This window comes from Bombina bombina, chromosome 7 (assembly GCF_027579735.1).
Source record: "Bombina bombina isolate aBomBom1 chromosome 7, aBomBom1.pri, whole genome shotgun sequence".
In the NCBI taxonomy this organism is placed as follows: domain Eukaryota; kingdom Metazoa; phylum Chordata; class Amphibia; order Anura; family Bombinatoridae; genus Bombina; species Bombina bombina.
The window spans coordinates 274,296,403-274,357,350 of NC_069505.1; the positions used below are offsets into that span (position 1 = coordinate 274,296,403).

Consider the following 60,948-nt stretch of genomic DNA (forward strand, 5'->3'; position numbering starts at 1 on the left):
AGAAGAGCAACTCAAGAAACCAGATGCTACCATCAAGGAGATTCTTGCAAGATTTTTATTGCTAAGCCCTTCTTCACAAGGTAACCCATATAATTTAAATGGACAATAAAGTCAAAATGAAATGGATTGAATAGGTCACAAAATGTTAAACAACTTTCCAATTTACTTCTATAATCTCTTGGTATCGTTTGTTAAATAGTAATCCTAGATAAGCTCAGGAGCGTGCATGTGTCCTTAGCCATCTGATAGCAGTGTTTGCAAGTGTTTATAGAACTGTTATACATAACAAACACTGCTACCATAGTTTGCAACTATGTATAACATTGCTCTAAAACACTGCTACCAGATGGCTAAGGATGCTAAAGGAACTACACAAACTTGATAAAAGTAAATTTGATTTTTTTTTTATTACTTTACTGCCCCTTTAATGTATATATTAGAATTGTTGTAGCACTGTCCATGTACAAAACAGATGGCAGAGGAAAATAAAATACCATATCATCTTAGAACAAAAGATTTGCATCTGATATCCATGACTGATTTTTGTAATTAGGCAGCTATAACTGGTGGTTCATGCGCACTTTAATTGTGAAAATTAAATTTCCAAATCCTTGTGGACGTGCAGACTCCATATATAGTGCACGCTATAGCGCAGTCATTGGTTGCACACTCTACTGAACCATTTATATGGCCCTAAATGGCCTCAGCAGCATGGTGACACACACAACATAAAATGCCCTTGTTGCACAAGAGAAAGAATAGTCTCCAGCTTGAAAAAAGGAACCCTGAGAAACTTGTTTAAAGTTTTCAAATCCAGAACAGGTCTATTAGTTCCTTCTTTTCTTTCTAATGACACGATAAGTCCACGGATCATCATTAATTACTGTTGGGAATATCACTCCTGCCCAGCAGGAGGCGGCAAAGAGCACCACAGCAAAGGTGTTAAATATCTCCTCCCACCCCAGTCATTCTCTTTGCCTACGTTAGCGCAAGGAAGTGGTAATATTAGGTGTTTGAAAAGATTCTTCAATCAAGAGTTGATTTTTTTTTTGTTTGGTTAAATAACACAAGCTTGTGTTGTTTGTTCTGATAGGGTGTAGCCATAGTCCACATCAGTCTCTTCAGTAGAGCAGTGGTGGCTTTAAAGCAATGGGAACGTGTGGGACATAATTCTCACTGCGCCTCCCATATATCTAATGCTGCCCTAATACTGAAAGTCTGAATAAGATTACTCAGACTTTATCGTTTTTTTCCACAGGTCTATGTGAGGGAGAGGACCTCTCAAACCTTGTGAGCAGCCTGCCGGGCAGATTTCTAAGGTAAGTGCTAAGTTTATTTTCTGGGGTATATACACAGGAAAATTGGCACTTTATTATATATAAGGACACAAAGATGACATTATCCTTGAGTGAGGATACGTAATAAGGGCAGTTACAGCAGGCACTGGGGACGTGGCTCATGTTAGATGCAATTTCACAACTCCCGACGGTTTTATTTTTACAGTACATTAGCCGCCTGGAAGGTTTAACTTTGATACGCCCACGATGAGCGGAGCTAAGACGCGACAATATTTGCGCGCCTTTTTTGGTCTGTATATTCCTTTTCCGGTGGTACGGAGAGGCGGCGGCTTGAGTATTCTCTGCTATGTTATGTGATGCAGCAGAAAAGCTTCACATACTGTACTAAAGTGTCTTAAATGAGTTTGGACGCCTACTATTTGTGAATTATTCGATCCGGTGGCAGACAGGCACCTCAGCTGGGGTGTTAAGATTGTCTGCTTTTTATTGTTAAAGTCAAACATTTTTTGTTGTAAAGCAAAATAAAAAACGTTACTTTAACATTTAATGACACAGTAATGTTTTTTTTTGGGAGGCAATTCTAGACAAGATATCCAATTTTTAATTTAGCAAATTGTGAATAAAGATGGACCAAGAGGCCCTGTGAGATTCTAGTTAAGAAATCTAATTTTAATGGCTTAAAATTGTAAAGCAAAATTAAGACGTTACTTTTAACATTTAAAGACACAGTTGTTTTGTTCATGGGGCAATTCCAGTTAAAATATCCAATTTTTAATTGATCAAATTGTGAATTAAGATGGACCAAGAGGCCCTGCCAGATGTTACATATACTTTAAGTTTTGATACTAATGTGGAACCACCAATCCCTTTCTATTCCTCATGTATTGAGAGAACTTTACAGTTCAGGGATAGACTTTTTCTGCGCCAACATTGTCTGGGGCGGATACTGTTCAGGAGCCTTCTGACAATGTTCAATATATGCCACAGATTTCTCCTCAAGTGTCCCAAATCTTAGCGTCCATCCAACCAGCGCTTCCTCCACCTGGAGTTACCTTGCATGACATTGCTTCCCTCTGCGGTTTCGGGTGCGTTGTCTGCTTTTCCCATGCTGCAGGGAAAGCGCAAGAGGAAAAGTAAACATTCAGTGAGCGAGGTTACTGATACAGTTGCTGCTATCTCAAAGGTCCCCTCCCAGTAGCCTGAGGAAGAGGATACTTCGGTAGCATCTAAGGGTGAAATCTCAGATTCTGACAGTATAATTCCTCCTGTTGATACTGAAGTAGTATCTTTCAGGTTTAAGCTAGATCACCTCCATCTTAATTTAGGAGATTTTTAGCTACTCTGGATGACAGCGACACCACGGTCATAGTTAATCCTAATAAATCCAGTAAGCTAAACAAATATTTTGATGTACCTTCCATGGTGGAGGTTTTTCCTGTACCAGATCGAGCTTCTAAGATCATTGATAAGGAATGGGAGAGACCAGGGAACCCTTTTTCTCCATCTCCTATATTTAAAAAGATGTTTACCCATAAAGGCCCTTAAGTGGCTCAACTCCTTTATTACAGTTGCTTCCCTTCAGATTATTAAGCTGGGAGCTAAGATTTCAGGCTTTGCCATATTGGCCTGCAGAGCTTTATGGTTAAAATCTTGGTCTGCGGATGTGTCATCTAATTCTAAAACCTTTGGCGATTCCATACAAGGGATAAGACCTTGTTTGGGCCTGGTTTGACGGAGATCATTTCTGATATTACCGGAGGTAAGGGTCATTCCTCCCTCAGGATAAGAGAAATAAACAAGAGACGTCAGTCATTTTCGTTCCTTTCGACATGTCAAGGGCAATCCTTCCACTCCCTCCTCCGTGCAGGAGCAGTCCAAGCCTTCCTAGAGGCCCAATCAGTCTTGGAACAAGGGAAAGCAATCCAAGAAGCCTGCTGTTGAGTCAAAGACAGGACCGGATCTTGTGGGGGGCAGGCTTTTCTTCTTCCCTCAGGCTTGGGTTTGAGATGTTCAAGATCCCTGGGCGGTGGACATAGTTTCCCAGGGATACAAACTAGAGTTCAAGACCTTTCCTCCCAGGGGCAGGTTTCTGCTTTCAAGATTATCTGTAGACCAGTCAAGAAGAGAGGCGTTCTTACACTGTGTACGGAACCTCTCCGACCTGGGAGTGATACTTCCTATTCCAAATACAGGAACGGGGTCTGGGGTTCTATTCCAATCTGTTCATGGTTCCCAAAGAGGGAACCTTCAGATCAATTTTAGATCTCAAGAGTCTAAACAAGTTTCTCAGAGTGCCGTTCTTCAAGGTGGAAGCTTTTCGCTCCATTCTTCCTTTGGTCCAAGAAGGTAAATTTATGGTGGATTTAAGGGACGCATACCTGCATGTTCCCCATCCATCAACAAGCAAGATCACACATGGAAATGTTATCTTTCCTACGGTCTCACGGATGGAAGGTGAATTTGGAAAAAATTTATTCCAACTACAAGGGTAGTTTTCTGGGGAACCATAATAGATTCATTATCAATGAAAAAGAAATCAAGTATTTTTGATTCTTACCTAGCATTTCAGTCCTCTCCTCACCCATCAGTGGCACAGTACATGGAGGTAATTGGGCTGATGGTAGCGACAATGGACATCATCCTGTTTACCGTTTCCATCTCAGACCTCTGCACTCAAGTATGCTCAGGCAGTGGAAGGGAGATTATACGGATCTGTCTCCGTGATTACAGCTGGAGCAGGAGACAAGGAATTTTCTACTTTGGTGGTTGTCTCGTGATTATCTCTCCCAGGGAACCTGCTTCCGCAGACCTTCCTGGGTGATTGTGACAACAGATGCCAGCCTTCTGAGACTAGGGAACATGGACTCGGAGTCTGTTCTGCCCATAAACATTCTGGAATTGAGAGCAATCTTCAATGCTCTCATGGCCTGGCCTCAGTTGGCTTCGGCCCAGTTCATTTCGGTCGAACAATATAACCAGTCAGGGAGGAAGTTGGAGTTCGTTGGCCATGACAGAGGTAGCCAGATTATTCAGTGGGCGGAAACCCACAATGGCCGTCTATCGGCAATCCACATTCCAAGAGTGGACATCTGGGAGGCGGATTTCTTAAGCAGGCAGACCTTTCACCCGGAGGAGTAGGAACTTCATCTGGAAGTGTTTTTCCAGCCTGATTCTCAAATGGGGTCAGAATTGGATTTGGAACTCATGGCTTTGACAGAATGCCAATCTTCCGAGGTAAGGGTCAACGTCAAGGAACCATCAGGCTGTACTGATAGACGCTCTGGCGATACCTTGGAATTTCAGTCTAGCATACCTATTTCCTCCGTTTGCTTTTCTTCCTCGAGCCATGGCTCGAATCAAGCAGGAGAGGGCATCAGTGATCCTCATTACACCGGCATGGCCTCGCAGGATTTGGTATGCAGTCCTGGTGGAAATGTCATCTCTTCCCCCTTGGAGACTTCCTTTGAGGAAGGACCTTCTACTTCAACGACCCTTCTTTCATCCAAATCTATTTTCTCTGAAGCTGACTACTTCAAGATGAACGATTTATTGTATTCAAGCATAGATTTTAGGAATCGGTTATTGAGACCATGATTCAGGCTCGTACACCTGTGACTAGGAACATTTACCATAAGATATTTATACTGGTCTGAATCCAAGGGCTACTCTTCGAGTAGAGTTTGGTTTCCTAGAATTATGTCCTTTCTCCAAGGTTTAGAGAAGGGATTACCAGCAAAGGGTCAAATAGCTGCCTTGTCTATTTTGTTACATTAACGTCTGGTGGACCTACCAGACGTACGATTGTTTTGTCAGGATCAGGCCTGTATTCAAACCAGTTACTCCTTCTTGGAATCTTATTTGGTTTTTAAAGTTCTTCAAGGGGCTCCGTTTGAGCCTCTGTTTTCCTTAAGTTATTATCTTGGAAAGTTTTCAGAGCTCTTGGCATTACAGTATGAGTCTCCTTACCTTATTTTTGATCAGATAAGGTGGGTTTACGCACTAAATTAGGGTTTCTCCCTAAAGTAGTTTCCGACCGGAACATTAATCAGGAGATTGTTGTTCTTTCTTTGTGTCTTAATCCTCCTTTTCAGAAGGAACGGCTTCTACACAATCTGGACGTGGTACGTGCACTAAGATTCCTGTTACAGGCGACTAACGATTTTCGTCAGTCTTCTGTTTAACATAATGGACAGAAAGCTACGGCTACTTTTTCTTTGTGGCTGAAGAGCATCATTTCCTTTGCCTATGAAACTGCTGGACAGCAGCCTCCCGAGGGAGTAACGGCTCTTTCTGCGAGGGTTGTTCCCTCTTCCTGGGCATTCTAAATGCAGCCTTTATGGAAAAGATTTGCAAGCCTGCAACTTGGTGCTCTCTTCACACTTTTTAAGATTTCTATAAATTTGACTTTTTTGCCTCGACTGAGGCCACTTTTGGGAGGTTTTTCAAGCAGTGGTGCCTTCCATTTAGGTTTCCTGTCTTATCCCTACCTTATCATCTGCGTACTCTAGCTCGGGTATTGATTCCCAACAGTAATTAATGATGATCCGTGGACTCATTGTGTCATTAGAAAGAAAATGAAATTTATGCTTACCTGCTAAATGTATTTATTTCTTGACACGATGAGTCCACGGCCCGCCCTGTTATTTAGACAGGTTGTTTGTACGTTAGAAACTTCAGACACCTCTGCACCTTGTTTCTTCCTTTCTCTCCTTTACTTCGGTCGAATGACTGGGGTGGGAGGGAAGGGAGGAGATATTTAACAGCTTTGCTGTGGTGCTCTTTACCACCTCCTGCTGGGCAGGAGTGATAGTCCCAACAGTAATTAATGATGATCCGTGGACTCATTGTGTCAAAAAATAAATTTATCAGGTAAGCATAAATTTAGGTTTTTTTGGGGAACAATGAAGAAGTTGGAATAAAACTCCTGACCCTGTTCTGATTTTAGAACTGGGACTATCACACCTATAGTGACTTATACAAACACGGAAACAAATAAATCTGATGAATAAACTGATACTCGCATAGGGTATAAGTTACCTGCATATCCATACCACATAAAAAAAATAATCCTGACATAATGGTCCCCAGGTTATGATATACTTCCTAAAGAGGACCTACTAATAGCCTACAGGTCTAGGCAGGTGCCAAATAACCACCCCCACACTACTGAACTTAACCTAAGCAGAATGGTTTCCAGTAGATAGCCAATCCAGTATTGTACACACGACAGCAGAGGGTCTCAATATAAGGAGTATAACATAGAACCCACAGGAGGCTAAGGACCAGTGACACTTGGGACTAACTCCCATAGGGTGTAATAGTGCCACTGCCCATACTCCAAAAGCTTTGCTCTGTCCAACGGCAACTCTGAGGGGAATCTGGGCTTAAAATTGGTCTGAGGACAACAGGAGCACCTCCATGCTTCACCTTCCTCCTGCCAAGGCATAGACAAGACTAGTTTCTAGCAAGGTGGGATGGACTCTCCTAGTGATTAGGAGTAATAGATCATGGACTCTTACTACCTGTATGAAACATTTGGGTTTCATATCCCTTTAATTAAACATTTCGGGAGAGATTAAATAAGTTTAATGTCCCTTCAAGTAACAAATGTCTATGGGTGCCAAAATATGGGCTCTCATAAAATGCATAATCCTGTGGTTGACTTACTGTTACATGGTTAATATGACTTACTTTAATTTTTCCCCCCAGAAAAAGAAGAAGGAAATAAATAAGCAGATCATTCTACATGAACCTTCAGTGCTTTAATTGGCCAACAGATAATTATTTATGATCTCTTCTAGCTGTGACTATCTTTTATCAATAAAATGTTTATTAACAGCAACTACTTGAGTGACTGGTGTATAACTCCCGATACATTTCTAGCATAAAAGTTCCTTCTGTACTCGCCATTGCTGGTTAGACATTTATGTAAAAAACAAAACAAAAAACATTTGTTTGTGGCCCCCAGAAAAAAAGAATGTGTGCCATAGCTTTTGAGGTTAAAAAGTAAATAAGAACAAACAAATAAATAGCATACACGTATATTATATATATTTCATAATTAAATTTGATCTCCCATACACCTGCTTTCTAATACCTCATCTATTTGGAGAGCATATATATTGGCGTTGGTATGACTTAGTTTAAATTATCCCTGACGAATGCATGCAAACGCTGCCTCTCAGAGCTTAGACAGTGTTTGAATAATAAAATAAATAATATAAAATAATTGTTGCTAATACATAAATAATAAAAACAGAATTTATGTTTACCTGATAAATTACTTTCTCCAACGGTGTGTCCGGTCCACGGCGTCATCCTTACTTGTGGGATATTCTCCTCCCCAACAGGAAATGGCAAAGAGCCCAGCAAAGCTGGTCACATGATCCCTCCTAGGCTCCGCCTTTCCCCAGTCATTCGACCGACGTAAAGGAGGAATATTTGCATAGGAGAAATCATATGATACCGTGGTGACTGTAGTTAGAGAAAATAAATCATCAGACCTGATTAAAAACCAGGGCGGGCCGTGGACCGGACACACCGTTGGAGAAAGTAATTTATCAGGTAAACATAAATTCTGTTTTCTCCAACATAGGTGTGTCCGGTCCACGGCGTCATCCTTACTTGTGGGAACCAATACCAAAGCTTTAGGACACGGATGATGGAGGGAGCAAATCAGGTCACCTAGATGGAAGGCACCACGGCTTGCAAAACCTTTCTCCCAAAAATAGCCTCAGAAGAAGCAAAAGTATCAAATTTGTAAAATTTGGTAAAAGTGTGCAGTGAAGACCAAGTCGCTGCCTTACATATCTGATCAACAGAAGCCTCGTTCTTGAAGGCCCATGCGGAAGCCACAGCCCTAGTGGAATGAGCTGTGATTCTTTCAGGAGGCTGCCGTCCGGCAGTCTCATAAGCCAATCTGATGATGCTTTTAAGCCAAAAAGAGAGAGAGGTAGAAGTTGCTTTTTGACCTCTCCTTTTACCAGAATAAACAACAAACAAAGAAGATGTTTGTCTGAAATCCTTTGTAGCCTCTAAATAGAACTTTAGAGCACAAACTACATCCAAATTGTGCAACAAACGTTCCTTCTTTGAAACTGGATTCGGACACAAAGAAGGCACAACTATCTCCTGGTTAATATTTTTGTTAGAAACAACTTTCGGAAGAAAACCAGGTTTAGTACGCAAAACCACCTTATCTGCATGGAACACCAGATAAGGAGGAGAACACTGCAGAGCAGATAACTCTGAAACTCTTCTAGCAGAAGAAATTGCAACCAAAAACAAAACTTTCCAAGATAATACCTTGATATCTACGGAATGTAAGGGTTCAAACGGAACCCCTTGAAGAACTGAAAGAACTAAATTGAGACTCCAAGGAGGAGTCAAAGGTTTGTAGACAGGCTTGATTCTAACCAGAGCCTGAACAAAAGCCTGAACATCTGGCACAGCCGCCAGCTTCTTGTGAACTAAAACAGATAAAGCAGAAATCTGTCCCTTCAAAGAACTTGCAGATAATCCTTTCTCCAAACCCTCTTGTAGAAAGGATAGAATCTTAGGAATTTTTACCCTGTTCCATGGGAATCCTTTTGATTCGCACCAACAGATATATTTTTTCCATATTTTATGGTAAATTTTTCTAGTTACAGGCTTTCTAGCCTGAATAAGAGTATCAATGACAGAATCTGAGAACCCACGCTTTGATAAAATCAAGCGTTCAATCTCCAAGCAGTCAGTTGGAGTGATGCCAGATTCGGATGTCCGAACGGACCTTGAACAAGAAGGTCCCGTCTCAACGGTAGCTTCCATTCTGGAGCCGATGACATATTCACCAGGTCTGCATACCAAGTTCTGCGTGGCCACGCAGGAGCTATCAAGATCACCGAAGCCCTCTCCTGATTGATCCTGGCTACCAGCCTGGGAATGAGAGGAAACGGTGGGAACACATAAGCTAGGTTGAAGGTCCAGGGCGCTACTAGTGCATCTACTAGAGTCGCCTTGGGATCCCTGGATCTGGACCCGTAGCAAGGAACCTTGAAGTTCTGACGAGACGCCATCAGATCCATGTCTGGAAAGCCCCATAATTGAGTTATTTGGGCAAAGATTTCCGGATGGAGTTCCCACTCCCCCCGGATGAAATGTCTGACGACTCAGAAAATCCGCTTCCCAATTTTCCACTCCTGGGATGTGGATTGCAGACAAGTGGCAGGAGTGAAGCTCCGACCATTGAATTACTTTGGTCACTTCTTCCATCGCCAGGGAACTCCTTGTTCCCCCCTGATGGTTGATATATGCAACAGTCGTCACGTTGTCTGATTGAAACCTTATGAATTTGGCCTTTGCTAGTTGAGGCCATGCCTTGAGAGCATTGAATATCGCTCTCAGTTCCAGAATGTTTATCGGGAGAAGAGATTCTTCCCGAGACCATAGACCCTGAGCTTTCAGGTGTTTCCAGACCGCGCCCCAGCCCACCAGGCTGGCGTCGGTCGTTACAATGACCCACTCTGGTCTTCTGAAGCTCATCCCTTGGGACAGGTTGTCCAGGGTCAGCCACCAACGGAGTGAATCTCTGGTCCTCTGATCTACTTGGATCGTCGGGGACAAATCTGTATAATCCCCATTCCACTGTCTGAGCATGCACAGTTGTAATGGTCTTAGATTAATTCGCGCAAAAGGAACTATGTCCATTGCCGCAACCATCAAACCTATTACTTCCATGCACTGCGCTATGGAAGGAAGAAGAACAGAATGAAGTACTTGACAAGAGCTTAGAAGTTTTGATTTTTCTGGCTTCTGTCAGAAAAATCTTCATTTCCAAGGAGTCTATTATTGTTCCCAAGAAGGGAACTCTTGTTGACGGGAATAGAGAACTTTTTTCTACGTTCACTTTCCACCCGTGAGATCTGAGAAAGGCTAGGACAATGTCCGTATGAGCCTTTGCTTGAGGTAGAGACGACGCTTGAATCAGTATGTCGTCCAAGTAGGGTACTACTGCAATGCCCCTTGGCCTTAGCACCGCTAGAAGGGACCCTAGTACCTTTGTGAAAATTCTTGGAGCAGTGGCTAGTCCGAATGGAAGTGCCACAAACTGGTAATGCTTGTCCAGAAAGGCGAATCTTAGGAACCGATGATGTTCCTTGTGGATAGGAATATGTAGATACGCATCCTTTAAATCCACCGTGGTCATGAATTGACCTTCCTGGATGGTAGGAAGAATTGTCCGAATGGTTTCCATCTCTAACGATGGGACCTTGAGAAATTGGTTTAGGATCTTGAGATCCAAAATTGGCCTGAATGTTGCCTCTTTTTTGGGAACTATGAACAGATTGGAGTAAAACCCCATCCCTTGTTCTCCTAATGGAACAGGATGAATCACTCCCATCTTTAACAGGTCTTCTACACAATGTAAGAATGCCTGTCTTTTTATTTGGTCTGAAGACAATTGAGACCTGTGGAACCTTCCCCTTGGGGGTAGTTCCTTGAATTCCAGGAGATAACCTTGAGAAACTATTTCTAGCGCCCAAGGATCCTGAACATCTCTTGCCCAAGCCTGAGCGAAGAGAGAGAGTCCTGCCCCCCACCAGATCCGGTCCCGGATCGGGGGCCAGCATCTCATGCTGTCTTGGTAGCGGTAGCGGGCTTCTTGGCCTGCTTACCTTTGTTCCAGCCTTGCATCGGTCTCCAGGCTGGCTTGGTTTGAGAAGAATTACCCTCTTGCTTAGAGGATGTAGAATTTGAGGCTGGTCCGTTTCTGCGAAAGGGACGAAAATTTGTTTTATTTTTAGCCTTAAAAGACCTATCCTGAGGAAGGGCGTGGCCCTTTCCCCCAGTGATGTCTGAAATAATCTCTTTCAAGTCAGGGCCAAACAGCGTTTTCCCCTTGAAAGGGATGTTAAGCAATCTGTTCTTGGAGGACACATCCGCTGACCAAGACTTCAGCCAAAGCGCTCTGCGCGCCACAATAGCAAAACCTGAATTTTTCGCCGCTAATCTAGCTAATTGCAAAGTGGCGTCTAAGGTAAAAGAGTTAGCCAACTTAAGTGCTTGAACTCTGTCCATAACCTCCTCATAAGAGGATGCTTGATTGAGCGACTTTTCTAGTTCCTCGAACCAGAAACACGCTGCTGTAGTGACAGGAACAATGCATGAAATTGGTTGTAGAAGGTAACCTTGCTGAACAAACATCTTTTTAAGCAAACCCTCTAATTTTTTATCCATAGGATCTTTAAAAGCACAACTATCTTCTATAGGGATAGTGGTGCGTTAGTTTAGAGTAGAAACCGCCCCCTCGACCTTGGGGACTGTCTGCCATAAGTCCTTCCTGGGGTCGACCATAGGAAATAATTTCTTAAATATAGGGGGAGGGACAAAAGGTATGCCGGGCCTTTCCCATTCTTTCTTTCCCCCAGTGAAAAAAGTGTCCAATACAGTGCCTGTCCGTTTTTTTAACAAAATTGCCAAGATTAAAATAACTCTCCAAAGTTATAAACCATTAAAAATGCTTATATAGTAATCGTTTTGGCCCAGAAAAATGTCTACCAGTCTTTAAAGCCCTTGTGAAGCCCTTTTATTCTTATATTGAAAATTAAGAAAATGGCTTACCGGATCCCATAGGGAAAATGACAGCTTCCAGCATTACCAAGTCTTGTTAGAAATGTGTCATACCTCAAGCAGCCAAAGTCTGCTCACTGTTTCCCCCAACTGAAGTTAATTCCTCTCAACAGTCCTGTGTGGAAACAGCCATCGATTTTAGTAACGGTTGCTAAAATCATTTTCCTCTTACAAACAGAAATCTTCATCTCTTTTCTGTTTCAGAGTAAATAGTACATACCAGCACTATTTTAAAATAACAAACTCTTGATTGAAGAATAAAAACTACATTTAAACACCAAAAAACTCTGAGCCATCTCCGTGGAGATGTTGCCTGTGCAACGGCAAAGAGAATGACTGGGGAAGGCGGAGCCTAGGAGGGATCATGTGACCAGCTTTGCTGGGCTCTTTGCCATTTCCTGTTGGGGAGGAGAATATCCCACAAGTAAGGATGACGCCGTGGACCGGACACACCTATGTTGGAGAAAGTATTGTTGCCAATACATGTGAATTGGTAAAATGCATCTCTTCAAAATTCTAATACACTCATGGGCATCTCAGTTATGTCCTTTTAAATACTTACTTTTTTTTTTTTTTTTATGAAGATGAAATCTTTTTTCCTCCCACAAGATGTGAATACTTAAATCTAAATTTCATGAGTAGAAACACTCCATCAATGACAGTTTGTACCTACCCTGTAATATTTATTCCCAGAGCGCAGCTCAGTGTTTACCAGTGAATCTCCACGCTAACAGATCACTTCTGTGTTTTCGTGATTTCTTATTTTACCAATGTGCCATTTTCTGCTGGAAGCATAGGTGCTCAGGATTATAGAAATCTGCTGTGTTTTGCATAGGTGTATTCTGCACCACAATAGTGGTGTCAAGATATGTATTTATATAGATAGGTTAAGCTACAGGGGCTAAGCTGAGAGCAACTGAATGGAGGTGGGTCAGAGTTCCGATGTTTGTCGAGAGGCAGGGGAAACCAGAAACACTGGGGAAACCATTCTCGGCATAACACCGGATAAGCCTGACAGCAGCATTTAGTACAGGGCAAAGTACTAAATGCTGCTGTCAGGCTTATCCGCCTCACCTGTATCTCCGCTGCTGCTTATAAAAACATGGCAGCCTCCACAGCAACATGTGTGTGGAGGCTGCCATGTTGCCAAGCGTCTGAGCTTGCTCTGAAAAGTCCCAGCTTTTCCAGCACACTGGAAGCGTTGGGACTTATGTCAGCAGAGCGCTCAAAAAACGCCCAGCCTCTCACTTGCAAGTGTGAAGAAAACGCTCCAAGCGAGTCCCAGTTCGCTTGGAGTGCTGCCCGAACGCAGCTAAAAGAAACAAGGTGCAGAGGTGTCTGAGGTTTATATAAAAAAACCTGTCTGAAAAACAGGGAGGGCCGTGGACTCACCATGTCAAGAAATAAATTGATCACGTAAGCATAAATTTTGTTTTCTTTCTAATGATACGGTGAGTCCACAGATCATCATCAATTACTGTTGGGAATCAATACCCAAGCTAGAGGACACAGATGATAAAGGGAGGGACAAGACAGGTAACCTAAACAGGAGGCACCACTGCTTGAAGAACCTTTCTTCCAAAGAACGCCTCGGCCGAGGCAAAAATGTCAGATCTGTTCAACAGTCAGTCTCATCTTGAAGGCCCACGAGGAAGACACCGCCCTGGTGGAATGAGCTATAATTCTCTCAGGAGGCTGCTGTTCAGCCTTCTCATATGCCAAAAAATAATACTTCTCAACCAAAGAGAAAGAAGTGGCAGTAGCTTTCTGACCTTTACAAGTCCCAGAAAAGCAAACAAACAAAGCAAAAGCCTGACAAAGTCCTTTGTAGTCAGCAAGTAGATTTTAAAAGCATGCACGTCTAAGTTGTGTAATAGACAATCCTCACGAGAGGATTAGGACAGAGAAAAAGGAACAACAATTTCCTGATTAATATTTCTGTCCGAAACCATCTTAGGAAGAAAAAACAAACTTGGTATGAAGAACTGCCTTATCTGAATGAAATATGAGATAAGGGGAATCACACTGCAAGCCAAGAATTCAAAACCCTCAGAACAGAATAGAACGTGGAAATAAAGAAAACCTTTCAAGGTAATAATTAAATATCTGCAGAAGAACTGCCTTATCTGAATGAAATATGAGATAAGGGGAATCACACTGCAAGCCAAGAATTCAAAACCCTCAGAACAGAATAGAACGTGGAAATAAAGAAAACCTTTCAAGGTAATAATTAAATATCTGCAGAATGCAATGGCTCAACTTGAGCCCGTTTCAAAAACTAAAAAGCAAGGAAAGGTTCCAATAGGAAAATACAGGCCTGAAGTAACAAGGGCCTGACAAGAATACACATCTGGAACATCTGCCAGACACGTGTAACGAGAGAAATGCAGAAATTTGACTCCGCCAGACCCTGACAACCCTTCTCCAGACCTTCCTGGAGAAAAGAGAACATCCTAGGATCCTGACTCTACTTCCAAGAGTAACCCTTAGAATCTCCCCCCTAAGGTACTCACGTCATACCTTTATGGAAAAATACCAGTAACAGGTTTGTGATCCTGATTAAGGTCACAAAGACCACTGCAGAAAAACCCTGCATAGACAAAACTAAGTGTTCAAAATATCAAACAGAAAGCCTTAGCGCATACAAGTTTGGATGAAGGAAGGACCCAAATCGGAATGTCCTTCCTCAGGTACAACCTTCAGGGAGAAAGAGATTACAAGGCTGCATATTAGGACAGCTTGCTGACCTCCAGACCTCTAAACATATCTAGGAAGCTAGTCGTACTTAGACAAGGATCAATCTGGAGAGATCAGAAACAGCGCCTGGATAAAAGGACTGACTTCTCAAAAAGTCCGCTCCCAGCATTCCTCCCAGGAATAAAAAGGAAAACAGCAATATTGAGCATCCGCCCACTCTAGGTTACTCCCAGGTGATTTATGCAAACCACTCAGAAAAAATTGTCCAACTAAAACCTGATAAACCGGGTTAAGGACAACATATCAACAGCACATTGCATATCGTTCTAAACTCCAAGAGGAATGGAAAAAAACAGACTCCTCCCGAGTCCCTAGCCCAAACGGCTGGCGACCTTGACACTATCATCCAGGCAGGTCTCCAGGTTAAGAACCCAGACTCTCCTGAGAAATCTTGTCTTCTAAGACAGATTCACCTGGACCCCATATAACTATCAAAAGCATGCGTAACAGTAGAACTCTCTAATAGAACGAGCAAAAGAACGATGTCCAACAAAAAAGACCATACCGTAAGCCACTGAAGGCCTAATTGAAATGTATAAAGAGGCCAAATGGAAAATCCTTGATTTTCTGACCTTCTGTCAGAAAAAGGTTCAGGGATAGGGACATACGATAGAAAAGAGCAGCACGTCTCTATAGAAGTGCGCAGATGATGTCAGAATCCAGAAGTAAACGAGATCACAGCGGATCGGGCAGCACTCTTGGAAGCGGTAAATGTGAGAGGAAGGACCTGTAAAGACAGAGAAGAGAGGCGCCTCATGGGACAAGTATCGTCTATACACCAGGAGGATGTGCAGGACAGAGCGGCCCGTAGCCGAGGGTACTCACAAGAGCGGCGGTACAAACGTGTACCAGAATAGGCAGGACGGAACCTATAGTCGCCCGTCAGACAAGCATGGAAAGGTTCCGTCCTGCCTGTTCTGGTACACGTTTGTACCGCCGCTCTTGTGAGTACCCTCGGCTACGGGCCGCTCTGTCCTGCACATCCTCCTGGTGTATAGACGATACTTGTCCCATGAGGCGCCTCTCTTTTCTGTCTTTACAGGTCCTTCCTCTCAGGGATAGGGAAACTATTTTCATATTCACTTCCCATCCATGGGAACCAAGAAAAGACAACAAGATCCTTGAATGAGAGTCTGCTTGAAGGAAGGACTGCGTCTGAACCAACACGTTGTCCAGGAAGGGTGCCAAACTGTAAGTGTTTGACAGAATGACAAAACTCAGGAGCTTGCAGATACGCGTCCTCCAGATCTATGATCATCATAAACTGACCCTCTTACACAAAGCAAGAATCGAACCAAAGGATTACATTTTGAAGGATGGAACACTGAGAAAAACTGGTTGAGACACTTAAGGTCTAAGCTAGGAAGAAAAGTTCCCACCCAATAAAAATGCCTCTCTGCTATCTGGTCCGCAGATAAAAACGGAGATATAATCTCTGTGCCTGGGAGTAAGGGTTTGATTCTATTTAGTAACCCTGAGGCACTAAGTCCACCGTCTATCCGGGACATGTCATACCCAGGTTTGAAAAAAACCAGAGAGCAGCAGCCTCCCAATAGTTCTGCATTGGAGGCAAACCTTTCATCTCTTAGATCAGGATCAAATAAGGTCTTACCCTTGTAAGGAAACACTAGAAATCTGGGCTCAGAAGAAAAATCTAAAAAGGAGAGTTGAAAGTGTGAGGACTCGCTACACAACACTCCACGGGCTAGCACAACGAAGCCAAATAACTTAGCCCCTGGCTAAATGACTAGCTTGGAAACATCAGACATAAAGGAATTGGCTGAGGAGCCTTAATTCTGTTCTGGTTCTCTTCAAAGGGAACTCCACCCAAATAAGATCAGACAAAGTGACGTATCAATAAGATGCTGCACTTGACACAGAGGCAATACAAACCTCCATAAAAGTCTTTAGCCAAGTCCATTGATCCTAGAAAGAGCAGCTATCCTCTATAAGGATCGAAAATTCTCTAGCCAGAGTAGAAAAGGCCTCTTCCACTTAAGGCACCATGTCCTGGCTAAGTCTTCTGTAAGGAGACAGGGAAAAATAAAACCCTAACTTCTCCCATTTCTGGATAAAAACTCCAAGCACAGACTGGAACAGGAAACATATCCACAGAGAAGAAACATCAAGTAACTATGAAGTTGACAAAATTCCGCCCATAGAAACCAAAACCTCCTTTAACCATACACGAAGGTGATAAAGCTTAAATCTGAAGAATACCACTTCAGCATAAGATAAAGGAATTGTACTGTCTGAATCTGAGATTTCACCCTCAGAGGCTACCGAAGTATCCTCATCAAACCTATGAGGAAAGACAACATGAATAGCAGCAAGCGGACAGAAACCCTACTATCTGAAATTCTAATTTTCCTCTTGCAATATCCCTTATGATAGGAAAAAAGATAATTCCACAGGAAGCTCAGAAGATACCTGGGTGGAAATTTCTGTAGGCAATAACTCCTCTAGGAGACAGAGGAACCACAGGCACTGCATGTGACGCCATAGGAGCTAGGGACATTACAGGAGAAAGCTGTGGCACTGCCTAAACAGCATCCTCCTAGGAGACAATGGGCTCAGAGGCAATGCTCTCTCTCTCTCTCTCTCTCTCAAGAGATCAGTGAAAACATAGAATTTTTTTTTTTTTTTAAATTGTATATTGTTTGTCCCAAAAAAACAAACAAAAAAAAAACCAATTCACATACACTGCTTGCTCCTTCTGAAGGTAAGCCAGCGTGTAATAAGCAATAGAGCTCTTTTCCACAAGAGCACAGGGCAAGGATAGAAATATTTTAAAATTGAAAAGTTAAATATTGTCACTTAGGTAGTTAGCTGACACTTTAATAAAAAAACTGTCATAAAACATAAAAATATATTCTTTAATTATGTATTGAGAACTGTCACTTTAAAAAAGGAAAGTTAGTGAGTACAAACACAACGAACCAGTCATCCTACACCCCAGACTGACTGAGGTGTCTAAACTATATCTCCAAAATCTTCCCTGGGAAAAAACATGCCATTCAACATACTGAATAAATGTCCATGAGGAGGAAGCCGTTCCACCTGATCAAAGCAGAAAACTGGACACTTGGCTCACCAACTAGATCCTAACATAATGCAAGCGTGCGATCCACTTAGTCTGCATACTGCAGAGACCTACCCGCCACAGAAATGAGTAATGACGGAGGACCATAGCTCTCCATAGAATTCTCACAATACATATGTGCTGCCGATCCTATCCAGGCATAAGTGACAAATAGAATACATAGACTCAACTGATTCTGCATACTGCAGAGTCCTTCCCGACACAGAAAAGTGTAATGGCGAAGGACCGTAGCGCTCCATAGGATTTTGTCCCGCCACAGAAATGTGTAATGGCGGAAGATTGTGCCGACAATTAAAAATGCATTTTATAAGTAAAACGTTAGCAAAACTAACAGCGCATCCACCGTAAGGAGACTGATGCTGCTAAACTCATACTGTGCATAACGGCTATAATATTTCGTAGCATATAATAAAACATTAACCCGTGACTCAAAAAAAAGCTTGCACGGCGCGCTTAAACACACAAAGAAAATTTCTCATGCGAGATAAAGCGTTACTCGCTATTTACTGAGAAATAAGGCACAGAGGCTGCCTGTTATCAAAACCTATAGGTCTATTCTGAGTTAAGCAAAGACCTAGAGCAGAGCTTTCCAAACTTTTCATGTTGGCGACACACTTTTTAGACCTACATCATTTCTCGACACAGTAATTCAGTTGTACTAGCAAACAGGAGGTTAAACTAACTTGTTTTTAAGATACGGACACATACATAAATTATATATTAACTAAATGTATTTACAAGTAACAGTATGTATGTGCAAGAATTAAAGAAGTTTAATAACACCAATAGCTACTTACTATTTTAATGGGATGTATGAGTTTGATGGGATGAACACAGTTTCTGAATATTTGGTGGAATATTAAAGACACTCACATTTCATCATCAAGCATTTTAAAGCTTCCACTTCCTACACCATATATCAAGAGCAGGAGCAGCAATGCACTACTGGGAGCTAGCTGTAAAAAACAAACAAAAACTTTGACTTCTGACTTCAGCTCAGCATTTACGCTGCCACCCTCAGAGCTCCGTGACGTGAGTCTGACTGATTACTGCCCGTGCTGCAAACACACTGCTGTCCGACTCACTCACTACACATGCAGTCAGGAGTCAATGTGCTGCCAAAGCCGCCAATGGGAATAGTTTCAGTTCCCACTGAGCTGCATCAATAGGTTAAGATGATCTGTAACCCACTAGGTATCAATCACGTATCAACCATGTGATATGCGTAACAGGCAGGTGGAAATTTGGAAACCCCCCAAAAAAAAAATTTAAAAAAGATTTAAATAAAAAAAAAAAATTGTGCTGAAGCAGGGACACACCTACACACAGCTGCCGACACACTAATGTGTCACGACACACAGTTTGGAAAGCACTAACCTAGAGGTTCAAAGAGCCGGCCCTGCCGTCTTCACAATAAAAAACATAATTTATGCTTACCTGATAAATTTATTTCTCTTGTAGTGTATCCAGTCCACGGATCATCCATTACTTGTGGGATATTCTCCTTCCCAACAGGAAGTTGCAAGAGGATCACCCACAGCAGAGCTGCTATATAGCTCCTCCCCTCACTGCCATATCCAGTCATTCGACCGAAACAAGCCGAGAAAGGAGAAACCATAGGGTGCAGTGGTGACTGTAGTTTAATTAAAATTTAGACCTGCCTGAAAAGGACAGGGCGGGCCGTGGACTGGATACACTACAAGAGAAATAAATTTATCAGGTAAGCATAAATTATGTTTTCTCTTGTTAAGTGTATCCAGTCCACGGATCATCCATTACTTGTGGGATACCAATACCAAAGCTAAAGTACACGGATGATGGGAGGGACAAGGCAAGAACTTAAAACGGAAGGAACCACTGCCTGTAGAACCTTTCTCCCAAAAACAGCCTCCGAAGAAGCAAAAGGATCAAATATGTAAAATTTGTAAAAAGTATGAAGGGAAGACCAAGTTGCAGCCTTGCAAATCTGTTCAACAGAGGCCTCATTTTAAAAGGCCCAGGTGGAAGCCACAGCTCTAGTAGAATGAGCTGTAATCCTTTCAGGAGGCTGCTGTCCAGCAGTCTCATAGGCTACACGGATTATACTCCGAAGCCAAAAAGAAAGAGGTTGCCGAGGCCTTCTGACCTCTCCTCTGTCCAGAGTAAACAACAAACAGGTTAGATGTTTGGCGAAAATCTTTAGTAGCCTGTAAGTAAAACTTCAAGGCACGGACTACGTCTAGATTATGCAAAAGACGTTCCTTCTTTGAAGAAGGATTAGGACATAATGATGGAACAACAATCTCTTGATTGATATTCTTGTTAGAAACCACCTTCGGTAAAAACCCAGGTTTTGTACGCAGAACAACTTTATCTGAATGAAAGATCAGATAAGGAGAATCACAATGTAAGGCAGAGAACTCCGAGACTCTTCGAGCCGAGGAAATAGCCATCAGAAAAAGAACTTTCCATGAAAGAAGTTTGATATCAATAGAATTGAAGGGGTTCAAACTGAACCCCTTTAAGAACCAAGTTTAAGCTCCATGGAGGAGCAACAGGTTTAAACACAGGCTTAATTCTAACTAAAGCCTGACAAAATGCCTGAACGTCTGGAACTTCTGCCAGACGCTTGTGTAAAAGAATAGACAGAGCAGAAATCTGTCCCTTTAAAGAATTAGCTGATAATCCTTTGTCCAAACCCTCTTGGAGAAAGGACAATATCCTAGGAATCCTAACCCTACTCCATGAGTAATTCTTGGATTCATACCAATGAAGATATTTACGCCATATCTTGTGGTAAATTTTCCTGGTGACATGCTTTCGTGCCTGTATTAAGTTATCAATTACTGACTCGGAGAAGCCACGCTTTGATAGGATCAAGCGTTCAATCTCCATGCAGTCAGTCTCAGAGAAAGTAGATTAGGATGATTGAAAGGACCTTGTATTAGAAGGTCTTGTCTCAGAGGCAGAGTCCATGGTGGAAAGGATGACATGTCCACTAGGTCTGCATACCAGGTCCTGCGTGGCCACGTAGGCGCTATCAATATCACCGATGCTCTTTCCTGTTTGATTTTGGCAATCAGACGAGGGAGCAGAGGAAACGGTGGAAACACATAAGCCAGGTTGAAGAACCAAGGCGCTGCTAGAGCATCTATCAGTGCCGCTTCTGGGTCCCTGGACCTGGATCCGTAACAAGGAAGCTTGGCGTTCTGGCGAGACGCCATGAGATCCAATTCTGGTTTGCCCCAACGGAGAACCAATTGAGCAAACACCTCCGGATGGAGTTCCCATTCCCCCGGATGAAAAGTCTGACGACTTAGAAAATCCGCCTCCCAGTTCTCTACACCTGGGATATGGATCGCTGACAGGTGGCAAGAGTGAGTCTCTGCCCAGCGAATTATCTTGGAGACTTCTGACATCGCTAGGGAACTCCTGGTTCCCCCTTGATGGTTGATGTAAGCCACAGTCGTGATGTTGTCCGACTGAAATCTGATGAACCTCAGTGTTGCTAGCTGAGGCCAAGCCAGAAGAGCATTGAATATTGCTCTTAACTCCAGAATATTTATTGGGAGGAGTTTCTCCTCCTGAGTCCATGAACCCTGAGCCTTCAGGGAGTTCCAGACTGCACCCCAACCTAGAAGGCTGGCATCTGTTGTTACAATTGTCCAATCTGGTCTGCGAAAGGTCATACCCTTGGACAGGTGGACCCGAGATAACCACCAGAGAAGAGAATCTCTGGTTTCCTGATCCAGATTTAGTAGAGGGGACAAATCTGTGTAATCCCCATTCCACTGACTCAGCATGCATAATTGCAGCGGTCTGAGATGCAGGCGCGCAAATGGCACTATGTCCATCGCCGCTACCATTAAGCCGATTACTTCCATGCACTGAGCCACCGTGGGGCGCGGAATGGAGTGAAGAACACGGCAAGCATTTAGAAGTTTTGATAACCTGGACTCCGTCAGGTAAATTTTCATTTCTACAGAATCTATTAGAGTCCCTAGGAAGGAAACCCTCGTGAGAGGAGATAGAGAACTCTTTTCTTCGTTCACTTTCCACCCATGCGACCTCAGGAATGCCAGAACTATCTCTGTATGAGATTTGGCAATTTGAAAGTTTGACGCCTGTATCAGGATATCGTCCAGGTAAGGAGCCACCGCTATGCCTCGCGGTCTTAGGACCACCAGAAGTGAGCCCAGAACCTTTGTAAAAATTCTTGGGGCTGTAGCCAACCCGAATGGAAGAGCTACAAATTGGTAATGCCTGTCTAGAAAGGCAAACCTCAGGAACTGATGATGATTCTTGTGAATCGGAATGTGAAGGTAGGCATCCTTTAAGTCCACTGTGGTCACGTACTGACCCTCTTGGATCATGGGTAAAATGGTTCGAATAGTTTCCATCTTGAATGACGGAAGTCTGAGGAATTTGTTTAGGATCTTTAAATCCAAAATTGGTCTGAAGGTTCCCTCTTTTTTGGGAACCACAAACAGATTTGAATAAAACCCCTGTCCTTGTTCCGTCCGCGGAACTGGATGGATCACTCCCATTACAAGGAGATCTTGTACGCAGCTTAGGAATGCCTCTTTCTTTATCTGGTTTGCAGATAATCTTGAAAGGTGAAATCTCCCTTGTGGAGGAGAAGCTTTGAAGTCCAGAAGATATCCCTGAGATATGATCTCCAACGCCCAGGGATCCTGAACATCTCTTGCCCACGCCTGGGCGAAGAGAGTTTGCCCCCTACTAGATCCGTTGTCGGATAGGGGGCCGCTCCTTCATGCTGTCTTAGAGGCAGCAGCAGGCTTTCTGGCCTGCTTGCCCTTGTTCCAGGACTGGTTAGGTTTCCAGGCCTGCTTGGATTGAGCAAAAGTTCCCTCTTGTTTTGAAGCAGAGGAAGTTGATGCTGCAACTGCCTTGAAATTTCGAAAGGCACAAAAATTAGACTGTTTGGCCTTTGATTTGGCCCTGTCCTGAGGAAGGGTATGACCCTTACCTCCAGTAATGTCAGCAATAATTTCTTTCAAACCAGGCCCGAATAAGGTCTGCCCCTTGAAAGGAATGTTGAGTAATTTAGACTTTGAAGTCACATCAGCTGACCAGGATTTGAGCCATAGCGCCCTACGCGCCTGGATGGCGAATCCGGAATTCTTAGCCGTTAGTTCAGTCAAATGAACAATGGCATCAGAAACAAATGAGTTAGCTAGCTTAAGAGTTCTAAGCTTGTCAACAATTTCAGTCAATGGAGCTGTATGGATGGCCTCTTCCAGGGCCTCAAACCAGAATGCCGCCGCAGCAGTGACAGGCGCAATGCATGCAAGGGGCTGTAAAATAAAACCTTGTTGAATAAACATTTTCTTAAGGTAACCCTCTAATTTTTTATCCATTGGATCTGAAAAAGCACAACTGTCCTCAACCGGGATAGTGGTACGCTTTGCTAAAATAGAAACTGCTCCCTCCACCTTAGGGACAGTCTGCCATAAGTCCTGTGTAGTGGCATCTATTGGAAACATTTTTCTAAATATAGGAGGTGGGGAAAAGGACACACGGGGCCTATCCCACTCCTTACTAATAATTACTGTAAGCCTTTTAGGTATTGGAAAAACATCAGTACTCACCGGCACTGCATAGTATTTATCCAGCCTACACAATTTCTCTGGCACTGCAATTGTGTCACAGTCATTCAGAGCAGCTAATACCTCCCCAAGCAATACACGGAGGTTCTCAAGCTTAAATTTAAAATTAGAAATCTCTGAATCAGGTCTCCCCGATTCAGAGACGTCACCCACAGACTGAAGCTCTCCGTCCTCAGGTTCTGCATATTGTGACGCAGTATCAGACATGGCTCTTACAGCATCTACGTGCTCTGTATCTCGTCTAACCCCAGAACTATCGCGCTTGCCTCTCAATTCAGGCAATCTGGATAATACCTCTGACAGGGTATTATTCATGATTGCAGCCATGTCCTGCAAAGTAATCGCTATGGGCGTCCCTGATGTACTTGGCGCCATATTAGTGTGCGTCCCTTGAGCGGGAGGCGAAGGGTCCGACACGTGGGGAGAGTTAGTCGGCATAACTTCCCCCTCGACAGACCCCTCTGGTGACAATTCTTTTATAGATAAAGACTGATCTTTACTGTTTAAGGTGAAATCAATACATTTAGTACACATTCTCCCCTATGGGGCACCACCATGGCTTTTAAACATAATGAACAAGTATCCTCTGTTTCAGACATGTTTGTACAGACTAGCAATGAGACTAGCAAGCTTGGAAAACACTTTAAAGCAAGTTAACAAGCAATATAAAAAACGTTACTGTGCCTTTAAGAGAAACAAATTGACAAAATTTGAAATAACAGTGAAAAAAGGCAGTTACACTAACAAATTTTTTACAGTGTATGTAACAAGTCAGCAGAGCATTGCACCCACTTGCAAATGGATGATTAACCCCTTAATAACAAAAACAGAATAATAAATGACAAAAACGTTTTTTAAACACAGTCACAACAACTGCCACAGTCTACTGTGATTGTTACCCTCCTCAAACATGACTTTGAAGCCTTTTGAGCCCTTCAGAGATGTCCTGGATCATGCAGGAAGAAGCTGAATGTCTGTCAGTATTTTTAGCTGCACAGAAAAGCACTAAAATAGGCCCTTCCCGCTCATATTGCAACAGTGGAAAGCCTCAGGAACTGTTTCTAGGCAAAAATCAAACCAGCTATGTGGAAAAAAAACTAGGCCCCAATAAGTTTTGTCACCAAACATATATAAAAACGATTAAACATGCCAGCAAACGTTTTATATTACACTTTTATAAGAGTATGTATCTCTATTAATAAGCCTGATACCAGTCGCTATCACTGAATTTAAGACTTTACTTACATTAATCCGGTATCAGCAGCATTTTCTAGCAAATTCCATCCCTAGAAAAATATTAACTGCACATACCTTATTGCAGGAAAACCTGCACGCCATTCCCTCTCTGAAGTTACCTCACTCCTCAGAATATGTGAGAACAGCAATGGATCTTAGTTACTTCTGCTAAGATCATAGAAATCACAGGCAGATTCTTCTTCTAATGCTGCCTGAGATGAAACAGTACACTTCGGTACCATTTAAAAATAACAAACTTTTGATTGAAGTTAAAAAACTAACTATAATACACCACTCTCCTCTTACTACGTCCATCTTTGTTGAGAGTTTCAAGAGAATGACTGGATATGGCAGTGAGGGGAGGAGCTATATAGCAGCTCTGCTGTGGGTGATCCTCTTGCAACTTCCTGTTGGGAAGGAGAATATCCCACAAGTAATGGATGATCCGTGGACTGGATACACTTAACAAGAGAAATAATAAATTGGACCCCTCGCTGCAACATAAGAGGATCACACATAAGCTCATAAAATTTATATTTGCTTATACCAAAACAAGCCTCATGCAACTGTCAACCCCTTCATCACCATTAAAGAGGGAACAGCGTCTCTCACATTAAGTGCCTGCACACTGCCATAAGTAATATCCTAGCCGGATATATTTTGTCCTCATAAAATCTGCAGGAGTCTATAAAGTGAACCATCTCCCTTCATTAGAAGACAAAAGGGCACTTACCTGCATCTGGCCGTCCGGCAGCAGGACAGCTCACTAGGTTTGAGAGGCATTTTCCCTCACATGGACCTGTGGAAAAAAAGAAAGACTGAATAATCTTACTCAGTCTTTCAAGTTAGGGCAGCAACAACTATTTGGGAGGCGCAGTGAGGATTATACCCCACAAGTTCCCAATTACTTAAAAGCCACCACTGCTCTACTGAAGAGACTGACATGGGCTACGGCTAAACCCCAGGAAGGAACAGAACAAACTTGCTCTGCTCTAAAATAATAAAATCTTGATTGAAGAATCTTCTTTCAGACACCTAAACTTTACCACCTCCTTGCTTTTAACGTAAGCAAAGAGAATGACTGGGGGTTGTGGGAAGGGAAGCGATACTTAGCAGCTTTGCTGTGGTGCTCTTTGCCTCCTCCTGCTGGCCAGGAGTGATATTCCCAACAGTAACTGATGATGATCCATGGACTCACGGTGTCATTAGAATGAAATATAAAACTTCTCTATATCTCTAGATTACATTATTTTTAACATGTCATACTGCTTTCTTTTTCTTTCTTCGGCTTATTTTTTTTTAAATTATTTTACTAAATCATCAGAAAAAAACCAAGGTGGTGTCAAAAATAAATTGGCAAAATTTCTCCAACTGTTGTCCATATTTTAAATGTGGAAGTAAAAACACATAAACACATTAAAAATAAAATATTTTTTTATAGAGATTGCTCTTTAAAACAAAACTTATTTAAAGGAACAGAAAATAGCACAGCTAGTTCTGTGAAAACTTCAGTCTAATTTTTAGTGCAACGGTAAACCAGGAACAAGGCAAAAATGTAGTAGAATAAAAAAAAATTCTAGCTTAAATCTTCCACGAAAAACAATCGCTCTGTGTGCACAGCATCGGAAGTGGCATGTTACACATTATACAGCTGCTTGGTGTTTTGGCGTAAAGCGCTCAGTACAGACGCCAGCGTCAAATTCTTCTGTTTAGCCATTTCCTGAATCGTGTGAATGGCGACACCCGGGTGAGCAAATTTACAAAAACTTTTTGGCACCTGTAAAATAAATCCATTGGAACATAAACAATATAAAATAAATACTTCAAGCACCAAAACATACATTTATAAAGTAGTACTAAAAGTATTAAAAGAATAACAAAAAAAATATCATCTAACATTTTTGAGTTTTCTGCATTTTTTTTTTACATTTTTTCAGTTTAAAGGGACAGTCAAGTCAAAATAAAAAAAACTTTCATGATTCAGATAGAGCATGTGATTTTAAACAACTTCCTAATTTACTTTTATCATCAAATTTGCTTTGCTTTTTGTTGAAAGCTAAACCTAGGTAGGCTCATAAACTAATTTCTAAGCCGTTGAACCGCCTCTTATCTCAGTGCATTTTGACAGTTAAGACACTGATAGTTTATGTGTGTCATATAGATAACATTGTGCTCACTCGCGTTGAGTTATTTAAGAGTAATCACTGATTGGCTAAAATGCAAGTCTGTCAAAAGTACTGAGATAAGGGGGCTGCTAGAAGAGGCTTAGATACAAGGTAATTACAGAGGTAAAAAGTGTATTAATATAACCGTGTTGGTTATGCAAAACTGGGGAATGGGGAATTAAGGGATTAGCTATCTTTTTAAACAATAACAATTTTGAAGTAGACTGTCCCTCTAACTTTTTTTTTTTTTTTTATGATACATTTTCTTTATTGAAGAATATATTATACGATACAGGGGAAAAAATGCAACCAAAATATCTTTATATTTTATCAATACTAATACAGCTATGCTTCTATATAAACCTGTTTTTAGTTTTGGTATTAAGGTTTGAACATGCAATACAGATTTTACTGTTGTGGTATATAACTTCTATCTTAAAATGAAATAAAACCAAGTTTCGTAAATAAACAAGAAGATAGTCTTGCTTTTTTTATTTTTTTTACAAAAGAGCAGTAATTAGATATTGATTGATTATAACAAATTGCACAAAGTGTTAATTTTGACAGCAAATTTTGATTTAGTTTTAGTCATAGTCTTGACTAAAATGCCATTTTGATTTAGTTTTAGTCATAGTATTTTGACTAAAATGCCATTTTAGTTTTAGTCATCAGAATTTCTTTAGTTTTATGCTCATTTTAGTCTAGTTTTAGTCGATGAAATTAACACTGGTAGGGACGAGGTGGAACAATACGTTGTAATATTAAAATAACTTGTCCAGCTATACTATAAATCCAAGCATTGTCAACTTTCTAAGAAATGTACTTACATTATATCACCTTGGGTTATCTCTTCCTTGTAAACACATTACAGCTAACAACCAAATATTGGAGGTTGTATAGTACAACCATATTAAATACAAATAAATTTACTTAGAAATGTGAATCTAGGGGGGGTGCAAAACCAGCTATTTCAAATACAAAAATAAACATGAAAGGTACCCATTTGGCTTCTTTACCCAGCGAGGAAGCAGTCTACATTTAGTTCAATGGCACAATCTAATCACAGCGTACCTGTGATGTGCTTTTGAAAAAAAAAAAAACAGGAGCAAAAGAAGAGGCGAGGAAGGTAAGGTAAAGTTTTGGGGGTTAAATCTTAAAAAAAAAAAATTTTTTTTTTTTTTAAACAGATGTCACTAGATTACTTTTACTTAGCTCTGACTGTGCAGAATTATGTAACATTTGAAGGGATATGAATCCCAAAAAAATTATTTTGTGATTCAGACAGCATACCATTATTAAAAAAAAGTTTCCTATTTATCTTTATTATCAAATTTGCTTTCTTCCCATGATAGTCTGTATTGAAGAGATACCTAGGTAGCATCGGAAGCACTACATGACAGGAAATAGTGCTGCAATAGCATACGTCTCTGCTTTTCAACAAAAGATACCACAAGAATGAATATAAATGTGATAATAGAAGTCATTTAGAGCATTTTAAACAACCTGCTATCTGAATCATGAAGAACAAATTCAGGGTTTCATAGCCCTTTAATTTCTATGGTTTACGGTCCCGTTAACATTCTTACATAATATAGTGTTTTAATGTATAATACATATGACACACTACATACATATGTTCAATATACCCACAACTCCCTTCAGCTCCTATAGGATTATTCATAAACTAGTTTCACTATTGTATTGTAACAGAAGAGGTTGCGTTTCGGTTGGCGAGACTGCAGTCAATACTGATTTCATGCCTTTAGAACAATTTAACGGCAATCTCACTTGTGATACTGATACCTTTCTAACACAGCACTATCGTGGCAGTTCATACAACATTGAGCCGTAAGAATTATTTAAATGTTTATAACGGACTATATGTTGTAATATAGACAGATTTTATGCATATTACTTGTCTAAGTTTGGCATAGCACTTACCAATATTGCAGATGCCAAGATATTTTGATTTATTAGTTTTAGAATGATACACATTAACCAGTCATACAAGCAAAAGTAGTAATCAAAACGACAACTTAAAAAAGGTACATGAAACCCACAATTTTTCTTTCATGATTCAGAGAGCATGCAATTTTAAAAACTTTTGCTTTATTGTCTTGGTATTTCTTTATTGAAGGAGCACTACTGGGAGCTAGCTGAACACATTGGTAAACCAATGATAATCTGAACAATGAAAAAAAAATTGGGGTTTCATGTCCCTTTAAACAATTATATTACCTGCTTTGGCAAGAAGAAGGGGGCATCTGTTTCCACAATAAGCCTCTCTAGAGGGATCTGTCTCATGGCCTCACGGGCATCCTCGGCAGAGGGGTATGTCAAGAGGGCAGTAAATCCCACTGACATGTTTGGGAACTCCTTCAGAAATGGCTCGATTTGGTTGTAATTTCCAGTAAAGCAGTGACTAAGAAAACAAAACAAAGACAAAAAAATATTACTTAGAAACTCCTTACAGATAGAGACAACAAATAAAGATGGTGCACAAATGAGATATCTTAGACGCATAGTACAGGTAGAAAACCCTTTATCCAAACCTAATGTGACCAGGAATAGTTTAGATTTTGGAATATTTGCATCTGTAAAAAAAAGTTTGGAGAGGGTGTGGAACCAAGTGTAGACAATAATATCTTGTCAGTTAGGCAATATTTACAGCTTATACATGTAAGCTAAAGGTAGTTTTATATCATTTTTAATACTTCTGTATACATAGTACAGTACTGTAAATAAATATAGAATATTATTTGCATTTTAGATCACAAAAAACAAGACATAGGATTGTGACTTACAAAAAAAGTTTGGATTTCAGAATAAGTTTGGATTTGGGGATTTGTACCTGTATAACATTCCAGATAGGGAAGTAAAACCAGGCTAATGGCGAAAGGTATGCAAATAACACACACAAAGATGAGCACGTATAGGTTAAACCCAGCATATGCAGAAAAAAAAAAAGTATAGGTATGCACTCAAGAACAGGAAGATGCGCTGAATAAGCTTGGTGAGCTTCATTAGTAAATACAGACAGGCACACATGCCAGATCATACAAAGACGCACACAGCCAGCTGAGCATGCATGCAGAGACTTATAGCGGTAAGCACAAACATGCTAAGATGCACACAACTGCAGACATTCCATTAAACGCACACACAAAGGTAGAGGCGCCACACACTGCACAAGCCCACACAAAAGGTAGAGGCGCCACACACTGCACAAGCCCACACAAAAGGTAGAGGCGCCACACACTGCACAAGCCCACACAAAAGGTAGAGGCGCCACACACTGCACAAGCCCACACAAAAGGTAGAGGCGCCACACACTATACAAGCACACACAAAAGGTAGAGGCGCCACACACTATACAAGCACACACAAAAGGTAGAGGCGCCACACACTATACAAGCACACACAAAAGGTAAAGGCGCCACACACTATACAAGCACACACAAAGGTAGAGGCGCCACACACTATACAAGCACACACAAAAGGTAGAGGCGCCACACACTATACAAGCACACACAAAAGGTAGAGGCGCCACACACTATACAAGCACACACAAAAGGTAGAGGCGCCACACACTATACAAGCACACACAAAAGGTAGAGGCGCCACACACTATACAAGCACACACAAAGGTAGAGGCGCCACACACTATACAAGCACACACAAAGGTAGAGGCGCCACACATTATACAAGCACACACAAAAGGTAGAGGCGCCACACACTATACAAGCACACACATTCTGATGAATTAAGCAATAAAACAGAGCCACAAATCACCGATGCATCTTGTAGTCATATGGAACCAACTTTTTCAAGATCTGGAACAAGTCCTCATCTGCATTCCGACAGTGAATCACTAAAGGCTTCCCAAGGGCCACTGCTAGCTTCAGCTGCTTCTCAAACACCTTTCACATGCAAATCAGACAGAGCAGGAACACAAACTTTAATGCTAGGAAATAGTTCTTTATAGCAAACGACCTTTACAATCAATTTATTCACAATAATCTGTTCTAGGGGTTAGTAAAACCGGTTAAAGGGAAGCATGCTTAAAATACTGCTGAATTTAAAGACAGTAAAGTCAAAATTAAACATTTAAAATGCTTCAGATAGAGATTACAAATTGAAACATTCCAATTTACTTCTGATTTCCTTCAGTCTCTTGGTATCCTTTGCTCAAAAGCATATGCAAGTAGGTTCAGGAGTAGCAATGCACTTACTGGGAGCTAGCTGCCGACTGCACATATATGCCTCTTGCCATTGACTAACCCATGTGTTTAGCTAGCTTCCAGTAGTGCTGCTTCTTCAACAAAGGACACAGAGAATTAAGCACATTTAATAGCAGAAGTAAATTAAAGGGATATGAAACCCAAACTTTTTCTTTTATGATTCAAAGTATTAGTTAAACCTGCACCACATACTGCCAATGCCTGCACTGCTTTTTTTCAAAGTGCTAACAGCACTGCTTTTGGCGATTTCCTCTGAAAGCAACACCCCTTTATGTATACTTCTTTGTCCCTTTAAATTAAATATTTTGTTTTGTAGATTAACATGGAAACTATATAATTAAAATTCATAGTAGCTATTTAGTAGCTTACAATCCTTTTACACTTGCTTGAAAGTGTCATATTTGTTATTACATTTGTATTTAGAAAGCAGACCTAAGTCTACACCTGTCCTTACACTGGGTTACATCCGACAAATGATGTACCCTTTTCCCCTCTGTGTTCTTGCCACCAAATTGTGGCTGAGTAGCGCATTTAGGTTTTATGCTAATCTGGCTTACACACACACTATATACTTAATGTAGACTCTGGCTTTCTCACACACTACCAAAACTTTCTATAATCTCATTTTATTGTCCTATATTGGTTTCTTTTTCCTTTGTTTTTCCTCTCATTTTGCCTATTTACTCTCCTCTGTTTATTTACTCTTTCTGGCTATTCTCAGCCATTTTCTCCTTCAGACACATCCTCTGCTTTTTATGACACCCCTCTCAAAAACTCTCAAAAGCTTGTCTTTGAAATATTATGCATACTGCAATACTTTGTTATTTGAGCATTATATATATCTATCTCAAAGGAGAGCACTCTCACTTAGTATAGCAGCTGCCAGGGTGCCAGTATAGAATAAGTATAGCAGAACAACTTGCACTCTCTGGTCTTTTTCAAATTTAATCTTTTACTGTGAAAAGTAGTGACGTTTCGGGGACAAAGTATCCCCTTCCTCAGAGGAAGGGGATACTTTGTCCCCGAAACGTCACTACCAGAGAGTGCAGGTTTTTGTTCTGATTATATACATCTCCAGTGTTCTCCCAAGAACCTTTTTAAAGGGCACACAAACTGGCTGATTTTACTGACCACCCGGGTAAAATCTTAGCCAAAATAAGGTAAAAATTAGCGGATATATTTATGTTAAATTATGCAATTAAGTTGTGCTTTGAATAGCAGAAAAAAAAATATATAGACAGGTACAGGGCCAAGAAAGGATCCAGCAACACCAAGCCAGTGGGCCAGCAGATGATTCTAAACCAGGCAGTATATAGGTAGTATATAGAGAGATCATGCATCCCTCTGCTTTCAGATACGTACCATTACCTTCAACTGCTTAGTAAATGTTTCTTTGGGTAATGTGCAACAATAACATAATTCACACATCATTTACCCTTTCTAAAACAAAACCTTCAGGTTCCTAACACTTTTAGATTGCAAACTTACTAAAACTACAACTAAACTTAGAAACAAGACTTTTTCTCTCACCGTGTGTTGCATTGGTATTGTAGTAGAGCATTTATGAGAATAATCCAGACCCATTTCCCCATAAGCTATAGCCTTTGGGTGTCTCATTGCATTCATGATCGCATCTTGCTTCCGACTGTCATAATACTGTGCAAAGTGAGGGTGACAACCAAATGCCCCCCACACCATGTCTTCCCCCAGTAAATGCTCCCACTGATTGTTATCTAAAGTGCCTGGGTCACAGAAATCTGCTATGCAACCTTGGAATTCTCTGGGAAATGTGGAAGAATAGTTATCTCTTAGCTCAGCAAAAGAGCTCCTGAAAGACAGTTTTGAGAACAACATGTCTAAGTGGCAATGTGTATCTATGAATCCTTCCTGCAGGAATTTCGGAGTCTTGGAATGGTCCACAGGAATGTGCACATCCGAATGCCTCCTCATCAGTTTATTTGCGCTCTCACAGATCCATGCGGTATCAAATGAACCTGATCTATTGCGGTGTAGGTTTCCTGACATATCGCCATCACTGGAGGCACTTAGGAATGAATTCTCAATCAAATCTGTAGAAGGCTCAGAAAGGCGACTGATGTTGGACTCATTCTGGCGCCATGTGCTCCCTTGTGTGCAGGCTTTGGGCAAGGGACTGCTGGTCCAGGGCTGTGCATAGTTGTATGAATAGTTCCTGTACAAGTGCAGCGGGTATGTGACATAATTAGAAGATGTAGAGGCTTCTGATAGTTGATAGGAAGCTTCTGACAGTTGATAGGAGGAGTCAGCCTGCTCCTCCTGGGAAAATCTTGCAAGTGACTCAATATCTTCTATGTCAGAAAAGTCGCTTCCAATAGACGGATCTTTCTCAGAGTTATTATCCTGCATAAATAGAACAAAGATACAATTGATAGATGTGCTGAGGAACAGATGAAGCCTTGTAAAATAGCTCTCACTAGCCTTTAAAACAGAATAAAACATACAATCTAAATCTTTGAAACCATATGTTTCAGGGATATTGTAGTCAACTTTTTTCATCTAATAGAGGATATTTCAAAATATATTTCAGTGTTTGCTATATTGAAAAACTCATGTTCCTTTCCTGAATAATGAACAATATCTGGTCATAAGTGCAGAGGTATGTTCCTCTCTAACAATAAAGCAGAGACTGTGGCGCTTCTCAGCCAATAAGTAGGAAGCATAAAAACTTAAATCCAAAGAGCTTTCGCATTTCATTTTTTCAGGAAAAGAATAAAAATTTGAAGTGAAAATGCTGCTTTTATATGCATGATATTGGAGTACAACATCTATTTAGAGAAACAGGAAAAAATAAGGTGCCAATGGAAGTGAATTCAGTAAATTATTCAAATGTAACATGCATACAATAGTAACAAAGCTAAGTAATGGTAAACTGTCTTTATAAAAACAGATCAGGAATGTTAGCGATATTTAAGATGGAGTTTAATTTATCAGTTGTAATGAAGATGCGCTATAACTTACTTTTGGCGGCGGCGAATTTGAATTTCATATCAACATTAAAAAAAACTTAAATTATGCTTACCTGATAATTTCCTTTCCTTCTCCACGGGAAGAGTCCACAGCTGCATTCCTTACTTTTGGGAATTACTGAACCTGGCCACCGGGAGAAGGCAAAGACAACCCAGCCAAAGGCTTAAAGGGACACGCAATCAAAATTAAACTTTCATTATTCAGATAGAGCATGCCATTTTAAACAACTTTCCAATTTACTTCCATTAACAAAAGTCTTTTTATATTTAAACTTTTTTAAGTCACTAGCTCCTACTGAGCATGTGCAAGATTAAGTGTGTATGCATTTGTGAATGGCTGATGGCTTGTCACATGGTACGTGTATGCATTTGTGATTGGCTGATGGCTGTCACATGGTACAGGTGGAGTGGAAAAAGACATAACTTTTAAAATAAAAAAAATCTACTACTCATTTGAAGTTCAGACTAAGTGCTATTGCATTGTCTTGTTATCTTGCATTTGTTGATTATGCAAATCTACTGTGTTGACTGGTCCTTTAAATACCTCTCCCACTTCCTCATAACCCCATTCATTCTGCCGAGGGAACAAGGAACAATAGGAGAAATATCAGGGTGAAAAAAGGTGCCAGAAGAATAAATTTAGGGCCGCCCATCGGAGAACACGGGCGGGAGCGGTGTTCTTAATATGGGAAGACTCTACAGCTGCATTCCTTACTTTTGGGAAACGTATACCCAAGCTCTAGAGTACACGGAATGCTAATGAGAGGGGAAAAAGAGAGGCGAACCCTAAGCTGAGGGCACCACAGCGTGCAAAAACCTTTCTCCCGAAGGCTGCTTCAGTAGAAGCAAAAACATCAAACTTTTAAAGTCTGGAAAAAGTATATAAGGAGGACCAGGTAGCCGCCTTACAAATATGATCCACAGAGGCCTTATCTTTGAAGGCCCAAGAGGAAACCACTGCTCTCATAGATGAGCCGTAATCCTCAGAGGAGGCTTATGTACCACTGTCACTATGCTAAACGAATGACACTCCTCATCCAAAAAGATAAGGAAGTCGAAGAGGCCCTCTGACCCCTACACTTCCCGGAAAAGAGAACAAACAGAAAAAGAAGTTTGTCTAAATTCCTTTGTGGCCTGAAGATAGGACTTCAAGGCACAAACCACATCCAGAATTACATTGAAAACGTTCCTTCGCCTGTGACGAAAGGCAAAGAATGACTGGGGTTATGAGGAAGTAGGGGAGGTATTTAAGACTTTGGCTGGGTTGTCTGTGCATCCTCTTGGTAGCCAGGTTCAGTATTTCCCAAAAGTAAGGAATGCAGCTGTGGACTCTTCCCATATTAAGAAGGAAAGTAAGTTACAGCACATCATTACAGCTGATAAATTAAACCATCTAAAATATCACTAACATTCATGATATGTTTTTATAAAGGGGAGAGTTTACCATCACTTTAACAACATTTTCCCCGGTTCTGCTTATACAACATATCATTAGGCTTTGATAACCTTAAAGGGACACTGTACCCAATTTTTTTCTTTCGTGATTCAGATAGAGCATGACATTTTAAGCAACTTTCTAATTTACTCCTATTATCAAATGTTCTTCATTCTCTTGGAATCTTTATTTGAAATGCAAGAATGTAAGTTTAGATGCCGGACCATTTTTGGTGAACAACCTAGGTTGTCCTTGCTGATTGGTGGATAAATTCATCCACCAATCAAAAACTGCTGTCCAGAGTTCTGAACCAAGAAAAAAGCTTAGATGCCTTCTTTTTTATATAAAGATAGCAAGAGAATGAGGAAAAATTGATAATATGAGTAAAATAGAAAGTTGCTTAAAATTGCATGCTCTATCTGAATCACAAAAGAAACATTTTGGTTCAGTGTCCCTTTAAGAGCTAAAGTTTTCTATTTTTATTACGTAACAATTACCATATTTTAAAGCTACAATATGCTTCTGGGCAGTCTCAGGAATCAAATTTTTAGGAAACATGAGACCATAAGTAATGTAAGAGACTGCATTATATGGTTGTCTCACAAACAGAACACTTTTAAGCTTTCTATATTCTAAGGCAGGAATGCCCACAAGTTTTGTACAGAAAACTGCCCACTAATTGTAGAGTTGGCCAGTCTATAATTTATACCAGAAGAGTAAATACATATGTAATATTTGTCAGCACACTGGCTATTTAAAATATCTACAACCAGTTAGCTCTCCCTGGCCACGTTCCCATTGCAGGGGGTGTTGTATGAAGTGAGAAGTCACAAGGTAACTAGGTCTGCTCCTATATATAATTTTTCATAACCCAAACACTCACCACACCAAGATCTTTATCATTATCATCTTCATATAAAAACACAAGCCTGGAGGTTTCCTCTTTGATATCTGCAGCAGGTTCAGGCAGCTGGTATGTGTAAATGGAGTCAGGCACAGCCATCACCATGGTCTCATTTTCCTTGGCAAGCAGGTGGTTGTGCTCTGATTTTTCTATGGGCTTTTTTTCCTTTTGTAGCAGGTGATTGAGATCTCTTTCTGGGCTACAATGTAGAATATCTGCATCTCTCAGGATGGGCTGGTTTGACTCTGTGCTGTAGTTAACTTCAGGTTTATTGTCCACATTAGTGGCACTAGAAACTTTATGGAGAAGACTGTTTGATTTTTTGCTGCATTCATTCTCTGGAGAACTGCATGTTGAAGCTTGTTTTTTGATGGGCGTTCCAATGATGTCACGGAAAGCTTTCTTAAACAACATTGTGGAAGGCTGCGTACTGCGCCTTCTGCGCCTTGGGTCATCCTTCTGTATGTTGTCAGGATCTACGGGAGATTTTTTCGTCTCTGTTTCAAGCTATGCAAAACACAAAATAATATAATCATTTCTAATCTTGGATGTGCGTAAACATAGTTTAACCTATAAAGAAGCTCTACAACACATGCTGAGCAACAAAACCACTAAGAAAAATAATAACGTTTCTTTATTATTGTGTGCTGTGCACGTACTGCTGAATGAAGAGCATGCAAAGAACATATACATGGTGGATTTGCAGTGTAGGATATTTAGAGTTTATGTATACAATAATTCAACATTGTGAGCAATGTTCCCTCTAATTTTTTTTCATTGCGTGCAAAAAAAAAATTCTGTGTGCGGGCTTTATACCGCCTGTGTGCGGCATTGAGCATAGACACACATACATATATATATATATATATATATATATATATATATATATATATATATATATATATATACACATACATACATACATACACACACACGTATATATATATGTGTATGTATGTGTGTGTATATATGCATGTGTGTGTGTGTGTGTATATGTGTATGTGCATATGTGTGTGTGTATGTGCATATGTGTGTGTTTATGTGTGTGAGAGACCCAGGGAGGGAGAGACCTTGACATGGTCCTATGTGTGTATTAATTTACACTAACACACAAATGTTATTCAGATGCTATATTATATTTTATGATGGGTTCAGTCCCCAGCTGTTTTGGAAACCCCCAAATAATGACCTTAACTATTTTATCTTTATTAAGCAAAGCGAAGTATTTAATTATCATCATTTGAGGGGGGGGGGGAGAGTCTTATAAGGCATTGCTTAAATTGCCTGCTTACATTTTGTGATTTGGGTGCTTCATCGGTAAGCAGTGAAGCTGTTTTTGGTCATGCAGAGCTCACTGCTGCAGTTTCATGAGGCTCATTGTATAGGCAATACAAATTTCAGTATATGTTGTAAGTAGACAAATTTATATACACCTAGCCTCAGATTGAAAAGAGCAAAGCCAGGTAGATATATTTCTATATTTACAACTAGAGGGTTTTAGGCAAATGTGTTTTAAAATGAACACCTGAGTAGATTGCTATATGGTTTTGTGATGCACATAACTGATTAATCCAGTGAGTAAATGCTTCAGGGCAAGCCTGGTTAAGGTTGACTTAATCTCTTAGCCTCTTACCATATGACTGGTTAGTATGACTCAGTCAGGTAAAACATTTGAATGAAAGTTCAAATTAATAGAAGATTAATCAGTGTAAGTAATAAGTAAAGTACTGCAGTCTGCTTAAGTTGCTTGCTTGATTTGCTAATAGCAAATCAAGCAAGCAACTTAACAGACTGCAGTACTTTACTTATTACTGTCTTACATTATACTAACAACTCAAAGTTCACTAGTTCAATCAAACAATTATGCCTGGGTTTTTTGCAAATCGCTGCTTGCCTCTGGCAGCCGGCTCCTTCACTTACTTGAGTCGTCGTCACCTTGCCTGACTCATTCCTTCTCTCCTCCTTCACCTCACCACACTGTCTGATATGCTATTGCAGTGCCGCGGCTGCCGCCTCTCTAAATATGCTGTTAAAATTATGTGCGCACGGCGTGTGGAGGTGGAGCTAAGCAGCCAGACAGAACCAGGGCAGGCCAGGAGGTGATCATTAATATGTGGACCGGATTCTGGATTTATACACACCAGCCGGTCCACATATTGCAGGGCAGGCTGCTGGTTACTTGTTACACTATCTCGGATCTCCAGTCCAGCCTTTCTTTCCTTCACAGTGCCAGCTGTCACTTTCTTACCTAACCGGCTCCTGCTGCGCCTGCTTGAGCTTCCTTCCTTCACTTCACACGAGTAGTCATCAATCACGAGTGGTAACAAAACGCTGCTGCTTCACTCACAGTCTCATACTCTTCTCGTCTCCTCCACCACCGCACCCCCACCCACAAAAAAAAAAATTCAAGGCAAAAATAAATAATTCTTTAAAAAAAAAATTAATGGAAGCTTTAGATGATGCATGGGGCCCCTTTAAGAAGCCGGGCCCTCGGGCCAGGGCCGACTTGTCAGTACGCCCCTGACTGTAGCACTGATGATCACATCACATAGAGATCTATTACAATCAGTTCTGATGTTTAGCAGTGCGTGCTATAAAGTACTAATACTTATATTATAAGTATTAGTACTTTATAGCACGCACTGCTGAGCATCAGAACTGACAGTGTAATAGATCTCTATGTGATGTGATCATCAGTGCTACAGTTATATAAGTATTAGTACTTTAGCTGACAGGACAGGAGGGCCGGGGAGGGGATGCCAGCAGCCGGTCAGGTGTGTCGTGTGTGCCTCAGGTAACTACCGACTAACTTACCGTGCTGCTACTATATAGGAGGCTTAGGACTGAGAGGCTGAGCTAATATGCAAGTAGTGCTGTGCCGCGCAGAAGTGCAACTGTCTGAAGCAACTCTGACTCTGAAGTGGACTGTCTGCAACTCTGCAAGCCAACTACTGACAGTGACACTGTGCCTGTGCGTGAGTGATTACTTTAAAAACTGTCTCCGACCCAGATACAAGCAAGTCAGAGACTCTGACAGTGACAGCGCGCCGCCAGCAAACCAATCATCGCAGCCTCCACAGCTGCTGCTTCCCTGTAACAGCGCCAGCAAACCAATAATCGCAGCCTCCCCACAGCTCAGCTGCTTCCCTGGTAACATCACAGCGCCAGCAAACCATTCGCAGCCTCAACAGGCTGGTAGTGGTAACAACAGCTTCCCTGGTAAGTCAGGATGGACTCTTAGTGGTGAGTTTACACTAAGCGCCAATAGCCAGAGACCCTTTGCTCTAATCAGTTGACCCCTAGCGGTCAACACGATATGGATAATCAGATGAGAGGTAATCAAAGCGCCAAAAACCAAATGGCCGGGTCTGGGATAGATAAAATTATGTATGTTTATTTGCACATATAAAAGTTAACATTACGTTAAACCTTAATACAAAATAAATGAATAATCAAGGATCCAAGATTTTACAATGAGTTAAAATCACAAATTAAAACTTATAATAATAAAAACAATTTATTCCTTTAGCAATTTGTAATTGCTAGCGGTGTAATGTAGCCTGTGTATAAGTGGACGATTTAATTAGAGAGACACTCTTGCTATTGTGGTCTGTCTAATGTTGACTAAATGTCTAGCATCATGTGATAGTTTTTAACGTGTATTTTCTAATTCCTTAATATGAGTGAAGAGTGCCCAATGGGGCTGATGATATATAAGATGTGTCTAAAAAAGTTATGTGTTCAAATAATTCCTTTAAAAAATCCCTTTAAAAATGTGTTGATATACAAATGTGAAAAAACAAAGGATATTCAGAGAACAATGTGAACAAACAATATTCAATGCTGTGTGCACAAACTTATACTCAATAATCGGTGAAAAACAAAGAATCACAGTCCGGTGATCGAAATCAGTGTTGATGTGAACACAATGAATAAAAAATACAAAAATGAAAAATAAAAATATATGCAAAAAATAATCCTGATACAATGTAAACAATTACGTATCCATAAAAATGTCAGTTTAGGATGAAAGTGTGTACTTGTTTTTTTCCCAGATGGAGTGTAGAAAGTTATCTCCCAGTGTTCTCCTTGCCAGTGTGGGGTGCAATCTGTCTTCTAGGTGCTGACCCAAGCGGTCAGTGTGATTTTCAGCAATATTCTATTCTTTTCTGCCAACAACAAAAAACAATAATAGTGCAGATGGTTTTAAACAAAATAATCCTACCAGAGTGTCACTTACCAGTCGACGCGTTTCGGTCATACACTGACCTTTCTCAAGACCCTATGACCGAAACGCGTCGACTGGTAAGTGACACTCTGGTAGGATTATTTTGTTTAAAACCATCTGCACTATTATTGTTTTTTGTTGTTGGCAGAAAAGAATAGAATATTGCTGAAAATCACACTGACCGCTTGGGTCAGCACCTAGAAGACAGATTGCACCCCACACTGGCAAGGAGAACACTGGGAGATAACTTTCTACACTCCATCTGGGAAAAAAACAAGTACACACTTTCATCCTAAACTGACATTTTTATGGATACGTAATTGTTTACATTATATCAGGATTATTTTTTGCATATATTTTTATTTTTATTTTTCATTTTTGTATTTTTTATTCATTGTGTTCACATCAACACTGATTTCGATCACCGGACTGTGATTCTTTGTTTTTCACCGATTATTGAGTATAAGTTTGTGCACACAGCATTGAATATTGTTTGTTCACATTGTACTCTGAATATCCTTTGTTTTTTCACATTTGTATATCAACACATTTTTAAAGGGATTTTTTAAAGGAATTATTTGAACACATAACTTTTTTAGACACATCTTATATATCATCAGCCCCATTGGGCACTCTTCACTCATATTAAGGAATTAGAAAATACACGTTAAAAACTATCACATGATGCTAGACATTTAGTCAACATTAGACAGACCACAATAGCAAGAGTGTCTCTCTAATTAAATCGTCCACTTATACACAGGCTACATTACACCGCTAGCAATTACAAATTGCTAAAGGAATAAATTGTTTTTATTATTATAAGTTTTAATTTGTGATTTTAACTCATTGTAAAATCTTGGATCCTTGATTATTCATTTATTTTGTATTAAGGTTTAACGTAATGTTAACTTTTATATGTGCAAATAAACATACATAATTTTATCTATCCCAGACCCGGCCATTTGGTTTTTGGCGCTTTGATTACCTCTCATCAGGATGGACTCTTCTCAGCAGTCACGGTCGCAGGCAGCGCAGGGAAGAAAATTAGTAACTTTAAAAAATCACATTCCACATTCCTCCTGTTTAGCGCGGCCTGATGTACTGCCTGAGCTACACAGAGAGGGAAGGTGCGCTGCCGCGCACCTTAGAGGGAACAGTGATTGTGAGTTAAAGAGACATGCTTAGGCAAAAACTACATACTCTAATTTTGTTAGAGCATTACTGACCCTAGCTAACTATGTGTTTAACCAGTGCATAATTAAAAATTCTGGCATTGCTGTTCCTAAATAAGAAGATATGGGGCAGCAGTTGTGAAACCTTTCACTGTCCATGCTGAGATTGTGAGCTGGACTTTGTGCTTAACTCCTTAATTTAGTTAGAGAATACAATTTTGCATTAGTGAGCCTAGCTAACAGATTAAAGCTTTAGAATGTTACCTACTATCAGTACTATAAAATAGACAATTATTCTGCTAGAATTTAAATTATACTCATAAAATAAACAGTCAAGAACAGGTTTGCAGAGTGCTATTAATGCAATAACGACTGTAATTGCTTTACGTTTTAGTGTTCATACCTCAGATAAAATGACTTAATTCAAGTGCAGTAATACATTTTGCAACGGAGTACAAATAGAAACATGTAGAAATATTTTGTGTACAGCGATGTGTTTTGAAGTTTGTGTTTATGGTGTTATGGTTAAATGTTTCTGCAATTACTCAGCCTAAATGTGATCATGTAGTAAGAAGCTATTTGTCCTTCCCCAACACTACTCCTATTTAACACTATATATACACTTTATTTGACAAAGTGGGAAAAAGTACCAAACATTTAAAGGAAAAGAAAATATATTTACTTTGCATTGTAAAGCAGGTGAATGCCTAGACTCCCTGATCTCGACAGGTTCCTGCACGTCAGTCTGCTGATATAGAGGCCAACTTCTCCGTAAACGGCCTCTAAAAGAAACCCTACGAGAGCTTGAGGAAGTATCTTCAGTATTCATGGTATGAAAGCCCTTTTTCACATTAGACATAGCCTCACAGGTATACAGGTTCACATGTCTTTCCTCTGCCACACTGGGACTCTCAGTGCCATGGTCTGTGGTTTCACTGACCGTTCTGGGTAATTTGGAGGACTGCCCACTCTTCAAGTATTTACGAGGGGACAACTCAGTATGATCTGACAACTTATGCTTAAGAGTGACACGGCGACCAGAAGCCATGGTGACCTGAGGGAAATTAATGGTAGGACATTAAAAAAAACAAATTAAATCGCTTGCGAGTAAGAAAGCTCAGGAGACACACAACTTCTGACAGACACTTTCTTCCCTTAAAATGTTTGCACCTGTGAACTACTACTTAAAAAGCAAATAAAAGGTGTACAGTCTTTCAGATCTTATTAAACACATATCTACTGAATAGAAATCCCCCAGAAGGGTCAAGAAGGTAACAGTAAACTTTAGAAGCCTTAAGGGCCACATATAAATGTATTATTATTATTATTATTATTAAACACAGAGTTATATACTTCCAACACGTGCAGTGGCACAGGGGATTTATGTAAGGTTTTCCAGTGTAGATGGCTCTTGAGTTTTGGCCACCCAAAGCACATTTCTGCCTTTTTTCTGGGGCCACAAAAACAATGGCATACATTATTAGCTATGCTTTTTTTCCTGGGGACTTCAGTGCATATCAAATCAAGACTTAACTATACAAAACAGATTCCTAGGTCAGGCCATAATGAATGCGGAATATTCTTACAAAATATACTTGTGAAAGTACAACACACTAAAGTCTGGATTTGCAGTGTGTAGCACTTTCAAAAGTATAAATGCGGCTCTATAAATAGGTGAATGGCACAAGCTGCCGCCTTCTGATGCTACTGAATCATTCAAATGCACATCCATACTTTTCACTGTATGTAGAATTAAAAGGTACAGTAAGGTCATCTATAAGAGGGTATTATAAAATAGATTCAAGGGGAAACAAAACTTTTTAATGCGGATGGAGTATGCCCCTGGTCAGTTGTCCTTATCAGAAAGCAAGCAGTCTATCTGTGGGATTACTTAGACACAAACATGCACTTCCTCGTGGTATTATTATACACTAAATGGCTTTAGTTAAACATGTTAAAAATATATTTTTTGCATAAAAATGTTAATTTGCTGCTATGTCATTTATGATACCATTTTGCTTGAGATGATGGCCTGTAAACTGACACTGTACATTTTTCCATCCCTTAATGTGCCCCCATTATTTTATTTTAGCTGCAGTGTACTAAATATATTGGGAATTGTGCCAAATAGGCTCATTATTGAAAATTTAAAACATCACCCATAATTAAATCTTTAGTACCAAAGTATTGGCCTATCTAAAAAGATAAAGCTTTCTGCATACTCAGCCTATTTAAACGGGTGCATTTTTACATGCAATGGGTGGTGGTTTTAATGAGCAAATTCATCTATGTTAAACACAAAAATAAGCCTAAAGAAGCAATTTCCCAATACATAAAATACGCTATACCAGCTGCAAACACATTAAGTTGAAATACATTTTACAGTGTTGTGTCCCTTTAGAACAAAATAATTACTCTTCGTTCAATGGCTACAGAAAAACCATATACTTCTGTTTGATACACTTTTCTTCCTTACCAACACCTCTTACTTACAAGAATTGTTAATTCACTCTTCTTCCTTAGATATGAATATTTTCTTCAGAAAACATCTTCTTAACCTAATTATAGGAGATATATATATATATAGTTTTAATTTTAATGCTGCTGATTTGCCAGTCTAAAAAAAACAACATATCTAATTATAAACTGGAAACTGGCAGACAGCTGCTAGTGCCTAAGATGGCAGATCCCATTAGGAGGGGGGAGGGAGCAGGGAGGTAGGGGGGGAATCCTACACTGCATAAAATAAAAAAAATCCCTAAAACTTCATACTGGCAGACCACAAGGCTCTATTTCTGTTTAAATGGAATGATAGCAAAATGCTAAGTTTCCCAGTATTTTTGGCAAGTTTTTCTCTGAAATTCCCGGTCCATAAGGGGTTAAAAAGGTACAAGAAAGACTAAAGAAAGACTAAATTAAAAAGTTTAAAGATTCAGAAAGAGGACGTAATTTTACAACACTTTTGAACTCACTTCTATTATCAAATGTACTTAATTATCTTGGTATCCTTTGTTGAAAAACATATGTACATATCCTTAGCAGCAGCAATGTACTACTGGGAGCTAGCTAGTGATTGGTGGCCATACACACTTGTCTCTGTTCATTGGCTCACAATGTTTTCAATTATCTTCTAGTAGTGCATTGCTGCACTGGAGCGGACTGTAAATATGTGTAACAAGGGATTATAGGCATAGTTAAATACAAGCAAAAGTACAATAATAAAATGCTCTAACAGAGAATTATTTTCTTTTTTTTAACTATTTTGGGCCTTAAATCTTTCATGGTTCGGACATAGAAATGTACAATTTACTTCTATCATCACATTTACTTTGATCTCAATATCATTTGCCAAAAACCATACCTAGGTAGGATCAGGAGTAGATATACTACTAGGAGCTAACCGGTGGCTACACAAATATGCCTCTTGGTCATCGGCTTATCACATTTGTTCAACTAGGTCCCAGGGTTTCTCTGGAGCCTTTGCAGTGGTTAAAGGAATAGTACAGTCAAAATTAAACTTTCATGATTCAGATCTTTCAAATTTATTCCAATTATCAATTTTTCTTCATTCTCTTGCTATCTTTATTTGAAAGAGGAATGTAAGCATGGGAGCCCATTTTTGGTTCAGCACCTGGGTAGAACTTTCTGATTGGTGTCTAAATGTAGCCACCAATCATAAAGTGCCACTTAGGTGCTAAACCAAAAATCGGCCAGTTTATAAGCTTACATTCAAATAAAGATACCAAGAGAACGAATCAAATTTGATAATAGGAGTAAATTAGAAAGTTGCCTAAAATTGCTGCTCTATCTGAATCATAAAAGTTTAATTTTGACTACACTATCCCTTTAAGCAACAGTGCAATAGACGCTCTAACACGCTACAGTATTTTATTCTTGCACTTTTTTTGTCCTTTTACAATAAAAAGTAAATTTATGCTTAACTGATAAATTAATTTCTTCTATGGTAAGACGAGTCCACGGATTCATCCTTTACTTGTGGGATATTATCCTTCCTAACAGGAAGTGGCAGAGCACCACAGCAGAGCTGTCTATATAGCTCCTCCCATATCTCCACCCCCCAGTCATTCGATCGAATGTACAGGAAGAAAAAGGAGAAACTAGAAGGTGCAGAGGTGACCGAGTTTAAAGCAAAAAAAAATATACTCTGTCTTAAAATGACAGGGCAGGGCCGTGGACTCGTCTTATCATAGAAGAAATTAATTTAGCAGGTAAGCATAAATTTACTTTTCTTCTATAAGGTAAGACGAGTCCACGGATTCATCCTTTACTTGTGGGATACAATACCAAAGCTACAGGACACGGATGAACAGGAGGGACAAGACAGATGGTTAAACAGAAGGAACCACTGCTTGAAGAATTTTTCTCCCGAAAATAGCCTCCGAAGAAGCAAAGGTATCAAATTTGTAAAATTTGGAAAAGGTATGAAATGAAGACCAAGTCGCAGCCTTACAAATCTGTTCAACAGCAGCATCATTTTTAAAAGCCCATGTGGAAGCCACCGCTCTAGTAGAGTGAGCTGTAATTCTTTCAGGAGTCTGCTGTCCAGCAGTCTCGTATGCCAAACGGATGATGCTTTTCAGCCAAAAGGCAAGAGAGGTAGCCGTAGCTTTTTGACCTCTACGTTTTCCAGAATAAACAAACAAAGAAGATGTTTGACAGAAATCTTTGGGTCGCTTGCAAGTAAAACTTCAAAGCACGAACCACGTTGTGCAACAGACGCTCCTTCTGAGAAGAAGGATTAGGACACAGAGAAGGAACAACAATTTCCTGATTGATATTCCTATTAGTAACAACCTTAGGAAGGAATCCAGGTTTGGTACGCAAAACCACCTTATCAGCATGGAAAACAAGATAAGGCGAGTCGCATTGCAATGCAGATAGTTTAGAAACTCTTCGACCCGAAGAGATAGCAACTAAAAACAGAACTTTCCAAGATAGAAGCTTAATATCTATGGAATGCATAGGTTCAAACGGAACCCCTTGAAGAACTTTAAGAACTAAATTCAAACTCCATGGCGGAGCAACAGGTTTAAACACAGGCTTGATTCTAACTAAAGCCTGACAGAACGACTGAACGTCTGGAACATCTGCCAGATACTTGTGCAGTAGAATTGATAAAGCAGATATCTGTCCCTTTAAGGAACTTAGCTGAAAGCCCCTTCTCCAATCCTTCTTGGAGAAAGGACAAAATCCTAGGAATCCTGATCTTACTCCATGAGTAGCCTTTGGATTCGCACCAATAAAGATATTTACGCCATATCTTATGATAAATTTTCCTGGTGACAGGCTTTCGAGCCTGAATCAAGGTATCTATGACTGACTCCGAGAAACCCCAATTGGATAAGATCAAGCGTTTAATCTCCAAGCAGGCAGCCGCAGAGAAACTAGATTTGGATGCTGGAACAGACCTTGAATCAGAAGGTCCTGTCTCAGTCGCAGAGTCCATGGTGGAAGAGATGACATGTCTACCAGGTCTGCATACCAAGTCCTGCGTGGCCACGCAGGTGCTATCAAAATCACCAAAGCTCTCTCCTGTTTGATTCTGGCAATCAAACGAGGAAGGAGAGGAAATGGTGGAAACACATAAGCCAGGTTGAACAACCAGGGTACTGCTAGAGCATCAGTACTGCCTGAGGATCCCTTGACCTGGACCCGTAACGAGGAAGTTTGGCGTTCTGACGAGACGCCATCAGATCCAATTCTGGTGTGCCCCATTGCCGAATCAATTGTGCAAACACCTCCGGATGGAGTTCCCACTCCCCCGGATGAAAAGTCTGACGACTTAGAAAATCCGCTTCCCAGTTCTCCACACATGGGATATAGATTGCTGATAGATGGCAAGAATGAGTCTCTGCCCATCAAATTATTTTGGTAACCTCTATCATCGCTAGAGAACTCTTTGTTCCCCCCTGATTGATATATGCTACAGTCGTGATATTGTCCGACTGGAATCTTATGAATCTGGCCGACGCCAGCTGAGGCCACGCCTGAAGTGCATTGAATATCGCTCTCAGTTCTAGAATATTTATCGAGAGGAGATCCTCCTCCTGAGTCCACAGACCATGTGCTTTCAGGGAATTCCAGACTGCACCCCAGTTCAATAGGGTGGCATCCGTCGTCACTATGACCCACGCTGGCCTGCGGAAACACATTGCCTTGGACAGATGATCCTGTGACAACCACCAAAGAAGAGAGTCTCTAGTCTCTTGGTCCAGATTTATCTGAGGAGATAAATCTGCATAATCCCCATTCCACTGATTGAGCATGCATAGTTGAAGTGGTCTGAGATGCAAGCGAGCAAATGGAACTATGTCCATTGCCGCTACCATTAAGCCGATTACCTCCATACACTGAGCCACTGACGGCTGAGGAATGGAATGAAGAGCTCAGCAGATGGATAAAATTTTTGATTCCCTGACCTCCGTCAGAAAAATTTTCGTGTCCACCGAATCTATCAGAGTTCCCAGGAATGGAACTCTTGTGAGAGGGAGAAGTGAACTCTTTTTTACGTTCACCTTCCACCCGTGAGATCTTAGAAAAGCCAACACGATGTACGTGTGAAACTTGGCTAGTTGGTAAGTTGACGCCTGGATTAAGATATCGTCCAGATAAGGCGCCACCGCTATGCCCCACGGCCTTAGAACCGCCAGAAGGGACCCTAGCACCTTTGCGAAAATTCTGGGAGCCGTGGCCAACCCGAAGGGAAGAGCCACAAACTGGTAATGCTTGTCCAGAAAGGCGAACCTGAGGAACTGGTGATGATCTTTCTGGATAGGAATATGTAGATACGCATCCTTTAAGCCCACGGTGGTCATATATTGACCCTCCTGGATCATCGGCAAAATAGTCCGAATGGTCTCCATCTTGAAGGATGGGACTCTGAAGAATTTGTTTAGGATCTTGAGATCCAAGATTGGTCTGAAGGTTCCCTCTTTTTTGGGAACCACAAGCAGATTGGAGTAGAACCCTTGCCCCTGTTCTGTTTCCGGAACTGGGCAGATCACTACCATGGTATATAGGTCTTCTACACAGTGTAAGAACGCCTCTCTTTTTGTCTGGTTTACAGACAATTGAGAAAAATGGAATCTCTTTGAAATCTAAAAGATACCCCTGGGTTACTATTTCTAAAGCCCAGGAGTCCTGAACGTCTCTTTCCCAAGCCTGAGCAAAGAGAGAAAGTCTGCCCTCTACTAGATCTGGTCCCGGATCGGGGGCTACCCCTTCATGCTGTCTTGGTGGGAGCAGCAGGCTTCTTGGCCTGTTTACCCTTGTTCCAAGTCTGATTAGGTCTCCAGACTGACTTGGATTGAGCAAAATTCCCCTCTTGCTTTGGGGCAGGGGAAGAGGTAGAGGGACCACCTTTGAAGTTTCGAAAGGAACGAAAATTATTTTGTTTGGTCCTCATCTTATCCTGAGGAAGGGCATGGCCTTTCCCTCTAGTGATGTCTTTAATGATCTCTTTCAGTTCAGGCCCGAATAGGGTCTTACCCTTGAAAGGGATGGCTAAAAGCTTAGCTTTTGATGACACGTCAGCAGACCAGGACTTAAGTCATAACGCTCTACGCGCTAAAATGGCAAAACCTGAATTTTTCGCCACTAATTTAGTCAATTGAAAAGCGGCATCTGTAATGAAAGAATTAGCTAGCTTGAGAGCCCTAATTCTATCCAGAATATCATCTAATGGGGTCTCAACCTGAAGAGCCTCTTCCAGAGCCTCGAACCAAAAGGACGCTGCAGTAGTTACAGGAACAATGCACGCTATAGGTTGGAGAAGAAAACCTTGATGAACAAATATTTTCTTCAGGAGACCCTCTAATTTTTTATCCATAGGATCTTTGAAAGCACAACTGTCCTCAATAGGTATAGTTGTATGCTTAGCCAGGGTAGAAATAGCTCCCTCCACCTTAGGGACCGTCTGCCACGAGTCCCGCACGGCGTCTGCTATGGGAAACATTTTCTTAAAAGTAGGAGGGGGAGCAAACGGAATACCCGGTCTATCCCACTCATTAGTAACAATTTCTGAAATCCTCTTAGGGACCGGAAAAACATCAGTGTAGGCAGGAACCTCTAGGAATCTGTCCATTTTACACAATTTCTCTGGAACTACAATAGGATCACAATCATCCAGAGTCGCTAAAACCTCCCTGAGCAATAAGCGGAGGTGTTCTAGTTTAAATTTAAAAGCCGTCATATCTGAATCTGTCGGAGGGAACATATTTCCTGAATCAGAAATCTCTCCCTCAGCCAGCAAATCCCTCACCCCTAACTCAGAACATTGTGAGGGTACATCGGATATGGCTAATAAAGCGTCAGAGGGCTCAGCATTTGTTCTCACACCAGACCTACTGCGCTTCCCCTGCAACCCAGGCAGCTTAGATAAAACCTTTTTGAGGGTAGTATTCATAACTGCGGCCATATCTTGCAAGGTGAAAGAATTAGATGCACTAGAAGTACTTGGCGTCGCTTGTGCGGGCGTTAATGGTTGTGACACTTGGGGAGAATTAGATGGTATAACCTGATTCCCTTCTGACTGAGAATCATCTTGCGACATACTTTTAGTAGCTAAAATATGTTCTTTGCAATTTATTGACCTTTCAGTGCATGAGGGACACATTCTAAGTGGAGGTTCCACAATGGCTTCTAAACATATTGAACATTGACTTTCCTCAATGTCAGACATGTTGCACAGGCTAGTAATGACTACAAACAAGCATGAAAACACTTTATTTAGTGAAAAAAATAATCTTAAAAAAAAGGTACTGCGCCTTTAAGAGAAAAAAAAGCATACACGTTCTGCAAAACAGCCTAAACATGCACCAAATTTTTCAAAATTTTGTATGCAGACCCCATATACAGGGAGTGCAGAATTATTAGGCAAATGAGTATTTTGACCACATCATCCTCTTTATGCATGTTGTCTTACTCCAAGCTGTATAGGCTCAAAAGCCTACTACCAATTAAGCATATTAGGTGATGTGCATCTCTGTAATGAGAAGGGGTGTGGTCTAATGACATCAACACCCTATATCAAGTGTGCATAATTATTAGGCAACTTCCTTTCCTTTGGCAAAATGGGTCAAAAGAAGGACTTGACAGGCTCAGAAAAGTCAAAAATAGTGAGATATCTTGCAGAGGGATGCAGCACTCTTAAAATTGCAAAGCTTCTGAAGCGTGATCATCAAACAATCAAGCGTTTCATTCAAAATAGTCAACAGGGTCGCAAGAAGCGTGTGGAAAAACCAAGGCGCAAAATAACTGCCCATGAACTGAGAAAAGTCAAGCGTGCAGCTGCCAAGATGCCACTTGCCACCAGTTTGGCCATATTTCAGAGCTGCAACATCACTGGAGTGCCCAAAAGCACAAGGTGTGCAATACTCAGAGACATGGCCAAGGTAAGAAAGGCTGAAAGACGACCACCACTGAACAAGACACACAAGCTGAAACGTCAAGACTGGGCCAAGAAATATCTCAAGACTGATTTTTCTAAGGTTTTATGGACTGATGAAATGAGAGTGAGTCTTGATGGGCCAGATGGATGGGCCCGTGGCTGGATTGGTAAAGGGCAGAGAGCTCCAGTCCGACTCAGACGCCAGCAAGGTGGAGGTGGAGTACTGGTTTGGGCTGGTATCATCAAAGATGAGCTTGTGGGGCCTTTTCGGGTTGAGGATGGAGTCAAGCTCAACTTCCAGTCCTACTGCCAGTTTCTGGAAGACACCTTCTTCAAGCAGTGGTACAGGAAGAAGTCTGCATCCTTCAAGAAAAACATGATTTTCATGCAGGACAATGTTCCATCACACGCGTCCAAGTACTCCACAGCGTGGCTGGCAAGAAAGGGTATAAAAGAAGAAAATCTAATGACATGGCCTCCTTGTTCACCTGATCTGAACCCTATTGAGAACCTGTGGTCCATCATCAAATGTGAGATTTACAAGGAGGGAAAACAGTACACCTCTCTGAACAGTGTCTGGGAGGCTGTGGTTGCTGCTGCACGCAATGTTGATGGTGAACAGATCAAAACACTGACAGAATCCATGGATGGCAGGCTTTTGAGTGTCCTTGCAAAGAAAGGTGGCTATATTGGTCACTGATTTGTTTTTGTTTTGGAATGTCAGAAATGTATATTTGTGAATGTTGAGATGTTATATTGGTTTCACTGGTAAAAATAAATAATTGAAATGGGTATATATTTGTTTTTTGTTAAGTTGCCTAATAATTATGCACAGTAATAGTCACCTGCACACACAGATATCCCCCTAAAATAGCTATAACTAAAAACAAACTAAAAACTACTTCCAAAACTATTCAGCTTTGATATTAATGAGTTTTTTGGGTTCATTGAGAACATGGTTGTTGTTCAATAATAAAATTAATCATCAAAAATACAACTTGCCTAATAATTCTGCACTCCCTGTAGGTAGTTAAGATTGCCCCACAAGGAATTTTAACATTTAACCCCTTAATTTGCAAACCGGATTGAAAATAGGCCCAGATCCGGAAAAAAAACACCCTCAGCACCTTGCAGCAGCCCTGCTGTGGCCCTACCTGCCCTCAGGGATCGATAATGTGGGGTAACAGATTGGATTTGGCCTAAAACATACACCAGGGCCCTCAGGAGTTAGAGCTTGCTGTTAACAACTAACTGCGCATCTGAGGCGCGAAAATAGGCCCCGCCCATCTCACTCGATGTCTCCACAGCCTCAAAGAACTGCACCAGAGCGGTTATAACTAGCCATGTGGGTTCTGAGACCCAAAAGTTAAGCCATGTGTGCCCTCAATAAAGCTTCCCAAAATGTTATTGCACTCCCAATCATAAAAAAAGTTTGCCCCCAAACATTTACAATTCAGTGTCAACCATATTTGTAATTGGCCCCATATGCAAGCTAAATAATGCCCTTCTTTTAGCTCTAGGATTACTGCTTACCCTTACCCTCCTGGGTATAATGTCAGCCTTTCTGAAATACACAGTCTCTCCAGAAAAATATGACTAAACATACCTCACTGCTGCATAGCATGAAACCGTTCCTCACACTGAAGTTTCCTGTACTCCTCAGCCTCTGTGGGAACAGTAATGGACCTTAGTTACAAATGCTAAGATCATCATCCTCTAGGCAGAAGTCTTCATCCATCTGCTGCCTGAGACTAAATAGTACACACCGGTACCATTTAAAATAAACTCTTGCTTGAAGAAATTAAAAACTAATATTTTATCACCTCTTTCACTTTACCCTTCCTAATACTTAGAGTAGGCAAAGAGAATGACTGGGGGGTGGAGCTAAGGGAGGAGCTATATAGACAGCTTTGCTGTGGTGCTCTTTGCCACTTCCTGTTAGGAAGGATAATATCCCACAAGTAAAGGATGAATCCGTGGACTCGTCTTACCTTATAGAAGAAAAGGGACACAAAACCCAATTTTTTTCTTTCATGATTCAGATATTGAATACAATTTTAAACAAAATCTCTAATTTACTTCTATAATCAAAGTTGCTTTGTTCTCATGTTCTTCTTTCTTGAAGAGATATCTAGATAGGTAGCGTGCACATGCCTGCAGCACTACATGACAGGAAATAGTGCTGCCATCTAGTGCTCTTGCTAATGTATAACGTTGTTGCAAAACTGCTGCCATATAGTGCTGTAGACACGTTCACACTCCTGAACTTACCTTCCCGATTTTCAAAATAGGATAACAAGAAAAAGTAAATTTGATAATAGAAGAAAATTGAAGAGTTGTTTAAAAAGAAACCTACAATGGTCAAAGCTAGGTGTTAAAAAATGTAGAGCATTTCATTTTATAACAAGAATATTCATTGGATCTTTTCAACATGTAATGTAATGATAAATACACAATCACTCACTGGCTTATAAGTAAGATTCCTACAGCTCTAGATGGACACCTCTTTCAATATAAGAAAAACAAACAAAAAAAAGTTACTTCAGGACAACTTGCATTTTCCAACAAAACTTATTTTTAACATTATGACTACAAAACAATGTACGTTATACTAACATAATGACCGTCTGTAACCATCAACTTCTTGTGCCAGCGGTAGGTGTAAGGAGGGAAGGCGGGAGGCGGCTTAAAGGCGGGGAATGGGAGGGGCCCTACACTACAGAAAATGTTTTAGAGGGAGGGATGGGAACTACACTATGGAAAGGTGGAATTGGGTGTGGGGCATCATAACTAATGATTGTGAGGAGGGGGCACCACTACAGAAAAAAAATGATATATTTATTTAAAAAAAAAAAGAAAAAAAAATGTGTACTGGCAGACAGCTGGCCAGTACCTAATATGGCCACCTCTAGTAGGAGGGGGGAGGGTTAAAACGTTGTTGGGATCAGGGAGGTGGGAGGCTTGAGGAGGGATCACTGCACTGAAATTTTTTTCTTAAAAAAAACCCTAAACTGCATACTAGCAGACGTTCTGCCAGTACCTAAGATGGTGGTGACCAGTGGGGGTGAGGGAGGGAAGAGAGCTGTTTGGGAGGGATCAGGGAGTGGAAGGTGTCAGGTGGGAGGGTTCTCTCTACTCTGCATCAAAAATTAAAGGGACAGTCTACTCCAGAATTTGTATTATTTAAAAAGATAGATAATCCCTTCATTACCCATTCCCCAGTTTTGCATAACCAACACATTTATATTAATATACTTTATACCTCTGCAATTACCTTGTATCTATCTAAGCCTCTGCAGACTGCCCCCTTATTTTAGTTCTTTTTACAGACTTGCATTTTAGCCAATCAGTGTTGACTCCTTGGTAATTCCACGTGTGTGAGCACAATGTTATTTATATGGCACACATGAACTGACACCCTCTAGCTGTGAAAAACTGTCAAAATGCCCTGAGATAAGAAGCGGCCTTCAATGGTTAAGAAATTAGCATATGACCCTACCTAGGTTTAGTTTTCAACAAAGAATACCAAGAGAACAAAGAAAATTTGATGATAAAAGTAAATTGGAAAGTTGTTTAAAATTAATTTTGACTAGATTGTCCCTTTAACTTTACAAGCTAATTGATTAACCCATTCACTGCCAGGAATTTTGCGTAAGGTGTCCAGATGCAATTAGCGGCATTCTAATTGCCCAAAAAAAGCAAAGCCATGCGTGTCTGATATTTCTGAACAAAGGGGATCCCAGAGAAGCTTTTATAACCATTTGTCATATGACTGCATAATAAAAAAAAAAATGATATGATTATATCTGGCTGTCAAATAGTGGCATCAAATATATCAAAATGGGCCTAAAACAATACCTTGGGATGTCTTCTTTAAATATTTATATATAGTTTTCATAGGCAAATAAAAAATCAAAAGCTCTATTTCTGTTTAATCCGAGTGATAGCAAAAATGTTTAAAATTATCCGGTAAATTGGGCAAGTTTTTCTCTGAAATCCATGGTAGCGAAGAAATTAAAATTAAATACATTTGTGTTCGATTATGCAATTATTCTGTGCTTTGGATAGTAGAAAATGTTATGTTATAATATTGGAAAAAAATTACACTGCCCCCACCCGGCTGCTTTAAAAATCCACCTAGCTGCCAAAATTTGTCTATGGAGAACACTGCATATGAGATTCCTTTTTATTATTTTAGTTTTTAAAGGGACATGAACTCAAAATGTTTCTTTCGTGATTCAGATAGAGCATGCATTTTTTTTTTTAAAATAACTTTCTAATTCACATTTATTAATTTCTTTGTTCTCTTTGTATCTTTTGTTGAAAAGCAAGGATATATATGCTTAGGAGCCAGACCATTTCTGGAGCACTATATGGCAGCAGCTTTGCAATAATGTTATCCATTTGCAAGAGAACTAGACCGCATCACTATTTCCTGCCATTTTTGTGCTCCGGGCATCTACCTAGCTATTTCTTTAAAGGGACACTCAGGTTAAATTAAATTTTCATGATTCAGATACAGCATGTAATTTTAAACAACTTTCCAATTTACTTCCATTAAAAAAAATGTGCACAGTCTTTTATATTTACAATTTTTGAGTCACCAGATCCTACTGAGCATGTGCAAGAATTCACAGACTATACGTATATGCATTTGTGATTGGATGATTGCTATCACATGGTACAAGGGGAGTGGAAATATACATAACTGAAATTTGTTATAAAAAAAATCTACTACTCATTTGAAGTTCAGACTAAGTGCTATTGCATTGTCTTGTTATCTTGCATTTGTTGACTATGCAAATCTAATGTGTTGACTGGTCCTTTAACAAAGAATATCAAATTTCATAATAGAAGTAAATCGGAAACGCTTTTTAAATTGTATGTTTCATATCATTTTAACTGTCTATTTTAAATGTAGATCAATCTGCTACAAATTATCTGTTTTATAGGATTTCCCTCTGATAGTCTTGCGGGGCTTGTTTGCACATGCAAGCCTGCTTGCCGCTATGTAAGAAGCTGCGGCCATTAGAGCCCTGCTTCTTACACTCTCCGCCACCTGAGTTGGCGCATAGAAATCACCCTAGACTTGTTCTCTGTGACTGACTGGCCCTTCTCTGGCACAAGGGAAAGGGCAGCATTACACAATCACTTTGAGTGTGTAATGGTACATACCGGCAGCGGATAAACAGAATTTGCTGCCCGTATGCCACAAAGCCATGCGGACAAGTTCTCAAGTTAACCTTGTTGGTACGCAGTTTAACCCCTTAACAACTGCAACATACCATGTGCTTGGCTGGTAGTTAAGAAATTGTCTAGGTATAATAGCGCGGGTCTTGCAACTATTATAATCAGTTATTTGTAGAACGCCAACAGATTCCGCAGCGCTACAACAAGTGGCAAGACTGCGCTATTAGACCCTCCCTTCAGCAGGCTTGCTAAATAGCGGCGACGCGCTATTGAAAAAAGACTAAGCCCCTTAGAAAAATAAAAGGGGTTAATACACATGGCCCATAATATGGTTCTCAATTAACTACCACTGGAATATCAGCGTTTGTAGAGCATTAGATAAACAATTTGTCTAATTTTTCTGGATCATTTGTGATATTTTTCACAACACATTCCTAGGAACCTTTGTGCACAATAACTTCTCACATTACTTGAGCAATTTGGTATACATGAGTAGTATATAATATGAGCTTCGTTGGTGATGGAGACATAAATTAGGGCATATGATGTGCTTAATATATTTCTGTGGTGGCTATAAATGACAGACACACACATATATATAAAATATAATATAAAATACATACTTTAAGACTACAGTACTCATGTGCTTGCATTATTTAGCATACTGTGTGCAAGTGTAGTTTTCCCCCATATAGATTCCTACACATTACTTGGTTGCAAGAGAGATCTACAACACTGTATTCCCAGCGGGTATAATACCTGCACTTCTAGTAAAGTGTCTCACGACAGAATTGCTAATATTCCGTAGGGAGTCTGCTTTTATTCTGAGACAATAAAAAGCGCACTAGTTCCACACATAACACACACAAGGAACGTTCTATATCTAAGGAGAAACTAGGCCATAGCGCAGGACTACGTGACTAGGTGTGTGAACACCCAGAGCACACTTTTCCATCCCCTATCCGTGCAGGCTATAACACAGCGGGGAACATATAACTCAGGAACCTAACGCAACCTGATAAACACAACTCACGCCATATTCTTCTTTCTTCCTCTACCTGGTTTCTCTCCCGCCTCTCCTTCCGCACCCGCCCACACAGAAAGCTGATTTGCTAACTACCTGTTTGAAAACGCTTCTGATTGGCTACTGGATCTGTTTCCAAAGTTTGGTAGGTTTGCTATTGGTTGGTCTTGGATGTGCGATCCGTTATCCTATGTGGGAACTTTTAGAGTGAGTGCCTCACAAACTGTGCTCATAATGAAGCTGTAACATCCCACATAGTCTAGCCAATAGAGTGAGATGGAACGGGTCACGTGATGGATAATTATCTTATTAACAAGTTTCTATAAAAATGCGCATTCATCAGAATAACAAAGCATTCTGGGTAGGGTAGTGACTGATTTATTGACAACTGTTATTGGGTTTTGTATGTGGTGTGGTGCATTTGTATTTCACTCACCTGTTGGTACAACGGTACCTTTGCTTACCCATCTAAAGTAGTATAGAATAACACACTATAGAATGATGTAGCTCAATAGTATATGCAATTTTTTTAAATGATATTATTTGATTAAATATTGGAAAAGAAGGTAGAAATGTTTAGTGTCCATAATGCAATGGGCTCCTCTGTGTTGTAACCTAGGTTACCCATAGTTGCCAACAGTCCCTGATTTCCAGGGACAGTCCCTTGATTTAGTTGTATGTCCCTGAAAATCTCTTTTGCACAACATTTGTTGTTTGCATATACTGTATATATATATATATATATATATATATATATATATATATATATATATATATATATATATATATATATATATATATATATATATATTATATATATATATACACACAGACATCCCAACCTGCAAAAACTCATTTCAGGGAGGTGGCTTCACCAGCTAGTTTCCCACTAAACTCACATTAAAAAAAAAGTAGCTTTATTGCACAACTACATACAAGACTATTTTCCAGTGATCGTACGCTTGTTGAATGCTCAAATATTTTAGAATACGAAGTTTAATTACGTGCAGTAAATAAGGTAGTATTTGTGTTTTATTTTATTAAAATCAGTGGGGGCTTTTTGGTTACTAATGCATGCTTTGAGGGCTCCATAGCGTCCCAGCACGTCACCGCAACGGCGCAACTAAAGGCATTCCGTAAAGAAACACTGTTTCTGGATTTGGGCCACATTGGATCATGGTACTTCTAGTTTCAGGGAGATTGTATTTCATTTGCGGGCGTCAGGGAGCCGCTATTACAATGAGGGAGACTCCCTGAACTTCAGGGAGAGTTGGGATGTCTGTATATATATATATATATATATATATATATATATACCGTCCCAGCAAAAAAGATAGAAGACTATATCAGACATCCCAACTCTCCCTGAAGTTCAGGGAGTCTCCCTGATTGTAATAGCGGCTCCCTGATGCCAGCAAATGGAATGGAATCTCGCTGAAACTCCAAGTACCATGATCCAATGTGGCCCAAATCCGGAAAAGTGGTTCTTTAAGGAATTTCTTTAGTTGTTGGGACGTTATAGAACCCTTAAAGCATGCATCAGTAACCAAAAAGCCCCCACTGATTTTAATAAAATAAAACACAAATACTATCTTATTTACTGCAAGTAATTAAACTTCATATTCTAAAATATTTATGCATTCAACAAGCGATCACTGGAAATTAGGTTTGTTGTATGTGGTTGTGCAATAAAGCTACTTTTTTTTTTTTAATGTGACTTTAGCGTGAAGCTACTTTAATGATAAGTCTCTATTATTTAGGGTTTCAAGGTGTCCAATATATAACTGGGAGGAGGGGGAGTGGCGGCGCAGTACCGGGTGAAGCCACCTCCCTGAAATTAGTTTTTGTAGGTTGGGATGTCTGCTATATAGATGGCCAGGCTAGATAGTAAAGAATCTCTGGCAGACACAATAGGTCTGCCAGGAGGATTTATCAGGGTCTTATGCACCTTTGGTAAAAAGTATAGTATCGGAATTGTGATCGAGGCTTTGTGTACTGGTAACCATGGTTACGGGCATAAGCGTGATTGGCCTACTACGGAACACGCGAATACAGAACGTCATGACGTCGTAGCCAGATCGCATGCATGAATACAAACACACTTGTATATATGGCAGGTAAAATTTATGTATGATAGGTGAGCTTTTTGGGAATTGGGTTTCTTGATGTTTGTTTGTATGACATTTGACAAAGGTGTTGCTAAACACCGAAACGTTATGTCACTTTTAAAGATAGATTGAAATTAAAAGTTATTTTTTATGGAAAACATTGAGTGCCTTTTTTGCTGGGAAGGTAACGTATGTTAAAGTGCACCCTGGCTGCTGAATAATTTGTAAGATTGTGCTTATCCTTTCTGGGAGAATTATATATATATATATATATATATATATATATATATATATATATACATACACACACACATATATACAGATAGATAGATGATAAATAGATATAGTGTATTATTTAAATATAATTAATTCCTATTGGAATATTATTATTATTGAATGGGTTCACATATTATTTGTCTTTCTAATTTTGATGCTGTGTTGTAAAAATAACCGTATGCCCAGAATGTGTTCCAGAGATTGGGTAGGTTTAAGAGCTTGGTGCTCTAATCTGTATAATACACTATGGATAAGTCTAAATTATACTATTACTTTCAAATGGGTGTGTTTTGATTGCAGAACTGAGTGGGCGGAGCTGGTGAACAGTAGGTTGTCAATACTCCAGTAACCTGCTTGCTTGCTCTGCTGCAAAGTGTCCCTGGAATTTTTTTTGAAATGTTGGCAACTATGGTTACCTTCTCTGCTGAGGCCACTTAGGGACAGTTTGAGTCACTAGAATGTCAATGTGCAACCAATGACTCTATAAAATATTGCAGTTGAAGGGCCGTTGTATTTGAAAAATTATTTGCTGTGTGTGATTTAAAGGGGTTAAACCCTGTACCTCCGTGTTTAACCCCTGCAAGCAGGTGGAAACACATAGTATAAGTACCACTCAGGACCCGCAGAGCATTGTTGGACCTGAGCAGAAACTGTGACTGATCAAATCACCAGTGCTAGCTGGATAGCTGAGCTACACAATATATAAAGTACTGTGAAAAAAGTTTTAGGCTGGTGTGAAAAAATGCTATAAAGTAAGAATGCTTTTAAAATAGAAATGTTTAAGGGACACTATACACTAGATTTTTCTTTGCATAAATGTTTTGTAGATGATCTATTTATACAGCCCATACAGTTTTTTTTTTTTTTAAATGGATAGTTTTGATTATTGTTAAATAACATTGCTCTGATTTTCAGACTCCTAACCAAGCCCCAAAATTTTAGGAGAATACCGACGTATACCTACTCCAGCTTGCGTCTGTTTGTGTAAAGGGTCTTTTCATATGCAAAGGAATGGGGAGGGGCAGTGTCTGCTATTTCACACTTGCAGTGGGTGTTCCAGCAGCCTTATAAACAGAGCTAAACTGGAAGCTTCTAAGTAAGTTTTTAAACCGTTTTATACTGGATTTTTATATCAGTATGTGTGCATATTATTCTTTATAGTGGTGTCTATTAC

General features: G+C 40.3%; 1 protein-coding gene across 1 annotated transcript; it reads right to left on the reverse strand.

The window, feature by feature from the left end:
• Nucleotides 1-26,030: 26,030 nt before the first annotated feature.
• On the reverse strand, nucleotides 26,031-57,416 carry TATDN2 (TatD DNase domain containing 2). Its single transcript, XM_053720772.1, has 7 exons — nucleotides 57,400-57,416; nucleotides 42,450-42,821; nucleotides 36,344-36,871; nucleotides 32,551-33,399; nucleotides 30,572-30,699; nucleotides 29,018-29,201; nucleotides 26,031-26,391 (listed from the first exon to the last, which is right to left on the reverse strand). The coding sequence occupies exons 2-7, from the start codon at nucleotides 42,813-42,815 to the stop codon at nucleotides 26,251-26,253; spliced, it is 2,196 nt and encodes a 731-aa protein (XP_053576747.1). The 5' UTR covers nucleotides 42,816-42,821; nucleotides 57,400-57,416; the 3' UTR covers nucleotides 26,031-26,250.
• Nucleotides 57,417-60,948: the final 3,532 nt, after the last annotated feature.

Excerpts from the sequence above, each read along its gene's own strand:
- TATDN2 (XM_053720772.1), bottom strand. The coding sequence starts at position 42,815 with ATGGCTTCTGGTCGCCGTGTCACTCTTAAGCATAAGTTGTCAGATCAT. Across the intron at positions 33,400-36,343 it reads ATGATAAAGATCTTGGTGTG|GATAATAACTCTGAGAAAGA; the intron begins GTGAGTGTTTGG and ends CTATTTATGCAG. Across the intron at positions 29,202-30,571 it reads TATGACTACAAGATGCATCG|TCACTGCTTTACTGGAAATT; the intron begins GTGATTTGTGGC and ends TTGTTTTCTTAG.